The 66,906-nt window shown below is 41.7% G+C and overlaps 1 protein-coding gene across 1 annotated transcript; it reads left to right on the top strand.

Moving 5' to 3' along the window:
- Positions 1-17,225: 17,225 nt before the first annotated feature.
- Positions 17,226-64,807, top strand: engl (endoglin, like). The gene is made up of 19 exons (XM_036552151.1): positions 17,226-17,288; positions 17,869-18,046; positions 26,947-27,116; positions 27,305-27,442; positions 29,021-29,195; positions 30,804-30,972; positions 31,405-31,549; positions 31,704-31,896; positions 33,466-33,556; positions 44,247-44,251; positions 45,474-45,649; positions 46,499-46,654; positions 47,835-47,924; positions 50,147-50,353; positions 58,931-59,338; positions 59,438-59,516; positions 61,066-61,125; positions 61,409-61,510; positions 64,701-64,807. The coding sequence occupies exons 1-19, from the start codon at positions 17,226-17,228 to the stop codon at positions 64,805-64,807; spliced, it is 2,712 nt and encodes a 903-aa protein (XP_036408044.1).
- The last annotated feature ends 2,099 nt before the right edge of the window (positions 64,808-66,906 follow it).

Below are 66,906 nucleotides of genomic sequence, written 5' to 3'. Positions count from 1 at the left end.
GAATGAATGGGCACAAATTCCCTCAGAAACACTCCAAAATCTTGTGGAAAGCCTTCCAAGAAGAGTGGAAGCTGTTATAGCTGCAAAAGGGGGACCAACTCCATATTAAAGTATATGTATTTGAATACAATGTCATTACAGTCCCTGTTGGTGTAATGGTCAGGCATCCTCCTCTTCTTCCTCTGCCTCTGCTCGCCACCATTTACAATCAGGGTCATCAAACTTCTGCAGCTGTCTCCTCTTCCTCCCATCCACACTACGAATCATCGTACTGCCTCGCATCCTCTACCCCGAGACACACACACCCCATTAACTCACCACGCCATTGCCATCTGCCTCACACCCTGGTCTCTGAGACAGAAAATCCTGGGCCGTGGATACGTCAACATGGTGACATCAGAGGCCAAACCGAAAGTAGAATCTGTTAACTGTGTTACAAAGTGCTTTGTAGAGGTGAAAATTAACAGCATTCACACTTTGCCCCTATGCCCTCTACCTGTCCTCCCTATTTCTGCTGTTGTATTTAACAGTTAATATACATAATTCTGTTGTAACTCCTCTATCTAAAACCCCCAAACCCCTCAAATCTTAACACAAATCTACACTCATGTAATCTAAGCTTGCGGAATGTTCCAGCAGCTCTTGATCTCTGTGTTTCCATAGGAAGGTTGTCAGTTTTCCCATAATGCTACAGATTTTCTTCAAATGTTGTTGTGAACAGCCTACACACCAGTTCAGCAACTGTTGAACTGTTCCTTATTTCTCTACAGGCTTCAAATATATCTCAAACACATATCATTTAGAGCAGATATTGAAATATTGAGCTATTCCTCAAAAAAAAAAAAACATTCTCAATGAGGCCTGATGAACTGTCAGTCTGCAACTCGAAAAGCACACATTGACTTAACCATAATGCAGTTGCCTCCACACACAAGGCAGGCAAACAGCTGGAGGTGGTCTTCCTGAGGGACTGCTCCACCACAGACCTGAAAGTCACCCCTCTCCACCTCTCTGACCACTATTTTGTCTCCTTTTTTCTACCTCATTGTCCACAACCCACTTCTGTGCCTACCTCTGTCACTTCTCACTGGAACATATGCAACCTCTCACCTTCAGCTTTCTCTTCCGCAGTTCTTGCTTCCCTCATGCCCCTTGATTCTTTCACCACTGTGTTCACCTTTACTTTCCTCTCTGTCATCTTCTTATTGGACAAGGTCCTACACTCTTTACGTAATGTTACACACATACATACTAGCCCTGCTTGCTATGCCAGACCTATCCTACTGTACGCAGCCACGGTCTGTATGTATCCGTTTTTTAAAAGAAAAAAAGCAGAAGATTCCGAAATTCCTTCCACTTCCACAAGGCAGCAAAATGTAAACAACGCAAGTACAACCCGGACTATATTAAATATGCATTTAAAAAAGGAGTCCATGAAGCCATCCAAACTTGAACACCACCTACAGACTAAACATCCAACATGTGTGGGTAAACCTGTGGATTACTTTGTACGAAAGCGAGACCTACTTAAAAGACAGCAAAGTAGTATTGTGGCGCTCACAACAGCTTCAAAAAGCACCCTGAAGGTAAGTTATCTGGCAGCTGGCCACATCGCCCGTGCTAAGAACTCGTTTAATATTGTTGAAGAGCTAGTTATGCCATGTACAGTTGACATGTGCCGTGAAGTACTAGGGGAAAGTGCTGCTAGCAAAATAAAAGAAATCCCACTCTCCAACGACACTGTCTCCAGACGGATTATAGACACGAGCGAGGATATTGTAAAGAAACTTTTGGATTGAGTGCGAGCAAGCCCTTCGTTTGCCATTCAAATCGACAATCATTATTTCAGAGCGGCAGTCTCAAGTGTCACATTAACGTAAGTGTTAAAAAAAAAAAATCCGTTTGCCTCATAGTCTGCCTAATAATTGAAAATGTTTGTGTTTTCGTGAAATTGATTATAATAAGCATATAGTGTAGCCTAGGTCTAAAGAGGCATTTCAGTTATTTATTTCTTTATTTCCCCCTTAGTGGGTCGTGGATGACTGGCATACAAAAAAAAGCGGGTCGCAGTAGGCAAAAGTTTTAACGCACTCGTTAGCTCTACCAGCTAGCTTGTACCTTGTCTGGCCAACCATTGAAACCTGGTCATGCAGTACTTCTAATATTGTTGACTCCTTATGGCTTTTTGCTTGTGTTGTACTCTACCTAACTTGTAAGTCACTTTGGATAAAAGCATCTGCCAAATGAATAAATATAAATGTAAATGTAATGTCTCTGGTGAGACCGCTGGACAACAATACACTGCAACTGGTTATAGCTATGGTTATTGTTCACTAGAGTCACTCTGGTTACTGACTGTCCCCTTGACAATGCCTACAAACATATACAGAAATGAGGAAGTTGGCTTCTCCTTGCCAAACTCACCCTGGCATCTTTCTCTGGGCGTGTCCAGCTCCTGCCATCCCTCTGCCAGGCTCCTCCTCCTGCCCCACCCCCTCCAGGAATCGTAAAGGGCCGGTGGGGTGGGTAGTGGCCTCCCATCATGCTGTGCAGCTGAGCATGGTGTGGGGACAGTGGGGGACCGGGCATGGAGTGATACTCAGGGAGGAGGGGTGGCGAGGGAGAGAAAAGGGAAACCTGAAAGAGCTGAGAGAGTGGTGTGAGAGACAAGACAAAACCGTTTCATGTGAATACAATCCTGTGGTCTGCGAAAGCTGAATACAGTGCTTTAGTCTCCCAGGGGAATGACCCTCTATTAAATGGCAAAGCAGATACCATATACAGTATATGCTAGCTGCTTAAGTGAGAAAGGATATTCCGTCTAATTACAGGGTAAAGGAGAAATTAATCTTGTTCACAAAATGATTCTGTGTTAGTTAGTCCAGACATTTTTCTGCAATAAAAAAAAAACTTACTAACCTCACTGTCAGTAACATTATAAAATCATCAGGAATCATACTGTGAGCCACATGAAACAAGATTCAGGTTTTAATCTTGTTCACTAAATGACTCATTAATTAAAAATAAGATTTGTTCTCAGTAAAAATTTAAACATCACAGTAAAATTCACAGTATACAAATTGCAATTATTTTATTTTTTGGCATAATATATGATACTAAAATCAGGAAAAATACACAATTTCCTCAGTAAATATCCAGCTGTATAAATGGATGACATTGTACAGAACTGTAATCTATGTAAGTTGCTTTGGATAAAAGCATCTGCTAAATGAATAAATGTAAATGTATATGTGTGTGAGTGCCTTCTCACCTTTCCTGACTTTCTTTCCCTCCTGTTTCCTTGGACAGCAGGTCCAGACGCTGGTTTATCTTGGGGATAATGGAGTCTGGGCTGCCGGTGTGTTTCCCACCACTACTGACAGTGGTCCCTGCGCCTCCCGACTCCACTGTTCCAGTGCTCCAGTGCCACTAGGACCCAAGCCAGATTTTGGCTCCTCCCAGGAGCTGCCTCACATGTGAGGATCTGTCCTGCTGCCATAATAGTCATACCCTTCATAAACTGCTTGGATGGAACCCATAATTCCCTATGTCAATCCATGCCTGGGTAGTAAAGAGCCAATGGCACACCATACTTAGCCTGATTCTCGTTATACATGTTGCCTCTTGGCGATATCATCCGTAAACATGATATTAGTTTCTACTGTTATATGATGCTCAGTTATACATATCAGTCAAACCCGATGCCCCTCTGAATATGCACGAAATGCAGAATGCGCTATACTATCATCATTCCCTGCCATCGAATGTTCATTTTGTCCACTTAACTGTTTTGCTATATTACTGAAAGTATGATGTGCATGAAAGGGCTTTGGTCCAATACATTCTGTGAGTCAGCAGTTTATGGAATGAATTATGTGTCATGAAATCACACAGGAATAATTCAGCACACTAAAGCAAATGCTGGTTGAACTTCAGTAGACAGAACTGTTTGTTACATTCATTTGGTCACTTACAAAATGCCGAAACAACAGGCCAAAACGATGTCACGTCACAGACATTTGAAGCTTCGTTCAAAAAAAATTTGAACGGCAAAAAATGGCATTTGATACAGCCCTATTTACCTCACATATGTTTTGTTGTTGTAGTCGTTAGTGATATTAAGATTGCTCCTGCTGACTTCAGCGAACCGTTTTTTCTCCTCTCCGTGTCAGCGGGGAAACCGTACATTCATACTCCTTGCTCCGAGCGATTGGAGCATCCCCATGCAGCACAGCAAACCATGGTGGAGACTATATGCAAGGACAACATCGAGGAAAGGGCACAGACAACCTGCTTGACATACTATTCATGTTTCTGAGTTTATTAGAGATGTATTTAAAAATTCATAATAATCATTGATAGTCATCTGTCGGTCTCATTCTATCCTATCTGAAAGTCATAAAGATTACATTAGTCATTAAGTCACTAAGATTACTTGGGCCCTCAGTTACCATGGGATTACAGAAACCACCATGAATTAAAGAAATGTTAAAAATGAATCTGATCTGAATTTTGAAACATTCCTTCCACTCCCCTCCCTCTAAATATATCAACAAACATTAGAATATGATTGCTCTTGACTACTATACAAGTTTAAGAACATAATAATAATAATAATAAAAACAATTCAAAGCAATAAACAACAGCAACACGGTCTTTAACCAAGGTAACCTTAGCCTAAAATACCGTAAAACTTCCAATAATCGCCGAGGCGTTTATTTGCTTTAATTACTTAACTTAATTACTTAACTTTACCGGCGTTTATCGGCAATAATAAGAGACCTGCGTTTATTTCACCTAAAGCCCTCAGGCTTCTGCAAGTTATTGGTATCTGAACTGACCAGGAAAATTCACCAAGTTTTTTTCCCCCAAGTAGCCTACTTAAACATTATACAGCGCTTTTAGGTAGCAACTCAAACAATCACTAATAAAGCAAGTTAAACATTGTCATTGCAACCTATGATGGGAGAGCACAGTCTGTAAGAATAGCAGTATCACTGTGAATTTAGGCTACCATGATCCGAAAGACAGCTTGTTTTGTTTGTTTATGTTTAATCTAATTTGTGAACAGATGCATAAGGCACTAATTCACTAAAATAACCTCATTTAGCCTAATGTAAAAAAAAAAAAAAAATTGTTCATGTTACTTCGTTTTTTAGCCGCAGAAATAAATATATTAAAAAAATAGAATTTTATAGTCACGAAAAATAAATATAATTTTCCCCAGCGTTTATTTGAGGCAGGTGGTGATTTCACTGAAAGGGCCACGTATACCGGCGATTATAAGAGGCCTGCGTTTATTGGAGACTCAGCTATTATTGGAAGTTTTACGGTATGTCAACAAGGTAGGTAACGCTAGCTGTTCACACTAATCCTCAAATAGTACCAAATTTTATGGTGTACTCACACTAGTCCCAGTTGCCTTGTACCATGCCCGAGCAAGATCGTCGCCCCTCCCCACTCCCCCACTGGCCTGCGCTCACATTGTCCTTAACGTTCCAGGCCCGAGCATCGTGATGACGTAAGCGTGCAACAGCACAATGGAGTTCATGATTGTACTTTGTGGCACATTTGGAGTCGTTTTGGGCGTGGTGACACACGGCCCAGAGCCGTGTATAGAGAGAGTTTGGACAACTCGAGTGTCAACTGTTCTGCACTATGATTGGTTCAGGGACTATCACGTGACTCATGGGTGCCATGTTGTAACCTACTTGTCATCCCAGTGCCCATTGACGATAACAGGGATGCAATAAATATTGTTCTGTTTTGTTTTTTTTTTTTAAAAAACATTGACTTTATATTTCACATCACCAGTTTTTACAGATGAAGCAGTTATGTAGCCATTCTGTTGTGGTTCATTCTATTTTTTAATCTATTTTTCTATCTATTTTAACCCTTTCGTGCGTACGGTCACACTGGTGACTGTTCAGCGCAAAACTGGTGCGATTAGAACACTAGATTTGAGAAATTCTAGCTCATTTTAGCTTTGAGGAAACAGCGTTAGCTCCAAAAATATAGCAAATGCTAACTGAAATCTATGAGAAACTTAATAACGCAAATGAAAACATAACGAACCATATAAGGTAGCACGCGTTACATACCATAAACAAGTTACATGTGAAAGGGTTAAAATGAAAATTGCCGTTCAGAGATGGAGCGTTAACGTTGACAGCCCTAATAATAATAATAATAATAACAATAATAATAATAATGTTTCTTTTGTGATTTTCGAGTGACTTTAATCCCTTGCAATGAACTTCTACGAACACCACTGTTAGCGTACAAGATCACGTGAGGGAACGGAAGAAGAGAAAGGTAAACACTGACTGCTTCTACGACTTACTAACAATAGTTGTTTTACGGTTTCTCTGCAGTTATGGGGGTACACAGGCACGGGAGTATTTTTTCGGGATCCTTCTTGTACGACACTTAACATGTATGAGCTTGTTAGTGGCGTTTTACTTCGACATAGCATGTTAGTAGCCTACATAGGAACGCACTGTAGAACCTTCAGACTTAAAGTTACAAAATGGCGCCCTATGTTGGAGTTGTCCAAACTCTCTCTATACACGGCCCTCTCACATGCCTTATAGATGTATTGTTTATCAGTGGTGGCTGGTGAGCTGGAAACGGGGGAAGCTGAAACATTACCTTTAAATCTATCATTACTTTCAACCTGTTCCCCTTTAACTTCCTTGATTAACAATAAAACAAATAATTCACAGAATAATTGACACCAATCGCGTAAATGGAGTAAATGAGTATGCTTGCGAAACAGCACAGGTCTAGTTTGTGTGCTTGCGAAAGCTACAACGTGAGATTGTTTAATTAACAAGCTAATGTGAGGATCCACAGAGTTACTTTTAGGTATAGATCTACAGAACTAACCAATCAAAGATCATTTTGGAGGTAGCCAGCTCGTTATATTTAAGGAAGTCAGCTAGCTAATCAAATGATAGTTTAAAGGATTTATTATGACTGGGCGTGTAACTATCAGATGTCCAGTTAACTGTTGCTATAATGGATATATTTGTTAAATGGGAGAGTCGCATCATTAACGTCATTTTCGAGTTCCGTACTCGGGCACGGAAAGCGATCACACTGATGCGTACCGTGCTCGAATCCAACTGAACTGTACCCGAGCCCACCTCTTCAAGCGTGCTCAGGCACGGTACGGAGCGATCACACTTGTCAAACAAACTGGACTTTGGGGCTCAAACGTGCTCGGGCACGGTACGGATTGCCAAGTGAGAGTACACCCTTACTTACCCAAACCGATATTGATATAACTACATACATGTGTCGGTGTGCTATATAAATATTGTAAATCAATGCATTTATTGACCACTAATTACCAAAAATCGCAGTTCTGTCTCTCTGTATTTACGCATTCAAATTGCCCGCCAAGAGCTTCCTGGAACTATCTGAAGTCTACGTGAATCACGTGATGATCAAGCATTTTGGACTTCCGTTGACGCGACTCTCTCTCTACATAGCTCTGGCTATGCGTCTGCGTGGTAGCCACATTGGAGCGGTCAAGATCCACTAGTAAACAAATACAATGTGTATTGAGATATGCAGACTTCTCTACAAATTGACTGTAACTCGCTTAATTCTGAACCGATTTTCATGAAATTTGGTTTGTTATAAACGTGAGAAATTGAACATGATACTGGTTACTAATTGAAATTAAATTCAGTTACTGGGGGCGGATCTCATCAGCTCTATGCCAAAACATTAACCTTCTGAATGGCCACAACTTCCTCTGGGACATGCAGGCTCCGATCTATGAATAGGCAACATCAAGTGCAAATTATTTAGAATTTCAGCTTTTGAGTTCCTCCAAAATGTAGATTTCTATATCTGTTATATTGTTATAAATCCCTTGTTGTATTGGCGGTTGTTTTAGATTTACCTTCCAGTTTGTTTAGTTTAGCCTTAGCTTTAGCGTTAGATTTAGTTTGATAACCCTAAAAAGAAAAATAACAAAACCACAACTCAGAACGATAACACAGACATCAAGCACAACAAAGGTCCATGAAATTCTAACTAATAATTGTTTTACATTTAAACAAGATGATCTTACTGCAAATGCAAATGAGATTATATCCCATTTAAACACTGGTCATATCAGTAACCTGACCTAAACCATGCTCCATACAACGTATAACATCTCAGGCTAGGTTAATTCAATGAAGATACACCTATGACGCTTTAACAATGAAACTAGCTAGTATGGCAAATTAGCATGCTAACATTCATCATAAACAATGCTTTTAACATAGTACTAATAAACACTATCAGGATAATTTAGCGTACCAGTAGTGTATTTGCAGTCAAGCCATGAGTTGACACATTCCTGTTTACAGTGCGGTTCTCCTCAACCACGCATTTCTTGTGCACACTTCTTCCGCACGGAAACTGAACTTCTTTTTCCGTGGTATTTCTCCGGATATTATCAAGTTACCACTTGTGTACTTGATTAAACATCTATAGATATAATAGATATAATATTGCAGAAAGGGAACCTGAGTAAACACAAAACATAGTATTTTAATGTTTATTTTGTTCCTTCAGCAAAAATTGTTAACATACACCCATATCACCGGACATGAAGAATTGTGTGGTACACAGAATTCATGCTTCCTTCAATGATTGGAAGTCTTCTCCATTTGGAGATAATGGCTTGCACTGTGGTTTGGTGGAGTCCAAGAAACTTAAAAAAGGATTTGTAATCCTTTCCATACTGATATATCTCAACAACTTTTTCCTCAGATGTTCTGGAATTTCCTTTGATTGTGGCACTGTCAGCCTATAGAAGCTTTGTGGTAACTCTGACGGTAAGGTTCAATGTATATGCCATTTATACTCAACAAGGCTGGTTGCAATCAAGGCTGGGTGTGTTCAGTCACCTGAATCTAATGATCAACTAAAATTTTGTTAATTTCTTTGTTTCAGAACTAAGGGGGAAATTACTCTTTCACAGGGGCAATGAGGGTAATTGGTGACTTTTTCTATTAAATGAATGAAATAATGATTTAATAAATATGATTTGTTTTCTCAGGTTTCCCTTGTCTAAAATGTATTTGATTATATGAAACCATTCAGTGAGGGAAACATGCAATAAAAGAGGAAATCAGGAAGGGAGCATTGTATGAGGTGGAATAACTACAGTCTTTTAGTCAGTCCCTTAAGTAAATCTTAAGAAGAATCCTATTAAAAACATTGACACAGGTAGGGACTTAGTATTTGTGAGTTTATTTGTGAACCACCTTGTTCATAGTGATTTCCCAGTGCATTGTGGGTAAATGAAGGTTTAGAAGATGTAGCAGCAGTTATGATCTGACTATGTTTCCTCAGCTAATATAAGGATTGAGTACAGATGACAAATACAGGAGGATTCTAATGGACCTGTAGTCTTTATCCTCATATGCAAACATACATACACACATGCCACAAGCAAGGCTGAAAATTGCACCATCCCCTAATGCTCTGTAATGACCTTTAAGAGCCCTACTCATGATGTTAAAAATCTCCCCCCAGGAATTCTGTCTCCCAGAGCCTGACGTGGTGATGAGAATTCAGAATTCCTGTTGGCGCAAACGAGCCAGGTTGAGAGCGAAACAGTGTTTTAGAAAGACTCAGCTCGGCTGCATTTCTAGGCTTGCTATGATTTCCAAACCATGGCAATTAACTTTGCCTCAAACAATTTATTCATTTTTTCCAAAGTGATTAAGACAGAATTATGGCCTGAAACAATTAGAGAAAGTTACTAAGCTGAACTAGTTTATGATCTATCATCCACGTGTTTCAGTCAACTGAAGAACTTGTTTGGGGTGCAGGCTCAGTTTTATGACTCAGGTTTGATTCCAGCCATATCATCAGCTAACATTGACTGAAAGCCCACAGTGTCGGAATGAACTGGTTTCATTCTCCTGGGAGTCGGGGCAGGAATGTCAACAGGGTTTCCTTGTCTCTGAACTGCGATGCCACCTGGTGGCCTGCAGAACACCTGCAAAGCCAGTTATATTACATTACATAATTGGTATTTAACAGATGCTCTTATACAGAGTAACTCACACAGATTAAAATTTTACATGTTACTCATTTATACAGCTGAATATTTACTGAGGCAAATCTGGGGTAAGTACCTTGCCCAAGGGTACAGCGGCAATGGCCCATTGGGGAATCAAACCAGCAATCTTTTGGTTATGAGCCCTGCTTCTGATTCTGATTCTGATTCTGATTCTGCGCCTTACCTATATGCTATACTACCACCTCAGTGTGCCTTTACAGCATTTAGCCCCCCACCCCCTAGGTCATTCACGTGTTTAACCCATCCCAGAAGCCTTGACATGATTCTGTTTGCTTCTGTTGACACCTGTAAATTGGTGCAGCATCCTTCAGGCTGTCTCCAATGAACAGAGAGCTGCTTTAATCAAATTCCTATTGATGCAGCCCAAACAGCAAACCAGGCGCAGCACTGTTAAAGTATGGTCAACTGGTCAGGTCAACATGTGTCAGAGCATGGTCAATTAGGGCATTAGGATTATGAAGAGCACTGGTTGGCATGCTCTTGGCATAGGCTTAGTCGGTCTGGGTCACTGGCCTGCTTATGTTGTGAACTTAATCAGCTAGTGACCTCTCACCTATTACATTGGGGCTGGTATTATCTCAGTGATGTTACTGTAACACAGACTCCTGTCTCCAGCCTGCAGACACATCGGAAGCTGCCCATGTGAGGAGGATCAGCCTATCAGAATCATGGGCACAGCTTGACATTGGAGGCAGGCCAGGTTAGATAATCTTTTTTGGCTCTAATGAGTCTGTTCTTGCTCCCCTGAGTCTCTTTTTGGTCTCTTGTGTCTTGTAATTGCTGTCTTTTTCAGAACCGGCAACCACACCCTCTGTGTAAGTGCTAGCCCCACCAGATGCCTTTGTTGCTTATGACCTTATCTGTTACACACACCTCAATTTGCCAGGTGCCTGCCAGCTGCTCCAATGATATCAGCTGAGTAGTGCCTGTCCTCCAATTGGCACCTTTCCCACTGCACTGTGCTCTGTAACGTGTAGTACATAAAACAGCCATTGGTTGGGTGTGAGTGTATCGAAGGCTAGCACAATTTACTATTGGTGATTTCAAAACAGGGAAGAAACATAAATTAAATGAAACACAAATTGTTGTCTTGCTGTGGACTGAATGAGATCAGAGTGAATGGGAGGCCAGGTGGTGCGTAGGTCATGCTGTTTGAAAAGAGAGTGCTGTGCATTCTGACATAGGCTCTGCACAGAGTCTCTGAGGGCTTTTGTGCGTGATGCTGCGTCTGTAATGGGTGCATCTAATTTGTTTCTTTGTGTAAGGTCTGTGCCTGTGTAAGGGGTAGCTCAGTGTAATGCTTGTGTGGGTAGCACCAAATGTCCAGGCCTCCTAAGTGCCCCTCAGTGCTGACATTGAGCAGAAGCCACAGGGGACTGTGCATCATTACCTGGAGACGGGTGAACAGGTGAGCGCAAGCCAGGTGTGTCTCCTCACCCGTGATCACCCTTGGGTCCCCCGTGCAGAACTGTAAAGCCATGAAGCATGTGTCCTGTGAACCCAGCATGTTTCACCGTGGATGCGTCATGGTGGTCAAGGCTAATCTCTCTCTGACATGTCAGCATTACAGCATTACATCTGACCATGCTTTAAATGGCAGCATAGACTGCATACACATCACACTACAGACCATACTACTGTCCTCACTACAGTCTGCACCACTGATCCCCCGCAGAGGCCAAGTGCTCCACAGACGGAGCAGCTGAGGCGGTGGAGCTATGGGAGTTTCTCTGCATAAGCCTGCACTACTCCCAACCCTTCCTCTTCTGCATGCTGGGTTTTCCTCCAAACCGGGTGCATGAGCGCAGTGTGGTTCAGTCCTTGGTTGAGCTCAGAGCTTAATAACAGAGGTTTATTCAAACTCTGATGGGCTGGCTCCCCGCAGTCTGTTCTCATCCTGTTAGAAGTCAGAGCATACCTGGCAGGTGGTTTTTGGCCTGTGCATGAATGTGTTTAAGAGGAAGACTACAGCTGTGGAGCTACACAGAGCCCAGAGGAATCAGACTGTAACAGGAGGTGTGCATGTAAAGATACTTTAAATGCAGACTCCATGAATGTAATAATTGTACCAGGTGGAATTACTACAGTCTTTTAAGTAGTCCTTAAGTCCCTTAAGTAGTCCTTAAGAAGAATCCTATTAAAAACACTGACACATCATTTGAAAATTAAATCCAGAGAAAGATTCTTGGCCTTCAAAGGGCTGGTTTATAGTGATGTGTGAGTGTGTGACTGTGTGTGTGTGTGTGTGTGTGTGCGTGTACGCGCGCATGCGCACGTTTGTGTATTTGTGTGTGACTTCTTCCCATCATTTGTATGCTGTTTCTCCGTTATGCAACCCTAATTTGGAATGGCCAATTGTTCATTAGGCTCATCTCACTATGACAACCACTGCACTCACACAAGAGTGCTGAAGCAACCTGAATTGCAATTTCATTGTGTCAGGGCTCAGGCAAGGACTCAGGCGCGGACCACAGGAGCTTCGGGTTCCAAGCGTCTTTATTGAAATCGTCAGGCAAATCGCAAATCAGAAACAGGCAGGGTCGAAAACCGGAAGGCAGTCCGTGGACAGAATCAGGGTTGGAAACCGGAGCAGGCAGGGTCAGGAACCGGGCAGCCAGGCAATCAGGCAATAGTGGCAAGGCAGCAGACAAAAACGAGGTCTGGATACGGGCAGGGTCGAGAATGGGAAAAACGTGCAGACGGCGGGGATGTAACAGGTGAAACACACTGAGACGAACTAGCAACAAGAGAGAGACATGCAGGGAAGATATAGGGCTGGGGTGACGAGGAGATGAGATGCAGGTGGGCAGGCAGGCAGGTGAAGACGATGAGGCAATCAGGCGGTCGGAGACCAGGCGGGCAGGGCTAGAACACAAGGAAAACAAAAGCACATGGACAGGGAAAAACAAAAACACCACAGCTAAGGGGGCGAAGCTCTGACACATTGTGCTTGCACAATGACAATAAAGTTCTTGAATCTTGAATGCAGTCCTCTGATGCTCTCACATGCAGTTAATTGCTATTTATCTCACAGAAAGCTTCAGCAAAGACAGGGAGCGAAGGGGAGGGGGACAGCTGGACGGTAAGTAATCGTCACCCCACTGAAGCGAGGTGTTGATGGGGGCTGGGGTGAGAATGTGCTGGTGACCTGACTGTATTTTAGTGTGTCAATGATGCCAGCACACTACATTGTCTGCTGATAGGGCAGGGACAGGCCGACCGGCCCATGAGAGCAGGAGCCACAGAGAGGGGTATTAAGTGTAATATGCGAGATTATCACCTGCTGTGAAGAACCCAAATGGAGAGATGGTTTTGGGGGGGGGGGGGGGGTCATGGTGCCCTTGCAACAAACTGTATCACTTCCTCCTCTGCTTCTCTCTCCTCAGCTGTTGTCTTCCTGTCTTCTCAAACCTAAATGAACAAGGAAAAAACTAAAGATGTCCTGCCAAATAAGCTATTCTAGGGCCTGACCTTTAACAATGCAAAGGTGAGAAAAACCCTGGGCACTGGATAGAGAGGATGAGGGCAGGCATTGAGAGGAATGAGTGCATTATGGGAATCATGGGGGAAGGACAGAGTGTGCTTTGAAAGATGAGGGAGAGACCGAGGATGGGGAAGGGCATACATGAAAGGTACATTCATGAGTATAGCAATTCCACTTCCTGAACCTTTATGAGCGAATTTGCTGAATGCTTGCTAACTCAGTGCTCTACTATCATGTTTTAAGTACATTAATTTTGTACAAACCATCTGCCATTGTTTGTCACTCATTTATTCACACCAACCATCATAGAGAATTGCACTTTATGAATACATTAAAAAATGTCATATGCATGTGTTTGTTTTATGGAGACCTAGCATAAATAGTAACAATAATAAGAATTGCTTTTATGTATCAGCTTGTAGTGGATTTCAAAGCACATTACAGTGATCCATGGTGGCCATTTTGCACCAGAACGCTCACCACACATCAGCTGTAGTAGACATGGAGGGGTCTATATGTTTAAAGAATTTGACTTTGCAAGTGACGGATGATTTCTATCCACATTCAATTTTATGGTAACTTTTTTGCCATTATTAGGAATACTACTGTTATTGTTTGTTGTTCTGCATCAGATGCAGCTGTCAATCTAAAATGTCCCTATGGAGCCGTGGTTTGTCCAGATGCACAGGCTATTTCCCATATTCACTGAGCTGATGATACCAGGCCACGCAGAGCTCATCTGAATGCAGCAACGAAAAAGCCATCTTGTAAAACACCTGAGAAATTCACTCTCTGTGCCAGTGGAACTGACAGGCTGCAGGAATACCTTTTGTTTGGCTTTGTATTATTCATATAATGACACCCTCCAGCTATCTTTGGTTCATTCTCATTCTCTGCCTGTGGTGAGTCCCATTATCCAGACTTTCAATTGGAGGTGATCAGAAATGACACTTTAGAAAATTGTGCCACTGATATTTTGTGCAGCAGTCCATTTGCAGAAACAAATCACCTGAGGGAAAGGCAGGAAGTGGTAAGGTCTTAAAACTATGTTTCTGTGCCTTACCTTTATCGCCATATTATTTACTCACACCCAACACTTAAAGTATGCACCCTATATGTTTTTAATAATCGCAGGAGCATGGTCTTACTGTGTTACTGTGTGTTACCAAATATCATGATTTGCAGTGAATCCCTCAGCCCCACGTACACTACACACCCCCTCTGGCCCATCTTGCCAATTTAGGGCCCACTACACACTCCCTCTGGTCCATCCTGCTGATTTAGGGCACGCTACACACTCCCTCTGGCCCATCTTGCCAATTTAGGGCCCACTACACACTCCCTCTGGTCCATTCTGCTGATTTAGGGCACACTCATCTTGCTCTGTCTTTTGATCATTGCCTCTGTCTAGATGTACTCACTACATGCACATGCCCAAGAACAAACCAGTATGTATGCCCACAATGGGCATTTTGTTTATTTTTCTGAAACTTAGCAGATAATGGCTGCTTTGACTATCATATGGAAACACCTGTATTTTGACATATGATATATAAGGTAGTCTCAGAACACTTTTGTACAGGTCAAGAATCTTTAGTGTAGCCATATTAATTGCCTAACCCTAACGAGTGCACTCTTAGTAAGTTGGGCTGAGAGTCTGCCAAATTCATAACTACAAATGAGGAATTGTTGCTTGTTTAGTCCTATTGTTATGTTGACGTCTATACTCCTAACAATATGCACTAAATTATCTCTAATTTTTAAATCACTCTGGATAAGAGTGACTGCAAAATGAAGAAATATAAATATAAACACATCCCATCCATATGCAGTATACAGTAGGGTTGAAATAACATTTCCCTGGGACCCAGGGTGCTACATTCAATACAACTGAATAAATACACAAGACAATAAATAGACAATAACAAGACAATAAATAAATAGACAAAGTAACACAACATCAAATTGCAAAGTGGCAGGCAGAAGAGAGCAAATAAATATGTAAATATGTAAACAGATTACACCTGGCTATGTGCATTTTGAATTTGGGATGCTCAGCCCAGGGGAGTGGACAGGAGCATGCTGTGCCCCGGGGTGTGGGTCTGTTTTTGTGCAGGTGCAGGAGGGGAGGAGGGGGCAGCAAGGAGTTGAGGAGCCTGACTGCCAGAGGGAAAAAGCTGTTGTAGTGTCTGGCAGTGATGGTACGGATGCTCCAGTACCTTCTGCCAGATGGCAGGGGGGTGAACAGTCCATGGGAGGGGTGGGAGGGGTCTGTGGCGATGCAGGTTGCACGCCGGATGCAGTGGTTCTGGAAGAACTCTTCCATGGTTGGGATGAGGGACCACGATGATCCTCTCAGCTGCCCTCACTATCTGCTGTTGGACTTGCAGTCAGCAGCGTTGCAATTCACAATCAGACAGCAATGCAGCTGCAGAAGATGCTCTCTACGGTCCCTCGGTAGAAGGTGGTGAGGATGGAAGGGGGGAGGCTGGCCTTCTTCAGCCTCCGCAGGAAGTGGAGACGTTGCTGGGCCTTTTTGGTTATGGTTGTGGTGTTGAGTGTCCAGGTGAGGTCCTTCGCTATGTGCACTCCCAGGAACTTGACACTGTTGACTGTCTCCACGGCAAACCTGTCGATGTTTGTAGGGAGTGTAAACAGCAGGGCTCTTCCTGAAGTCAACAATCATCTCTTTAGTTTTAAACGTTAAGAAACAGATTGTTGTCTCGACACCAGTCCACCAGCCGACTGACCCCTGCTCTGTATGCGGACTCATCGTTACTGATGAGCCCTACCACTGTCGTGTCATCTGCAAACTTGATGTGATTTGAACTGTGCTGGGCAGCACAGTCATGTGTCAGCAGAGTGAACAACAGTGGGCTCAGCACACTGCCCTAGGGGGCGCCGGTGCTCGGCTTGACGACCCTGGAGGTGTTCTTTCCTATACTGACAGACTGAGGCCTGTCAGTCAGGAAGTCCAGGATCCAATTACAGAGAGAGGTGCTCATGCCCAGTAAGCTCAGGTTCCCTACCAGCCTCTGCAGATTGATTGTGTTGAATGCTGAACTAAAGAAAGAAGATTGCATGACACCATCTGCTAGTACACCAAACATCATTTTCACTGAGCATTATTCCAGTATCCTTACAGGAGCACACTGCACAGTGCATCTGGTAGGCGAAACTGGACATGGGAATACTGTATTTTTGTGGGGCTTTTTCTGTCAGTGGCAGTTCAGTGCCAATACTATTGTGTCACTGACTTTGTTTTTAAGAGTAGTTTTATTTTTAAATTTTTCATTTATTTTACTGTTGCCATTTCTCTTAAATTATTTTTGAGACTGTCTTAGCGGGGAGGACTCAACTTATACAAATAGCCAAGAACACCAGACACACGACCTCCTAAACCCCTCACTACAAATCCTTCTGTCTCCTTTTATTGCTCCCTGTACACTCTCACAGTCCCTCCTTCTCCTCATTCTCTCTATTCCTTTGCCCCCCCAGCTCCTTCTTGCATGTCCTCTCATCACACCTATATTTTGTCTCGCCTGTCCAATGCTCCTGTCTGTGGTATCCTGGTAAGATAGGGATTGTTATGTTATCCGCTGTTGCTAACATAACAGATGAGCACGCATAGCCAGAAAAGAAGCGATGCGCGCCCAGCTGGACCTCATCAGCTCCGCAGCTGCGGAGGAGCTGCTCACATCTAGCCATGTATCTCTTCCTCACACGCTTTATACAAGCGCTATTCTCAGTAGAATTCTTTTAATTTGAGCACTCCCTCATTTAAAAAATGTACTACATCTCTGTGCGGCTTCGAAGCATCCATCCATGCTGTAATTACTCAAAGATGAAAAGAACTACTTGACCCCTCAAAGACGCAGTCATGGTCCAGGCCCTGCGTGTGCGCATCTTAAATAATTTCGATTTACTTTTAAAAGTTTATTTGAATTCCAGTATAAATATTGTAGCAAATGTACTGAGTTGAGTTGCATTATATTGCAAGATTTGCTTCGTTTTTAAAGGTTCCTTCGTCTTGATTTTTTTTTCCAAACATGCTCACATATCCTTCACTTTTGGGTATATATTTTGTGTAAACTTGTGATTCAGGCTCTTGTGGTACGCTCAGCGACTGCTGAAAATAAACTTTATTTAACCGACTGAAAAAGCAACATGTGATAACTCGCACTCTAAAAGTTGTTAAAGAAGGGTTGTAAATGTGCTCTTTCTGGCATTTTTCCTAAAATCCACCGATTCTTCGTACTTCCCAGACCCACATGTCTTTGGCTCCTAGGTCCCCTCCTCTTCCCCCTCCGTGCGAGATCCGAGGTCTGCCGTCTACCTCTCCCCCGCTCCAGCTCTCCGGCGCTACGCCCCTTTCTTCGTTCCTCACCAGCCAACCGAGGAAGCGGAGACCCTGCCCTTGCCCCAGCATCTCAAAGTTTTGATAGCTGTGGCATTCTTCCTCAACCGTAGACGCAACTTGTGGCGCGTAGACCTGAGTTCCGCTCGGAGTTATAGTGTGTACCGCAGTAATCTGAGGCAGATGTGTATGTCGTTTGTTTCTTCATAGATAGGGCAGTTTTTGTTTAGCGCTGGTCCAGTTTGTGGGTGTGTGCTAAAGCTCAGGGGGCGGGGGTGTTCTTACGGTGAAAAATGGCAAGATCACCCTGTAGTTTCTATTGCTGATCAGCACCAAACACTCAGCGCTAGCACACGGATTGCTGACACTGGTAGGTTAAAGTGAGACTTACGGCTGTTTGTGTGCAGATTTCACATGTTAGTAAGAAAGAACCTTGATGGCTTTGATGTGTGCTATATTGTTGTACTGCATGTTAAACATGGATCCTACGTCAGTGACTAGTTTTACATACTGCGGAAAAGATAGCTTTATTCGACAATCGAGCGACATTTGGTTTTCTTAGGTAATCGGAAAACAAAACATTCAGTCATGCGCAAACTGCATTCTGATTTTTTGTCTTTTAGCAATTTTTTTGCGACAAAATATTTTAATGCTAATAGTTACATATTCACGAAACAACAAAATTCACATTTTGATGAGTATATATATACTGTTGCAGATATTAATTTTTAATTTGAATGGTCCTTTTTATTAGTATTTATATGTTAGCGATTATGATTATACGGGTCATTGCCGACATGACTTAATCTTCCCAAACCAACAGTCATGTTCTGCCATGTGTGGATACAATGTCAAGACGTTTCAGTGTGTTTTAAGCTGTTCAATTGAGATCTGGGAAATTATACCTTTTTGTATTTAACACATGAATACAGAAATTTCAACAGCTTCTAAATCAGTCCGTGCATTTCGATTTCTATTAAATTTACACGACAAATTTAAGAGAAAACAAAAGTTGTGATATTAGGCGAATTTTGGAATGAATATCTAAGTGGATTGAACTTTATGGGTCTCGCCTTTTAAAGCTATTAGTATTAATCAACTCAAAACACAAAATCAAATATCTAGTAAAATAAAGGAAATGACATTAAGAAAACAAGTGCGACCGTATGTCCATATGCCGTTGGTTATCTAGTAGTTTGGAGGTCCATGTGATATTTTTAAGGAGTCATTGAAATGAATCAAGAATAATATTGCACTTGTGCACTTGATCAAAAGAGCTGATTTGAAGAGTGCTCCTGAAATTCGAAACCTTTGGAAGAATCAGTGCTATACTTGTCAGATGGTCCCTTACTCCCAAACCAATGATGTGTGCAAATAATTCAACGTTTCTAGTAATTTCTACTGTGCTTATGCTAGTTTTGACAAAATAAGTTTGGACAGCAGGTGGAGAGACTTGTGGCTATTATACGGTGGGTTTGGAGTTTGTAAGTTTTGTCTTTAAAAAGCTTTTGAAAATTGACTTGTGTCACAAAGTCCTGAAGTACATATTTGTCACAAATCGATGAAAAATCCTTCAGACAAATTTATGTGAAAATCCTCCCATATCTAGGCCTATATACTATAGCATGCTAACTTACTGTATTATTCTGAGCAGAGATGTGTTACTCAGTTTATGTTGCTTACATTTTCTCTCATCTTATTAAAATTAGCTTGCCTAAAATTGAAGCCTAAATATAGAGGAGGTGGCTCTGACCCCAGTTGCTCCCCTACATCATTAGTGCAAATTCTATGAGGATTATTACAAAAAACAAGTCTAGACATGAATTGCCTCTAGTAGAAGTGATAATGTGTTGCATCACAACATATTGCCTTAAGTATTTACAACATCCAAAAAACCTTACTCAAATTGTCCGCATCTTGACATTCTCCCAATTTATACAGGGGGCATTAAAGTCACTCTTTACCAATGACTCTCATTCCTGACCAACTGTTTAGATATTGCTGTAGAGCGTAGTGTTATAATTGGGTCCCAGTGGCTGATATTCCAACATTTGCTCATTCTCTGATGTTGTACAGCACGAATCTGCATGATCTGGCAGTCATCACAATGTGGTCGGTAAATTTTAGCTGATCATCAATCACTACCCCCAGGTTCCTTGCAGACCTGGACAGAGTTAATGTCGTTGAGCCTAGCTGTACGGTGATGTCGTACTGAATCCCCGGGCTAGCTGGGATGATGAAGAGCTCTGTCTTAGATCCATTGAGTTGAAGATGGTGCTCCTTCATCCAGGCTGAGATGTCTGAGAGACAGGCAGAGATCCGTGCTGAGACTGTGAGGTCATCAGGATGTAATGAGAGGTAGAGCTGGGTGTCATTGGCGTAGCAGGGGTAGGAGAAGCCATGTGCCCGAATGTTTGGGCCCAGTGTGGTTGTGTATAGTGAGAGGGTTTTACATTTACATTTACATTTATTCATTTAGCAGATGCTTTTATCCAAAGCGACAGTTACAGTTCTTTACAATGTTATCCATTTATACAGCTGGATATTTACTGAGGAAATTGTGAGTTAAGTACCTTGCCCAAGGGTACAGCGGCAGTGTCCTGCTCCTTAACCACTATGCTACACTGCCGTGCCGTTTTAGATAGGAATGGGAGGAAAGAGATGGGTCTGTAGTTTTCTGTGTGGGAGTTGCTAAGCATAGGCTTTTTGAGTAGTGGGGTTACCCTAGCCTGCTTAAATGCGGAGGGGAAGGGTGCCAGTGGTGAGTGATGTGTTAATGATGTGCATGAGGCGGTGGAGAGCAGAGGAGAGTGGTAAACGCCATGAACAGTTTGCGGGTGTCTGAAGTGCTGTTGATCTTGTCATTTCAAACCCTCACACAAAAACCCTCCAGATGAAGCTGAGAGTTTCCCTCTTCCCCCTCTCTGTAGTATGCAGGTATCATACTGAGGCCACTTTGAGAGGTTAAGAGAATGTGGAGGCCATGGCTCACCCTCTTCTGGCTTCTTCTGTGGGGAACTGGAACTGCAGGTGAGAGGGCAAACAAATTGTTGTGGGGCCTGTAGCGGAGTAAGTATGTAGTGTGCAGTTGACATGCCTTGAAGAAGTACACTTGCTTTATTCCTCAAGGAAGATGGAAACAAATCATGTTTGAAGGCGTGTGGGTGCATAAGCTATATAAGTCACTTGGTTAAACAAGGTAGCTTTACATCATCAGACAAATCTGTGGTTTCCAAAACAGAACGTGAAAGCATTTGGAGGACTCCTCAGAAACTAAGTGCAGGGCACTCAGAAAGAAAAGGTAAAACAGGAAGGAGAAGATAAAAGAAAAGTAGCATGGAATCTCAGTTCACAGGTCCAACAGGAAGCACCATTCCACTGAGTACAGTTCACATCTAGTAGGAAGTATAGAACTGTAACTAGAAGTACTGCTCACCGATTAAACAGAAGCACAGCTCTAACAGGAAATAAGAGGTCAAACAGTAAGGACAGCTCATAGCACAAATGGAAAATGTACTTGGGAACACAAATGTTGCTAAAAGAATAAGACCTACACCCCTTTGTCTACATTCTCTCTCAGGTTAGTTAGCTTCAGTCTGACCCCTAGTGGCTTCACATTGCCTAACCCTCTGTCCTTCTGTGTGTGAAGAGTGTGCATCAGGCAAGTGGGTGAACTGCAGCAACTTCAGCAAACAGACACTGGTTTAAATTGGCGCGATGGAGACCTTCCCCAAGTACACAGTGTAAATAGCAAGGGTAATCCACTGATGGATTATACTAATTGAAACTGAGGGGGCAGTTTGACCCGTGAACTAGGTTCAAACTATGGTTGCTGTCGCAGTGGTGTGTCGGTCAGGACACAGGAGTCAGGTTTCGGGTTCAGAATTTTATTGAGGGATTTGCTTGGTGTGGAGCAGGGTTCCCAAACTTTTTCTTATAGGAGGGCCAGATCACTCTGCCTGGCTCTTTGGGAGGGCTGGAGTATGTCAGTAACAGTAAAAAGTACTGTGGACAACAGGTCTACCTTAGTTGAATATTAACCCATTACATCTGATGATATATTGCAATCTGTTTATTTACCATTGTTAGCAGGATTTATTTTACATTGCCATGGCACATTGTCAAAGTCGTATATAAAACATAATAGGGAGGTAACTAGAATCAAACTAATTCTTAAGCATTAAGAAGCATTCCATTATCATCATTTTATTCAAGCATTTTAGTGCAAGTAGTGTAATACATAAGGTCTGATAGAGTGAGGAACATTCTGAAAAAGTAGGGAAAAGCCAAATATGCATATTGAACAGTACATACTTTCCATTTAAATTAGGAAAAGAGTTGCAAATCTGCAAAACTGGAAAATCTGGCATGCATGTATACATATATCCTGTAGGAATACAACATTTTAACAACAACAATATAAAAAAATTCTGTTTAAGAAGCCCTCGTAATCATTAATTATTGTTATTAGTAATAACAATAATAATAATAATAATTCTTAAGCAATCCAACCATTGTAATCATTTTATTCAAACATTTTAGTGCAAGCAGTGTAATACTTAAGGTTTGATAGAGTGTGGAACATTCTGAAAATTCTGACAGAACCACTCAGTCTAACTGAGTCTTTCTTCTCACCTGCTCTGATGAGAACTCTGCAGTGTGCATTCTGCAGGCTTTGCATGAACAATTCAACAAGTGAACAACATCAAACAAGTGAAGGAAAAGAAGTCCCAAAATATGAGTCCTTTAGAAATCTTATTAATTAATAAGTGACTAATTAGCGATTTGGGGGAAAAGCTTCACCTTCCTTCCCTTCTCTGACTGTGACTGACACAACATCAGCACACATAAAGTCCTAAAGTCTGCCGACACCATATATCTGCCCAGTCGTCCCAGCTCCTTTCCCGTTTTCGGTTTTCTAATTCCATTAAAAGTGAGGGGGACAAAAATGCTATTTTAAAAAGTGGATGCATGTCCCAACTATAATGGGTGCTACGCCCATGAGAGGAAAAGAATAAAAAATGAGGTCTGAAAATGAAATAATAATTACTGCCTACTATAATTAGGTTCAACCTTTATAACTAGGCCTAGACAAGGTATTTCTCAGACCATTATCACTGAAATAGGTGACATTTTTCAATTTGACAATTGAAAAAACAAAGAGCTTACCTCTCCATGTTTCGTAATGTGAACTGTGGGTTTGCATTTTTCTGACGAGTAGGTTGATGTCAGGCTCCATTCTGGTCACACCCAATCTCAGTGAGTCTTGATCTTGTCAGACTTTTCAGAAGCTTCATCCTTGAGAATGTTTGCTCGCATATATAATATATAAGTGCTGCCGTGCACATTTTGATACCGTGCATTTTAATGTTCGGATAAGTGTCGTTGGATAGGGCAGCATAAAAGTCAATCAAACTGCCTGACTCGAATGCATCTCTTAGTGCATCACAATTTTGTAAGTTGGCCAACTCCAGCTGAAGAGATGGCAGGGCCTTCTGGGTTCTGAAATAGATGAATGTCTTTCCTGTTGAGATGTAGCTCATGGAATATCACCTCAAGCTCTGTCTTCAACATTTCCAGTGCCTCCACTCTCTTTGTGACAGGGAACGGTACCTGTGGGTCCTCAGTGGCTACATTTTGCGTTATGAATAAAGTTGATGAGTAAAGTTTCCCTCACTCACATGCCGCAAAAGTAGCTGTAGTGCCTGGAATGCCTTAATATGGGAGTACATGTCACAGATTAATTTCCCCTTGCCTTGTAGCTGCAGGTTGAGACAATTGAGACATTCTGTCATGTCAGTTAGAAAGGCAAGATGCCATTTCCACTCTGGCTCTGTCAGCTCCATGACGGTTCTTCCTTTTCACTGAAGAAATGCGTTGACTTCGGGAAGCAGCTGATAGAAGCGCTTCAAAATTCTGCCATGACTTAGCCCTTGGATTTCCGTGTGGTACAGTACATCTCCGTAATCGCATTCTAGCTCCGAGAGAAATTCTTGGAACTGCCAACGGTTGAGTCCGTTCGCCCGGATGAAGTTCACACATGACACCACAACTTTCATAACCACTTTGCAGCACAGCACTTGCTGGTGGATAAGTCAAAGAATTTGCAATGGCCGTGCATGTCCTCGCTCATCCATCTCCCTGTGAATGTAGCTGATTAGTACCCTTGTAGAGCCAACCATGCTCGGTGCTCCGTCCACTGTTATGCTCGATACCTTTGCCCAGTCAAGTCCCAAGTCTCCAATGGTTTGACGAACCTTGTCAAAAACGTCTCTGCCAGTCGTTGTGCCTTTGAGGGTTTGTAGTGCTGCAAGCTCCTTGGATACCTTGAAATTGGTCCCATCTACTCCACGAATAAAAATTAACAGCTGTGCGGTGTCCTTAATATCGTTGTTTCATGGTTTTTAGATTTCTCTTTTAACTGATTGTGCATGTTGGCTCCCATCTCTTCAATTCTCTGTGTAATTGTACCTGCTGATAAACTCACAGAACACAGGGCATCTTTTTATCGGGACATACCTCCTCTGTGATTGCTGTTAAACGCAGTTTTACAAACCCCCCTTCAGTGAAGGCCTTTCCTTTCTTAACTATCAGTCTCGCCACATGAAAGCTAGCCCTTAGGCATGACTGCTTCTGCTGAGCTTGCCTTAAAAATGTATTCTGCTGTGTAGCTAGCACACTCCTTAGTTTTCTTATCTTGTCTGTCTGCACTTGTCCTTGCAGATTGCCATATTTATCTTTGTGTTTTGTCTCAAAATGTCTGCGCAAGTTGTAATCCTTGAAAACCACCGATTCCTTGCATATCAGACAAATTGCCAGACAAATTATCAGTCTGTTGTTCGTTGAACACCCAACACTCATGATCAATATTTCATTTATGATTCATCTTTGACATTTCCTCTGAAAATAACTGAAAATTAGCGAGCTAGGCTAAAAAAAACTACCCGTGACAATATTCTTGAGGTGCAAGACTGCGGCGGGAGCCTGTGCGGCCCGAATGGTTGCTATGGTGACTAAATGGCCTAAATACAGTAGCCAGCAGAGGAAAAAATGTGGATGTATGTGGATTTCAAGCGAAATGCACCTTAGGGCGGAATGTCAAACTAAATAAACCAGAGGGCCAGATACAATATATCACATACATTACTTCAGGGGCCACCAAGAATGTGGGGGCAGGCCATATCTGGCCCGCGGGCCGTAGTTTGGGGATCACTGGTGTGGTGTATGTGTGGTATGTGGTTTCCTGGAAAGATTCAGGAAGAACAATAAATTAGAACTGATGGATCATGTAGTGAATGTGCAATATACAATGCCACATGATAATGCAGTATTATAGCATTCATAAAATATACATTTATTATCTATACACAATACACACAAGCAAGCATTCAGGTGAAATTGCAAAGTACATTACACTGGAATATCTATACGTTGAATCCGATTACCGACGTATGGACTGTAACTGAGTTAATGATTATGGCAAACACATATACATAAAGGACAAACAGAACTTAATGAAAACAACAGCCTGTATGCTGCTATGCGTTCACTCATTCCCCTGCATGCAGTTGGTATGCTACTCTCAGCGCAGCGCTTCTCTCACAGCCGCAGTACACGCAGTCCGGCTGTGAGCAGGTAGCGGCTAGGTTGCTAACACTTAGTAGCACCTTATGCTATTGCACATGCGCGAGAGGGCTAACAATAGGATGCGGTTCTGTTTATGACCGCAGGAGGTCCTAAGTGTGTAGCACTCTCAGTATATTGCACCCTGTGCACACAGAGGAATTGCTGACACTAGCTAGCTGGACTGACGGTAGCATAATAGTTTTGTCTGCTATTTGCTCTGCAACAGTGTAGAAACTGTAAAAACAATTTGTAATGCTAATGTGTTGTCTTACGCAAACACTTCCTTTCAGTACAATTTTCAGACGAACACGATCATAACCACATGCCCACACAATTTACATTGAATAACAATGCACATTGCCACTCTCTTTCTCTAAATACAGCTGTAATGCACCCAGTTGAAGGCATTGTACTTACATTGGCACAGATGCACACAACACAATACTCTGTCCCCAAGGGTTTGGTCTCCCCAGTTTTTCACCCCACAGGTATTGGTGCAGTACTGAGGTGGGGGAGGTCATGACTGCTTTTATATTGTCCCAGATCCTTGGTCCTGTTGGGGTTCTTATTGGTGGCCGAAGGATAAGGACAGGTCAGAGGGCAAATGGTGACCTGGGGGCTGTCCTTGGGAGTGTGCCTGTTCCTAGGGTTACCTGCGGAGGTCCTGCTGATATGGGGAACAGCAGGACTGGTTTGGGAAGGTTTCAACTGAGTTGTAAAAAAGTGTCTGTGAGAGGTGGGGGTGGTGTGCACAAACAAAGACAAAGACATGTGGCACTTTTCTACACTAATATTGGACAGTGTCGGTGTTTAGTCAGCCAGTATTTGTGATCTTCAGCAGTGTGCCTCCCTATGTTAGCCATAGCTGGACTCTGGGAGATGGGATAGTTATGAGAGAGGGCAGGACTATCTATGCTCAGAATGTTACATACCTCTTATAAGAACTACTGCTGATAAAAAAAAAAAAAAAAACACTGGGACAGAGTCATTCACGTGCAAACTGTGTTTGAATATTCAGAAGAGTTAAGTATTCTCCTAATATGAATCATTTTGGGCTCACTCACTTGTACTAAAATAGTTGAGTTTGAATTTAATATTCAACAGCACTCAAGTATACAAATGCTCTTTAGGATTTGAGCACATCAGTGTTTAGAATTTGTATCTTGGGCAATTTCTGAAGCATATAGTACATAAAATATTGCGTTCAAAAGTTGTGCTGCTAAGTGCTTCTGATGTACTCAGCAAAGCTAAATGCTAGGTGGCTGGATCTGTTCAGCTAACGTAAGTACCTGAACAACAGGTGATATGGCAAGAAAAAGAAGCTTCTTTCTAGAGATCTGCACCGTTAAAGCCTTTAACTCATACCACCCGTCTCTTTTTAAGAGTGCCATGTGGAGGTGCAATGCCAAGTGTGTCCAGCAGGAACGCTGCACCCTGTGCAAGGGTTCCTAGAGAGCTTTGCAGCAGGGCCTGGCTGTGCAGCCAGGGAAAGGGGAGACACAGAAACGCATGTTATCTCTGTGGGGAGAGCCAGTCCTGGCTCACAAAAGCAGGTATATTCTTATTCAGGTATATATATAAATGTACACACATACATGCACATACAGTTCACAGTCTTAATACACACACATACACACATACTCTTCTTAAACACTTTCTTATAAGTAGATGAACAACTGTTGCTTTCCCTGCACCCACAGTTCATTAGTACCTCCACTCTGAGCCCCTCCTCTCTCTGCAGGTGAAGGTGCTCCTACGGCCTCTATCCTACTCTCAGCCACCCACTCGCTCTCTCACCCTGGTGCTCAGCTCACAGCGTCCAATCCACTGGACCCTGGAGGGCGAGAGGCTTCCACCTAGGCTCTCTGTACGAGTGGAGGTGGGATCATCTCTCTCTCTCTCACTCTCCATTTCTCCCTCTCTCTATCCTTCTCTTTGATTTTTTTTACTCATTTCATGGCATCTCTCATGGCATTTTTTTCCATGTTGTGAGGAGTTGCAGCTGTAATTCAGGATTGTATAGAGCAGGGGGAGCACAGCCTTTCCTGTTTAGGAAGTCACATTTCTCTATGGCCAGGCTGTGCTCACTGAGTCTGTACTTTGTCAAGATTCTTCTTGGTCAGTCACCACGGTCAGGTAGGTTGCCATTGTGTACGGTCTTTTCAGGGCCAGACAGCATTGCATTCTTCTTTGGGCTTGCATCTGTAATTGTTATTATTAATGATCATTATAAAGTGACAAAGTTGAAAACGTATATTTTAACTGTTTTCTTATGTACAGTACCTTCAAAAGTATTCAGCCCCCAATACTGTTTTCACAATTTATTGTCTCAGATTCCAAATTTAAAATGTACTAAAATAAGATTTTTTTTCCAGCTGGTTTACACAGTATTGTACACCATAATAAATCAGAAGAAACATCCAAAAACTTTCAAAAATTTAGAAAAACACCCTTCATAGTTATAGGGCTAACCTTGCTCAGGTGCAAGATATGTTCTTATAAACTGATACAATTTGTTGATGGTTTCCACCTGTGTAGGAAATTGGTGGATCACCTGTTTTGAGCATAACTACCTTTCCTCTCTATAAGGTCAAACAGTATGGTTGGGTTTTCAGTTGAACAAACCAAAATGAAGAGAAAAGTTTCAAAACACATGAGGGATATACAGTAGCTGTGGAGAAGCAAAAATCTGGGGAAGGATACAGGAACATTTCAAAGGCACTGAACATACATCAGAGTTAAGTGCAGTCCATCATACAGAAGTGGAAGAAATATAGAACTACAGTCACACTGCCTAGGGCAGGCCCCCAAAACGTAGTCGCTGAACAAGAATGGCACTTGTCAGAGAGCCTACTGTGATGCCAACTGTCACTCTAACCCAGCTACAGAAGTCAGTGGCTCCAAATGAAAATGATGTCCTTGATGAAGAAGCCCTTGCTGGAAAAAAAGCACATGCTGGCCTGTAAAGGCTTTGCAAAACGTCACTTGGCATGAAGCTAACACTGCACATCAGCCAGGAAACACCATCCCGACAGTGAAATACGCTGGTGGCATCATGATATGGGGGTGCTTTTCAGCAGCATGGACTGACAATCTGGTCAAGACTATGAATGCTGCACAATACTGGAGATTCTAAATAAAAACTTACTCCCCTCTGCCAGAAAGTGTAAACTAGGGGGGGAGTTTGAGTTTCAACAGGACAACAACCCAAAGCACACTACCAGAGCAACACTGGATTGGCTTAAAATGAAGAAAATTGAAGTCCTTGAGTGGCCCAGTCAGAGTCCTGACCTTAACACCATCTGTGGTCAATCAATTGCTGTCGGTGAGGCCTAGTCTCAGTACAGTTTCAGTGTGATGTCAATGTGTAGCGGGCAGCCTTCAGCAGGGTCACTGAGGCCTGGTAGGAAGGTGGATGTTGGTATTACAGTGCTGCAGCTTCTGTTTCCTCTTGCAGATGGCGCCAGCCTCCACCATGCAGGCACGCGGCGTGGCGCTGCAAGTGATGCAGGTGCCTGGGCTGCCCCGGCGCCCAAGAGCACTGCTGCACTGGAGTCTTGAGCGGCACTCTTCCATCTCCTCCCTCACACACACCACCCTCGCCAACCGTGTCTACATCCGCCTGGGAGAGGGTGAGCCTATGGGAGGGGGGCAGGTTTAGGAGAGGGTGACCCTAAGGGAGAGGGGCAGGGTTAGGAGAGGGTGATATTAAGGGAGAGGGGTGTGGTTTGGAGAGGGTGACCCTATGGGACAGGGCAGGGGAAGGGTTAGGAGATGGGCTGGGGTTAGGAAAAGGGCATGATTAGGAGAGGGGGAGCCTGTGGCAGAGGGGGTGGGGTTAGGGTAGGGGTGGGATTAGGAGAGGGTTAGCTTTTGGGAGATAAGCGGGGTTAGAAGAGGGTGAGCTTGTGGGAGAGGGGAGGAGGTTATGAGAGGGATATGGTTAGGGAAAGGGCAGGGTTAGGGGAGGGTGATCCAGTTGAAGATTGGGAGAGAGGGAGAGGTTAGCAGAGGAATGAGGTTATGGAAGGGGCAGGGTTAGGAGAGAGTGATCCTGTGGAGATGTGAGGAGAGAGCCAGGGTTATGAGAGGGGGTGGAGTTCAGAGAAGGTGTGGGGAAGGTGTGAGGGAGAAGGAACAGCACATTCTGACCATACCTTTTGTGTTTTTTAGATTGGAGTCTGTGGAGCGTGAATGAAGGGCCTTGCTCTTTAGTGTCCTTACCTTGTTTCTACCAGAACCTGTTGGGTGTTGCGGTTCACTAGCAACAAGAGCATAGTTGTAATTGTAACATTGTAATTTGTAACATTCACAGTGTACTGATTTATTTTCTTTCTCTCAACATCCATCCCCCCAATCCTGCACCCATGACAAGCAGTAAGGGGATTCAAAAAGCCAATGAAAACTCAGCATTCAATAACACAATGTGCCAACTCCCAACAGCTGCTTTAATTATCTCTTTAAGCTGTTGATAAAATGCAAGAGGAATGGAAGATGGAATTTACAAAACTGTGGCAAGAACAGTCTGCCTGGAAATAGCTTTACATTACTACCACTATTTCTGTTACTATTATTATAACACTGGAAACATGGTGAGTAGAACAGTGTGTTATGGTAAGGCCTGTGTAACCTCACAGGGCAGCATTAATGTGTGTGTGTGTGTGTGTGTGTGTGTGTATACCTGTACTGATACATACACATGGGTGGCAGTGCAGCATAGTGGTAAAGAGCAGCGATTGTCACTGAAAAGTTGCTGGTTCGATTTCCTGCAGGGACGCTACTACTGGGCAAGGTACCCTTGGGCAAGGTATTTAACCCAGAATTGCCTCAGTAAATATCCAGCTATGTAAATGGATAACATGTAAAAATTGTATCCTAAATGACAATAATGTAATGTAATGTATATAATATGAAAAATATACAGAAATACATACCAAAAGATTTAAATTGATAAGCAACAATCAAGAATTAACAAATGATTATGTGTAACACTACATGTAATTAAACCTTTAAAAATAAGTATTTAGTATAATATTTTTCTCTCTGGTAGATTTTATTTTATTTGTATATTTGTTTTTGGAATATGGAATGGCTTTGGGTTGGCTACAGTTTGCAAAAACATCTGTCTGGTGTTTTTGTTTTGAGAGGACATAGGATATCAAAGTTTTTTGTTTTTGTTTACAGAATGTATAATATTTCTACCCCACCCTGCACCCTCCCACCCCTACCCTCATCCTTAGATCCCACAATGCCCAACGTGTGCCGGTTGCAGTCCCTCTTCCTATCCCACAACTACCTGATCACTCACCTGCAACCACAGGAAGTGCGTGGATGTGTCCCCTGGGGTCATGGCAGTGACCTGGAAGTGCACGTGATCAAGCTTCAGTCTGCAGGATCGGGGATCTGTGGGTGAGGCGCTGCATTCTTCCACCGCAGGTCCAGCTTTTTTGGCACACAACTTCACACCCATTTATGGCACTGTTCACAACCTTTTCATAGTGGTTTATCATTCTCTTTATGACTTTTTTCCGTTCATTCTCTGTCCCATATCTCTCTGTCTGTGCCTCTTTATCATTGTTCTCTGTGGGAGGAGAAGTGATTCACTTTTTTTCAGGAAAAAGGAGAAATTAAAAACCAGAAAAGCTCTTCTGTATTTCCCATTGAACTACAGTATGGGGCTGTATGATTCCCGATGTAGGTAGTGCAGTTGAACTTAAAACAAAGTACTCAATCTGGCCTCCCTCACCAAAATATCCATCTTTATATGTGGTTAGCATATATGTAACTCTGGGTATGAACGTCTTTAAAGCAAATGTAATGAACTGCAATTTACTGTATCAGCTCTCTTCAGGTGGAGGTACCTGTCTCTGTGCTGCCCCCAGTGGCTCATGCTGGATGGTACAAGCTGGTGTTGATCCTTTCCAGTGCAGTTCCGGTCAATTGGGCTGTCACAGCTGAAGGTCTTCAGGGACAGATATCCATCTATGTGAGTATCTCTCTGCTCACACATACTGTATTCTATGAAAGCCCTGAAGGGCACCTAAGTAGGTTGTGCTAAAAGGCAGCATACATCTTTCCTGATTGCGGAAGTCATGTGATGATGTGTCATGTCCCATTTCCTCAATTTCTCTCTCTTGCAGTCATCCAATACCGTGTCCCCCCTCTATCCTCCTGAACCTGATCTGTCTCTGACCAGCATGCTCACCCCTGACCTCCTCACAACCCATGACCTCGTGGGCTGGGCCAATCGGAGTGGCTTTCCAAAGGTTACCTCATACACAGAGGCAGACCTAGCCAATCGCTTTGTGATCAGGCTGGCTGGGGGAGGGACAGGTCAGGACTGCTTGTGCGCCTATTTTTGTGTGTCTGTGTATCTTTGTCCCATTTCTCCAAATGTGTTTCCTCTGTACTGGTTCTGTCTGTTCCCCCCTGCTACCAGCTTCGTAATCATCCTCCTCTCTGGCTGCATATCTCTGAGGTGTTCAAGTACTTTTGGAGGGTGTTTGTGAGCTATTCAGATGTATAGTAGTGTGTGCACATGTGTTTGCGTGCGTGAGTGTGTGTGAGTGTGGTGTATGATGCAATTCATAACTGAAAATATTGTCAGTTTGATATACTCATAGCATGTGGCTTACTACTGCCTGCTCCCATGCCAGGCTATGACCCACACTACTAACATGCCAACACTCTCCATAAATCTAGACTATATCCCACGCCAAGACCAATACATTCTCCTTAAATCTAGAGTATGTCCCAAGACCTTCCCTTTCACTTAAATACAGGTTTTTCGTTTAACATTTTTGTATTTTGTATTTAATTTCTTGTTTTCAAATTTTAATAATTTAGATTATTTTAACAAAAAAGTAAATCTGATGACTTCAGGTTGAGCAGACCAGCAAATGGCAGCATAAACGTCACACTCTCCCGACAAGATTTGAAATATAGCCCCGAAACATTCAATAGTCTTTTAACTGGTTAAATTTTGAACTGAGTAGCAAATGGGGCAATGATGGAAACAAGGGGAATACAAAAGAAAAGCACAAAATGACCTGACTATAGTGGATAGTTCTTCTGATTACAGAAGACAAAAATAGTAATGCTAGCTCACTAGAAACTAGCACTAGTATCAAAGACGTAGGTCCAATTGACGTAGGGAAAGCTAGCCTCAAAAATATTCCAAGTGAAATTATTCCAAGTGAAATTAGAAAGTTTAGACAAGACAACTAGAGGCAATTAAACAACATAAAGGCTGAAATAAATAAATCTAACATGAGACTTGAAGAAGCAGAAGGACACATTGAAGGGGCAGAAACACGGATTTAGAACATGGGGGCCATAATCACAGAGGTGGTACAGCTACAGTGCGACAGAGCGACTAAGTAGCAGGCTGAATGACCAAAAGAACCGGTCCAAGCGCCAGAACATTAGAATCTTTGGGGTACCGGAGGGCTCAGAGGACAATACTACAATGACGGCATTTCTGGAGGAGCTACTGAAGTCACAACTTGAACTTGACTCTTTTATTGACCTCCAAATAGAACAAGCACACTGAGCTTTAGTCCCTAAACCCACGGATACCGAGAGACCCAGATAAATAGTCGTTCATGAGCTACAAAACAAAACAAGAAATTCTGAGGTTGACGTGGGCGAAAAAAGGCCTCAACTGGCAAGGGAAAAGAATCAACATTGACCATAATTATGCGCCAGGGATCATAAAAAATACACAGAGGTAAAGTGCGTTCTAAAAGCTAACCAAATTCCCTTCAGGTCTCTTCCCTGCAAAGCTCAGAGTGAGCTACAGTGACGGAACGGAGATGTATAACTCTGCAGAGGAAGCGACTAAGGATATGGTCACAAGAAACTTGCCAGTTACTCTCATCAACCCACCTGGTTCACTGACAGAACGAATACAGCGACTGACCTGGAAGATTGTAAGCAGAAAGACTGGACATGGAAAACAGCACACGAGATCAACATACAAGGAGAAACTGCAGTCCTTCAGAAGATTGCCTTTTTCAGATGAAACCTGACTGAAATAATGAACATCAGTTCAGGTCAGTGTTCTTTATGTTGTTTTGGTTAGAAATGAGGAAAAGTTCCCCGAACTATAAAGTGTAATATTTCGGTTCAAAAGTCGGGAAATGGAAACAGAGACTGGTTTTGGGTCCGTGTACTTGGCAGCCAACAGATTTTCATTTTGAAATGAGAAATACAAAATCAGGAAACGAGCTACCATTTAGAAGTAGGGAAACAAAAAACGGAAAATGACCCATTTTCCAATTTTTGTTTCGATAATAGAAAGCGGAAAATGAAAAAAATGATCCGTTATCTGATTTTCTTTGATGTGCTTATGAATGGAAATGGAATATATAAATATATAAATGGAAATTCTTTCTCAATTTTGCATTGATTTTTTTGTTGTGACCCAGAAGTTGTTCGTACAAGCTTGACGGTCACATATTCAGGATCATAGATATAGAAATGTAGATACACTACCTCATTGGCCGCTGCTATATGTTGCCGCTATGCATCTGCGTGGTCGCCACATTGGAGCGGTCAAGATCCGCTAGTAAACAAATACAATATGTATTGAGAGAAGCAGACTTCTCTACAAAATTGACTGTAACTCGCTTAATTCTGAACCGATTTTCATGAAATTTGGTTTGTTATAAACATGAGAAATTGAACATGATACTGGTTGCTTATTAGAATTAAATTCAGTTACTGGGGGCGGACCTAATCAGCTCTATACCAAAACATTAATCTTCTGAATAGCCACAACTTTCTCTGGGACATGCAGGCTCCGATCTATGAATAGGCAACATCAAGTGTAAATTATTTAGAATTTCAGTTTTTGCGAGTTTCTCCAAAAATGTAGATTTCTATATCTATTATATTGTTATAAAGCCGCCTGTTGCTTATTATTGCATTAATAATTAAATCAATTCATTAATAAAATAAATGACTATTTTTGTTCCCAAGACTCCAGTTAAGAAAAGAACATCCAATCAGTTCATCTGTACACCCCAAGACGCATATAAGTCCACTTCTGTAGGCTGGACAGTTGCCATTACACAATGTTTGACAGTAATTGATGGTAAAACAAAAATCCAGAATTGCCTTGTACAGAGTCCTTTTTGTAAAATGTCGCCCTGAAACAATGATTTCAGTAGGTTTTCTTATTTTTAATTTTGGTTTTGCAAACAATTGAAATGAAGACCCATAAATCCAAAATTTAAAATGAGCATTTTAGATGTAGAAGTGTCTTAATTTTGTGTGAACTGGTGTCCTGTCGATTTGTCCTACCTATCAAGCGGTCCTACCAACAGTTATTGTGCATGCGCACATCACACTTACATCATGTTCCTTGGGTTTAACGGGAAACCCATTGATTCATCCTACTTGGCGGAAGGCTACTTGTCAGAAGGTTAGTATTGCATGTACACAAATCCCCCAAACACTCTTACTGTGAGAATTATTTTTATAGTAATTTTATTAATTTTTTTATGTGTTATTGCCTTGTGATTGTTGATTCTCTAATAACAAAATATTGTATGCTAAATTGATGAATAAAATTGATTTGATTTTAAAGGAACTCCTTGTCTACTTATTAATGACACTATCGAAATGCGCTACCTTTAGGTTTATGTTGGTAGCATTTTCTGATAAGGTTTAGACTATCAAAATAAGCTACTTAAAGTTTTATGTTGGTATTGATCAGAGTGTGTTGATGGACAAAATAGACTACAAATTTACATGTCAGCATGTAAACTAGACTGTCACAATACATACAGTTTTTGTGATGGATAAATTGTAAGTAGGCTATGCCTATTATTAAAATTTACTTGACAGCAGTAATGAAAAAATAATGTAATTAGCTTAGAACCATTTTATGATAAGGTAAAAAAAGAATTACCGACCTTTTTTGGCTTTTAAGGTAGCACAACCTACTTGCAGTAGTATTTCCCGATAGTTCGTATCTATCGATCTCTGCTACCCTATCAATCTACGCTACGGTAGGGCATTTCGATAAAGTAGCCTAGGACAAATCGACAGAATACCAGAAACACTTGTCAAAGCCATAGATCAAAGGCACCAGGTCCATGAGATACAGTATCAGTCATTCCATTGAATCAATCATGAAAATGTATAGTAGGCTGCTGCTTCTTCCCTGCTAGCAGCCGCAGATCATGCCTTTCTAATGTGATTTATATAGATGCACATGTTGATTTCCTGTGCATTTTCCCTTCTTGTGAACAAAACATCCTGGGAACTGGGAAACCAGGGGGTATTCTACAACACTTACATAGCTAGTGAGAGAGCTACCACTAGGATGCATAGCTAGCTATCAGGAAATTGGCCAGATTAAGTGACGCCAGTGTTAGGCCTACAGTCAGCTACCAGTATGTGACTGCTACAATGCAAAAAAAAAAAAATTATACCGACATTATATAAACATGGTAAAATTATTAAATAACATTGAGAAAGTCATGAATTTTGCATGTAAGTCTACGGGAGCCAAAGCCACTTTCTGCCACCAGCCCCCTGTGTGACGACACGGAAGTAGGCTATTGGTCTATTGTGCGAGACTTCAGGAAACACCAAAAGCATATGGTTGTTCTTCTTTATTTACCGTAGTGTCTGTTCGTGTGTTCATGTGTTATTTTATCGTTCTCGAAACGAATATCATGCAATAAATTTTGAACATTGGATAATATAAGGATGACTTTAGGCCTAACAACAATGATAGCAAAATGTAAAAAAATGTTATTCATTTCCATATTTTTTTGACAAAGCTACGGAGCCACGAGAGAGGGGCTAAAGAGCCGCGGGTTGCCGACACCTGGTCTAGCTAAACCATCGGTGTCCAATCTTGTGTGGGTGCAGGGACAGTGTGGGTGCAGCCAAGGAGAAACACACGCAATGCAATGAATCAAACTAACGCTAGCTTTCAGTCAGACTTCATTAGTTGATTCAGGTGTGTTTCATCTTGGTTGGACCAAAAGCCTGCATCCACAATGGCCCTTTCTGGATAAGAATGGACAATGGAGCTAAACTAATGCAGTATTGTAATCCCAGTTTTGCACAGTATTGCAGCAATGCAACACAGACATTTGATTGATTTACCAAAAACCTATTACATGAAAACTTTTTTTTAGTGATGTATATGTCATCTACATTTATTAGAAGTGATGTTTCCAATTTTTTCCCAGTGAAATGGCTGATACTTCTTTTCTACTGACATTTAGGCTACATTTCAAATACTAGCAAGAAGAGATGGCATTTTGTGTGTGTGTGAGAGTGTGTGTATGTGTGTGCACTTATACTCTGTGAAAAGACTGATGTTTTATATAGTGCGATTAACCCTTTCGCATGTAACTTATTTTATGCTATTTATGCTATTTAGCGCCTGTGTTATGTTGCATGGTTTTGTTATGTTTTCATTAGCATTATTAAGCTTCTCATAGTTTTCAATTAGCATTTGCTATATTTTTTAACGTTAAATCGCTGTTTCCTCAAAGCAAAAATTTGCATACGCGCTAAACGGCAAATCACACCGGTGTGACCGTACATGCGAAAGGGTTAATGGAGTAATGTTTTATTTTATTTATTTTAGTATGTTGTTGTTCATGATGCCGTACTTTGTCGGACAAGTTCTTGCTCCGCTTCAATGCATTTTAAATATAATATACAATTGCCTGTCTGATTTAACCATCTGTTTGATAATTATTTGACAGTCTGCTGTAGTGCAATATGGGTCAAATCTCGCTAAGGACATTATAACCTATCATAACGTGTGTGACATTCTTCATTATCAATAACCAACCTTAAAAAGTTGGTGTGCCTTGACATTCTGGTTTGACCTTGGATGTGCCTTAGCCCCAAAAAGGTTGAAAACCTCTGGTCTAAGGTATTATCTTTGCAGGAAAAAACAACATTTTCGTGAAAACACAGTGGCAAGGACCTGAACGAAATCACTATGTTGGTGCGGTAGAGGATTAATGATCAAATTTTAAAATTTACAGAGGGCTCTTATCTTGAATTCTACCCAAAAATCGTGACCTGGAAGTAGGGCTGGGCAATAAAACGATCTCAAAATGGGATCGCGATAAAATTTCATTATGTTGATAACGATGGTAAGCTTTGGACATTTTTACTCAATATGGATAGATCTAGACTAACAGCCTATCACACAGAAGAAATAAATGCGACAACAGCCAGTCAGGCTGCAGTTTTTGGCTTGCACGTCAAAGTACACGCCCATTTCCTACCACAAAGCATATTGTTTGAGCTACCGGCAGTGAAGAAAGCTCTGGAAACAAGGGAAAAAATGAGTGGAACTGGCAAGGGGTACGAAAGCGACGGTAAAAGTGAACTCACGTTAAAGCATTTTGGCACAGTCAAATGTTTACGTTACGTTATTCTATTTTTGTTAATAAAGTGTATTCTAAAGTTTAACTAATGAACCCTCTGGTTTCTCCAGGCTTCAGTCATTATCAGGATAACTGGCAGCATTATCAAAATATATATCCTGATAAAAATATCGATATTGATCAATATGGAAAAAAATATCATGATCATATTTTTTTGCCATATCGCCCAGCCCACCCGGAAGTACTCTAAAGTACTCTGAAGTAGCTCCACTAAAGTCATTTCACACAGGGTACGAGTGTGATAAATGAAAATCGGGAAATGTAACGGTCCAAATCAAAATTTGAACCTTATCCTAATTCTTCATATTTCTCTTTAAAACATCATTTGAAATGGGAAAATTGCTTAATTTTGTGTTGTCTGAGGTCAATGGTAAACGTAAAATAAAAAACAAGGCAATTCTGGATTTATGTTTTTCAATCAATTAAAGAGAATTGAAAGAAAAAGAAGGTACACAGGTTGTTTTTTCATTTTCCATTTTCCCATTTTCTGTTTTTTCTTTCCCTATTTCTAAATGGTAGTCGATTTTGGTTTTCTCATTTCAAAATGAAAATCCATTCGTCGCCAAGTACACAGGCCGATTTGCAAGTAATGTTACTTTCTGAGGACCCTCCACTACTTTTTTGGGAGCAAGATGGGGAGGCGTAGGGGAGACTGGGGTTGGTTGACACACTTTTCAGTCTCAGTCTCTTGTCATATTTCTCAGGCATGCCATATGTTAAAATAGTCTAACCAGTACCAACTGAAAGATTAATATCTCAGCTAAAAAGCAGATACATTTAATGTTCACAAATGATTCCTAAAATGATTTTATTCATGATAAAAGTCAAGTTGTGCACTTGTGCCAACCAGCCCCAACATGCTCGCCACAAAATGCTTCAGGAATTCGAGGAAGTGTTCTTCCTTCATCCATCTTGACGGGTTTGCTCCTCCTTTGCAACCCGTAGGTCCGTTCAGAATGAAGTGGATCCTGAAATTTACCCTGGGGAAGACAAAATACTGAGGAGGGCCGCTCCCTGTGGCTGAAACTGTGCAGGCAAGGGTCACGCGTGTCCCTCCCTCTGCAGAGGTCATTGACCCAATTTCCTTAAACCCTCGCCTGGCAATGACCTTGTTTGGTCTGTGGACTGTACTGATACCTGTCTCATACATGTTCCAGATGTCACCCGGAGGAAACCTGTGCCTATGCATGACTGTTTCTAGGTTGTTGAAGAAGGCTGTAACATTTTCTTTATTGAAGCTTGTTGCAAGAGCAAGGTTTGTGGCCTCTGGCTTCCTGATGGAAAGGGAAGGGTGCCTCTTCAAAAAGGCAGTAAACCAATCACAGCTGGCTTGCTGCAGCTCTGACCAGGCCTCAGGCACCTTGATGTTATGTGCCACAGCAAGCTGAAAGGCTATCTTTTTCAACCTCCCTGGTTGATAGGCCATAATAAATGTTGGCTGGATTGGACAAATACTTGACCAGCTCCCTTTCCAAATCTGGGGAAAATATTTGTCTGTTCCTGATGTAACCAACAGCTACACCTAGCTCCTTCTTGCCTTCAGTCTCATCCTGGCTGATCTTGTGGCAGTATCTGGTTAGTGTGTGGAATAGTATATTGAACTCATTTGCTGTATAAATAATGTTTATAATGTTTAAAAATGTTTCCAAATGCAAAATTCATATTTAATACATAATACGTTTATGTTCACGAGCAATGAACAATATAATCCCGATAGAAATATAAAGCATAATTTATAATAATATAACATACAACATATAATAGTATTATATTATAATCATCATGTTTAACATACAGTATGTAAAATGCATAAGTTATTACATTTGTAACCAAACAAAGCTTTCTTTGTTCATATAAATGCTACAAGTTGCAGTTCTGTAAAGCAACATGGGAGATATCGAGATTTTTTTTTTTTTTATCAAAATAATTTGTTTGAGGTGTGAATCAACAATAGATGTCACGGGTTTTGTTGTAAGGGAGTAGACCAGGCCAATTCAAAGTAATATCTTTTAACGTAAACGGAGTTCTCAATCCTGTCAAACGAACTAAAATTCTTACTAAATTGAAAAGAGATAAAGCCCATATAGCGTTTTTACAGGAAACTCATCTCTCCGATGTAGAACATGTTGAATTGAACAGGTTAGGTTTTAAAAATGTTTTCTTTCTGTTGCATAAATCAGGCCATAGACGGGGAGTGGCCATTTTAATTTCTAGAAATGTAAACTATGAATATATGTCAGCAATCAAAGATAAAGAAGGGAGATTCATTTTGATAAGGGGTAAAATAGAAGGGACCACCTGAAGGTGGTTGCAGTTTTTTTTTTTTTAATCTTTAATTTGACGGCACTTTAAACCCAGGGCATACTTATCTGTGGAGGGGATCTGAATATAACGTCTTAACCTCAAAACCGCACAACCAATACCCACTGTACTTAGTTAAACAAATTAATTATTAGATGCAGGATACTGGGATTATAGATGTATGGAGAGACTTTTTTCCCACAGACCGGGACAACACCCATTACTCCCACCCACATGCAGTTTACTCCAGAATAGATTTTTTTAATTCTTAAAAGAGATAGGTACAGAATAACTGATTGTGGTATCGGAACCATAGATATTTCAGACCATGCCCCAACATTTATTTCCCTTTGTTTAAGTAACAGACCGAAATCTACTTTTTGAAGATTTAACTTGAATTTACTCAATAACCCCCAAATTAAGGAGAACATTAAGACAGAGATTGAGATGTACATGGAACAGAATGATAATGGCAAGGTGTCTCCGCCTGTACTTTGGAACGCAGGAAAAGCAGTGTGGAGGGGGAAGATTGCAGTTTCTTCTTTACAGAAAAAATAAGGCAACAGAAGCTCAATTTATTGCAGTCCCAGTTAAAAGAACTACAAGAGCAACATAATCAGAAGGGCAGACGAAAGGTTAGTCAAGAAATTAAAAAACTGAACAATGAGATTGATAACCTATACACCCAAGAAATACAAAAGAAGCTTATGTTCCTGAAACAGAAATATTATGTAGCTGGAAGCAAATCAATGAAATTATTAGCAAGAAAATTACAGAAACAGGAAGCAGATTCAACTGTATACAAAATATGGGATCCTGTAACTAAAGTAATCCACTGTAAAATACCTGAAATTAAAAGTAAATTTGAATCCTACTACAAACATTTATATTCTAGGCCACAAGATCAGAGTGACTGTAAAATTGATTCCTTCTTACAGTCTATTAATATTCCCTCGGTCACTATGGACCAAAATGATGAGTAGCATCAGTGAAAATGAGTATATTACCTAGACTCCTGTTTCTCTTTTAGACACTTCCAGTAGAAAGCCCTGAAAAGCAATTTCTTGAATAGGACAAAATCATTTCTGGATATCTGTGGCAAGGTAAAAAAACAGAGAATACGGTATAAAACACTCCAATTGGGGAAAAATAAGGGAGGAATGGCCCTGCCCTATCTAAAAGATTTTTATGCTGCCGCTCAGTTAAAAGCACTCATATGCTGGTGTAATCCCAGTTACTCAGCACATTGGAAGGACATTGAAAGTTCACTGTCAGAGGGTGTCCCAATCCAAGCAATGATAGCTGATAAAAAATTAAGATTTCACCTCTCAGATAGAGATAACCCATGGATTGGCCTACCCCTGAAGATGATGTCATTAAAACCTATATCTTAAAGAGCCTTGTAAAGATTCTAAGATGGTGCTCTTTTGATACAGAGTTTATCCCTAATACTTTAGATAACAGATTTAAATTATGGGCTAACACAGGGCTTTCTGCCTATTGCGCTATGATGACCAATGGCAAACTACAATATTTCCAAACCTTAAGAAAATTTTGAATTTGAATTTTGAACCAAGATTGTTTCTAAATTCTACAATGCTTTTTTGGCCCACAAAACAGTCCTCATTGTATATATAAAAAAATGGGAACGGGAAAGTAAACTAACAATGTTTGAGGAGGTATGGGAAAATATTAGGGCTGCCCCCTAATAGTTGGCCAAACTATTAGTTAGTCAATGAGAAGAGTCTTAATCGACCAAGTTTTCATTGGTTGGTTAGTTGCAGAAAAAAAAAACCCAAACTCCATTCGGGAACTGCACCTTGTCGTTAAAAAGTTATTAGACTGTGTTGGGCAGGAAATCATCCAAAGTGTTATTAGACTGTATTGGGCAGGAAATCATCCAAAGTGTGGGATCATTTCCTGTGTGTAAAGGACGACCCCAAGAAGGTGACCCGCAAACTTTGCATGCAAAGATTCACCTATCATTCGTCGCCCTCAAACATGACTTCATCATCTGAAACATGTAGGGGAGAGCCGGTACAAAAGTAACATGGGACGAAAGTAATTCGGCGATTTTCTCCGAGCCCATACAAGTCTGATAGGCCTGACTGCGTCAGCATGTACAGCATGCAACATTTACCAGAACCCCGAAAAATCATGTGGATACATCATACTTTCGCGGAGTTATACCCGAGAAACTGTTTTCGATCACGGAAAGTAAATTCACTCAAGCGGTAATTTTTTTTTGAATGACAAGTTGTGTCTATTGTTTCATGTGTCATAGTCATGATCATTTGACAGATTAATTAGTACTTTAACACATCCTGAAGATTGCCATGTCAGAGTTTCTCAGTTTTGAAGCAGGTCAGGTTTAACTGTCAGGAGTCATTGTCGCGACGATTGTGACAGTTGTTTCTTTCATCCCTCTACAGTAACAACGATACTTCTTATATTATTATACCGAAGTCATTCCACATGTGTACAAAATATCACCTGGAATTGATAGAACACACACGTGAGTTGATCACAACGAAAATTAGTTTCTGTCTGTAACGTTATCTTTTAAAATGACGTTTATCTGAAAAGTTACTTTCATCCTGGCTCTCCCCTAAGTAGCCTAATGTTATTACTTCTTTCGCACGTAACTTATTTTTATGCAATGTAGCACATGGTTCATTATGTTTTCATTAGTGTTATTAAGCCACTCATATTTTTAAGTTAGCAGTTGCTATATTTTTAACGTTAAATCACTGTTTCCTCAAAACTAGAATTTTTCCAATCTAGTGTTCTAATCGCACCGGTTTTAGCATACGCGCTAAACGGCTAATCACACTGGTGTGACTGTATGCATGAAAGGGTTATTCCATTATGCTAAATAATTGATGGCCTAATTAACATTAGCCAATTTCAAAGGCTATATGCAGCTAAATAAATATACTGTCATATGCGCTATTAGGCTTATCCAAGTGTTCGTGGGGAGTGGGGAAGGTAAATTTTCTCGCTTAGCCCATTTTTAAATAATTAAATTAATGTCATAAACGTGCAACAAGTTGACTAGGAAAATCTTTGATTGGGGGCAGTCTAAAAAATATCTGCACCATTCAATGGGAATCAACCTTATCTAATATCTGGAGCGAGTTTTGCTGGAAGAACTTTATTAAAGAAGATTCTTTATTAAACCAGCCCAGAAGAAACATTTCTCGAGTGGCTCAGGAGAAAATGTGGCGAAACAAATGCCAATCACTACCATGTCTTTTGGGGTTGCTCTGTAATTCAATACTTTTGGCAAGAAATACACAAGGCCTTAGAGGGAATACTAGCACTTCAGGTCCCTTGTAGATTTGATGTTCTTTATCTGGGGAATATACCTAGGAATATGGTGAAAACAAGAGATAAATATATGTTTAAAATAATTTTGACTGCAAGTGAAAAGTGCAAGTGTAACAAGAAAGTGGTTGCAGTCTATGTCACCTACTATACAAGATTTCCTAGAGATAGCAAAAGATAATTTTGTTATGGAGAGAATTACATTTTCTTTGAGATTACAAAAGGAGAGGTTTTGTAAGTATTGGGCTAATTGAATCGAGTTTGCAGATTCTATTGAACCTTGGTCTCTTTTTACTATTGATTGCTGAAATGCCATATTTCTATAGAACACTTATTGATTCTATTTGAATAGGACACGCCCAATTTATCTCCCTGTTATGTTGTGTTTTTTGTTGTTTTCCTTTTCTTTTACAGGTACTAAAATATATGGAAGCGCTTATGGATGAATGTTTGTGAAGTAAAATTATGATGTATGTACTCTGCTTGTCCAATAAAAACTTAAATTACAAAAAAAAAATTAAATCCACTACCTTCTGTCAGTAATGACATTTTGATTTCAGGACATGCATGTGTTTCTTACCCCTGTGTATTTGTTCTCTGGTATATTATTCCTTTAAATAGAGGAGGTATGTTAATCACTCTCACATGTGTATAACATTTATATATGGTATAACATATATATGTTATAGTCACACATCTATAGGTGTCATAAAACATAATGGACTGTCTATATGCTTGGGGTAGAAATGGCAAAATGGAGAAGGGACTTTGTAATTATTATCAGAAAACTTTGAAAAGAAGAGTAAATGTCTTATGGGGAAGAAAAAAATAGTTTGGGGTGTCAGAAATGTATTTTGTGTGTTTATGGAGATGGAGAAAGAAATGCCATCCTTCTGGAGCTCTTCCAAAATTCAAGCAGGAGTACATCAATTACAAGTACATCAAGGAGTACTCAAGGATTACTCAAGGAGAGCAGGGCAGGGCTGGAACACAGGGAAAAACAAAAGCACATGGACAGGGAAAACAAAAACAAAAACAAACCCGGCTAAGGAGCTGCAGTCCTGACAGAAAAGTATTAAAAAGAGCTTGTGACTAAATCTCGTAATTCCATTGGATTCTCAAACTGTTGGCAAAACCTCATAGCTCCACCCCGCCTCCATCTTGAATGAAGGTGAACAGTGATGAGGCGATTTTGTTTGAGGCAAACAGCTCAATAAAATGCTTTCAAATTAGCCCTAGGTTGCAAACTCAGTTAAAACAATGCAGTGTACCTATTTATCAAATTTTGAATGACAGGAAAAACTGAGCACACACATAGCTACAATAAACTTTGTAACCTGTAAGTTGATGATAACGTAATGTGATGCACTTAACTGCCTCAGATACAGCTGTTCTAATGATAATCAATGACGGACAAAACACGTATCTCGACATTTGCTGGTCAAAAACCCTTGTAACTCCATTTGAGCTTGATTCTGGTAAAATATTAATAATATAATGACACTTGCAAGTATCTGACCATATATAAAGACACAACACCAACTTTGACGATGCGGTTGTTCACTTATTTTGAAAACACAGGGTTTGGACATACAAGGTTTCCGTCCAACAGCGACGATATATCAAATACAGTCATTGGGACAATGAAGTGCCGTTATATTACCTAGGCAGTATATAAATAAGACATATACTGTATATAAAATCTCTGCTGCAGGCTTTGCCCTAAAAACACCATCTAGCTGTGAGTATATTTTTAGATATACAACAGCATTAATTGACGTAAGTGTTTAGAAAAATATTCCAAAAGTCACAATGCTTCTACAATTCTCTCTCTCTCTCTCTCTGTAGACTGGGTTCTCTCTCTGCAGTCCTTGGCTGTGTGGCCCCGGGGGACACCCCGCTCAGGCGAGGGGCGTCAGCTGAGGGCATGGTTGACCCAGGGGGGCAACGAGACAGAGGAGGCAGTCTCTGTGCAGTGCATAGATGGGCAGTTCAGTTTGGCCATGGACCAAGGAGTCCTGCAGGTCAGAACCCAGGCTCAGTCCAAGGCCAAATTACAGGCCTTGCAGTGCAGCGCGAGCCTGAGTTACAGGCCCTGCAGTGCAGTGTGAGCCAAGCTTACAGGTCATCCAGTACTCCAGTGTTCTATGGCTGCTTCATGTTTCCCTGTCCTGTGGTTGTAATTGTCTGGAGCAGGTTGCAGTGGTGGCAATTTGTGGGGTGGTAGGAGTGCTCCTGTGTCCTGCTTCTGTTTGCTATCCTGTGTTTTGCGGTTTGGATTTTGTTCCATTCTTCTGATATGATCCAGCTTATCTGATGTGATCGATCTTATAAATGATTCCAGAATATTCCCTTCTTTCCTTTTCTCCACACTCTGTTGTTCTACAACCTTCTCCCTCTCTCCTTTTCCCAAGTTCAAAATCAAATAAAAATTTTAAAATGCATTAGTTCCATGAGAAGCTATCTTGTGTTGCAAAAGCTGTAGATGTAGATAGGTTCTCCTTCTTCCTCTCTTCCCCTGCTTCTTTCCCCTCTCCTGCTCTCCCTCTCATGCTGTCTCACTCCCTCTCTCCCTCCCTCTCTCACTCCACCCCCCCCCCCCCCTCTCTCTATCCAGTGCAGTCCAGTTCACTTCACTGGCATGACAAAATCAATAATGAACAATAATGATGAATTTCTAAGCAAATTTCTAGAGCAAACAAAAACATACCTACAGTAAACATGCGGGTATGTACAAACCACACTTATCTGCATCTATTCAAAAGGAAATAAGGAAATGGCAGTAATTAAAATAGCAACAATAAAACAGTAAAAGTTAATACTGTATGTGATTTCATTTTGTTTTGTTGCTCTAATTTGACTCCCTCTGTCAGTCCCTGTCTCCCCCAGTTTCTGCTGTGACTTTGCGTGATCCTCGGTGCAAGGCACACTTCAATGGCAGCCACTTCCTCTTGGTGTTTCCAGTCATTTCCTGTGGGACAGATGCGGTAATGGAGGCAGAGCCCAGAGGGGTGCGGTACAGAAACTCGGTGAGGGAGGGTGCATGAGTGAAGGGCTGTGCATCAGCCACTGTTGCATGCGTGCCCAGATATATGTGCCGTTGTCTGCGTGAATGTAGGTTCAACAGGGTTAAATGGCACCAGCATACATCCCTGAAAGCTTTGAAGTCATCTGGGATGGGTTGGGGGCCCCTGAGGCCGAGCAGCAGCAGCCAGTTTGACACAGCCTCGTGAACATTGCGAGGCACGGTCAAGAAAAAACAAATTAGGGCTGCCTGTTTCAGTCATTCCCTGCCTACCCCAAGGCATCAAACGTGGACTCTGATTACAGAACAGAGACAACACCAACTGTCAGAAGTGTTTGGTGGAGCAGGGGGACAAGCATCCATCTGGGCCATTGGTGTACATGAGCTGGCACTTACACCCGTGACAGTGAAAACACAGTTAAAGGATGCCAAGGTCATAATGCCTCACAGTTTCAGAGCAGGTGACATTGTTGTGTCCTGGTGTTCCCATACCTATGGGAGTGGAATGAATGACAGGGGTTACCGTATCCAGAGCAGATCAACTCAGACACTCTCCAGAGAAAAATAGACAGGACACAAGGAAATAAAACAAAATTTATAGGCTTAGATAGTCAATTAAATCAAAATTTATAGGCTTAGATAGTCAATTAAATCAACATCAAACAGCAACACAAATGTGAAACATAACACAGATCGATCCCAGAGTTCTGAAAGTTATTTATCTTCAATCTGAAAAGTGTTTCATTGATTATATGGAAGAGGGCGTGTCCTTTACTGTTTTTCTAAAACATTTCCATAATAATTCTTTTCCTTAAATTTCAGAAAAATAGTTTTAAACAATAGAAATGTTTAGAAAAAAGAAACACATGATTGATTATATGAATATTTGGCCACAGATCTTCCGTTATAGAAGATATAGTGATATGTCATTCTGCTGGCAATTTGTGGAGTAAATCCTAGTACATATTATGATTATTTTACTGTGAGTGCACATATATCACAGTTGAGCATCTTCTGTGACAACATAAATACATATATGTCATAACAATGAAACTCATTGAATTTAAAAATGTAGAGAGAGAAAGAAGTCAGAGATCAGTATGATACTAGACTGAACAAAACAGCATGCTTCTGTTGCCATCTTTAATCAAGACTACAATAAATCCCATCATCATTCCGGGCAGGTTTTGCTATGGAGCAGCAAGGCCCCGGTTGGCATGTGGAATGGGACCTGGGAAGAGCCAGCAGACCAGCAGATCCCACAGCTCATCCATGTGAGATGATGGCGACTTCCTCAGCCTGCACCCATCGGCACTCGATTAGCTGCCCTGTTTGTGATGGCAGTGCTTTATTAGCTCTACCTGCTCTTTGCTTTTGTACTCACAAACAGAAATGACCTGGCACACTGTTTGCTTGAGTGCTGGATGTGCCTGTATAGTTGTGAAATTATTTTGCACCAAGAAGCCAAAGCAGGAAAGCTTGAATTGTTACTTTACAGGTTTAGGATGATAGGTGTGAATAGTTGTTGTATGGTGGCCTAGAAAGTAAAAAACAGTGCAGTCATAGGGTAGCTAGGTCATGTGTTTACTGACTCATAGCTAATAGTCATAGTAGAGTGAACAATAAAAGTAGACTAAATCACTACCATACTGTCCCTCACACACTCATGCATGCATGCTGATGGAAAGACTTGTATGCTATCATCCTATCTTCCTGCCTATCTGGCTATAAATGGCATTCTGATTGTTAGCTTTTAGCTAGGTTGCTATTATGTATGTACCTGCCAGGCTGCTGACAACTTTTCCTCAGTTGTGATAACTGTCACAATAGATATTAGGGAGATATATCAGGGAGACATCTATGCTCCTGCCACAGTTCTGCTAGTATTTCCTCCCTTTCCTGAGTCCAATTGGATTGTGCTGCAGCAACCACCACCCTCTTCACCATTGGCTGTTTTGAGTATGTCAAGTTTCTATTGGGTAATCTCAGTGCATTTCATTAGGGTGTTGTAGTCCATGTGAGAGGACATAGTGTCAGTTAATTGGATGTTGCTGACTTTGCTGTGCAAGGTAAGTGGCCCGATCCTCACCTCAAGGTTTCACTGCAGTCTTGAAAAATGGTTGGTGTGAACCATAGCAAAATCCTTATAAAATCATACAGTGTATTACTGGCCTTACTCAGTCACTGGCTTGGACGCGTACACTATGGACAAAAGTATTCGGATGCCTGACCATTACATTGTAATGATATTGTATTCAAATACATATACTTTAATATGGAGTTGGTCCCCCTTTTGCAGCTATAACAGCTTCCGCTCTTCTTGGAAGGCATTCCACAAGATTTTGGAGTGTTTCTGTGGGAATTTGCGCCCATTCATTCTGTAGAGCGTTTATGAGGTCAGGCACTGATGTTGGACGAGAAGGCCTGGCTCGCAGTCTCCGTTCCAGTTCATCCCAAAGGTGCTCGATGGGGTTGAGGTCAGGGCTCTGTGCGGGCCAGTCATGTTCTTCCACACCGAACTCATCAAACCATGTCTTTATAGTCCTTGCTTTGTGCACTGGGGCACAGTCATGTTGGAATAGAAAAGGGCCTTCTCCAAACTGTTGCCACAAAGTTGGAAGCATAGCATTGTCCAAAATGTTTTGGTATGCTGAAGCATTAAGTTTGCCCTTCACTGGAGATAAGGGGCCTAGCCCAAACCCTGAAAAACAGGTGTGGCCAAATACTTTTGTCCATATAGTGTATTTGTATGTGGTGGTCAGTCAGGGTTTTTGTGTGAGATGTTCAGTTAATGTTTGTGTGTGAGGTGGTCAGTCTGCGTGTGTGTGGTGCTCAGTCAGTGTTTGTGAGTATGAGGTGGTCAGTCTGTGTGGTGCTCATTCATTGTTTGTGTGTGTGGTGCTCAATCAGTGTTTGTGTGTGAGGTGGTCAGTCAATGTTTGTGTGTGGTGGTCTCTTAGTGTTTGTTTATGTGAGGTGCTCGTTGAATGTTTGTGTGCATGGTGTCCAGTCAGTGTTTGTGTGTGTGAAGAGGACAGTCGAAGTTTGTGTGTGAGTAGTGGTCACTCTGTGTTTGTGCATCTGGTGCTCAGTCAGTGTTTGTGAGGTGAGTAGTGATAGTGTGTGTGAGGTTCTCGGACAGTGTTGGTGTGTGTGCGCGTGGTCAGTGAGTGTTTGTGTATGTGAAGTGCTCTATTCAGTGTTTGTGTGTTAACAGTGTTTGTGTGGTGACTGGGTACCATACACACACACATTCACTGAGCACCTCACATACACAAACACTAACAAATAAGAGAGTCTGCTAAGTTCATCCAGACAACAGGGAGTGTTGTTAGCCTGGTCTGACACTGTTGCTTGTTAAAATGGATTTTAATGGATTCAATTATGTTCTGTTGTGCTGGAAGTCTCTCTGGATAAGAGCATCTGCTACATGCATGTAATGTAATGTAATGGGTGTGTGAGGTGGTCAGTCAGTGTTTGTTTTACCCCTCTACAGTTCAGCTGTTTAGCTGTGGTTCCCACCCCTCCCAGTGCACCCCAGGACACATCCTCTCTTCTGTGGGGAGAGCAGAAGGGGCAGGATATGGATCTGGGACGTTCGGTTGCCCCACTCTTCTCCTTGCAGCTATTTGTGACAGAGGCGTTCGAGCAGAGAGAGATGGGGCCCTGCGTCATCATGGCAGATAATCGTGTCTATGTCGAGGTCAGTCTCTCTCCTGACTCCTGTCTGTGTGGAGGCCAGTCTCTCTCCTAGTTCTTCCCTATCTGTGTGGAGGTCAGTCTCCTTCCTGACTCCTGTCTGTGTGGAGGTCAGTCTCTCTGCTGATTCTTCCCTATTGATGTGGAGGTCAGTGTCTCTCTCTCTCTCTATGTGGAGGTCAATGTCTCTCCCTATCTATATGGAGGTCAGTGTTTTTGAGTTCTGTCTATCAGAGTGAGAATCTTATTCATTTCATTGTACTGTTAGGTCAGGGAATACAATCCTTGTGAACAACAAGGACTGAAGTGTCTCATTTCAGGTGTAAAGAAACAAGAACTAAGAGTGGATTTGCCAGGACTTTTTTGTTCCTATAGGTAAAGGAAGCCCAAGTTTTTTTGTTTTTGTTTTGAGGAAAGTGACACGATGTCCCCCTCAAAGTTATATTACTGTTTAGACCACATGGGTGTATCCTTTGATACACCTGCCTGCAGCCAATAGCTGTTTTTGTACAGTGCACCACAGCAGAGTGGGCACTCATTGGAGGAAAGGTGCTACTTTGTTGATGTCATCCAAGCAACTTGCAGGTGCCTGCTGAATTACAGGGTGCCCGAGGGGGGTGAGGAAAGTAACCCCTGCAGACAGATGCACCCTTATCCCAAGCAGGAGGAAGGCAGTTTGTTTTTTTGTAATTCACTTTTTATTGTATTTTCTTACAACTCCATTTCACCCAAGGAACATAAGAAAAAAAAGGACGAAACATATAAATAGACAAAAACGACACAAAAAAAGAGATCAAGTTAAGAAAAAATTCACCATACGCAGGAGGACAGCACAAAAGCAGAGCATCATCACATGTATAACACAGTTCATTCAGATTCTATCATATTAATATAGGGGCCCCAGATTTTCATAAATACCCTGTCTGCAGTTCCGCTTATAGCACAGGTCTTCATAAGAAGCTGTTTTGGTCATTTCCTCCGACCACTCCCTGAGAGGGATAACCCCCTTAGTTTTCCAGTGCCAAAGCACTATCCTACACCCAGTTGTGAGGGTTATTCTGCACCATAAAGACTGATGGGTATTCAGACCAGCCTCCTTGGGTTTTATACCTAATAATCAGAGTGCAGCACTCTGCACCAATGATGAACCAACCACAGTATTGACAAAGGTGATAACATTAGACCAAAGGCTTTGCACCATTGTACATTTGTAGAGCATATGTAATAATAATGATCTTATAGTTAATCAGGTGTGTCTGCATTTCTCTCAATGTCTTAAACCTCAAACCAATGACCTCCTGCCATACTTCCTCTGACAACTCCCCCACAAAATCTGTCTCTTATCTTAAGGCCATCAAGTTTTGGGTGGTTGTGACCACCTCAATATAGAGTAAAACAAAGATGCCCCCCCCCCCTTTGGGAGCCATTTTGTTTGCAGCACTTCCTGTTTTTGAGATCAGAGGTACCTTCCTATTAATTGTCATAATACAGCTGCTTAATTGAAGATATTTCCAAAAGTCTTTTTAGGGACTTTATATTTGCTCTTCAACTGCTCAAAGGTGACACAAGGTGGTCTTCTTCAAATACACTATATGTATATTCTCAATATAAAAAATACCTGCCTCTATCCACTCAGCCCAGTGAAATGTTTTCTTGTTTATTTTCAGTAATTTATTGTGCCATATGGATGTTTTCTTTGTGAAGGAGGGATTTGGTCCTGTAATCTGGTGGGAGGTCTTCCATGTTTCCTGTGCAAAAGCCAACACCGGGTTTCTATATGGAATTCCACCACTTGTCTGTGTAATAAAGGCAAGGACTGGATAGGGTTTTGTAAGTTCTCTCTCAATTTGTACCCACCCAGGGGCTTGTTCTATCCCCATATATAACTTTGACAGCTGTTGTAAACAGAATACATAGTGATACCATTCTACTCTAGGGAGACCAAGGCCTCCATTCTCTATAGCTGCATAAACCTTTGTACGATTAAAAGGGTTTTTGCCACCCCACAGAAAATGATTTACCACTTTATTATACCTTGTTAGTAAAGGAGGGGGGAAACTCAGTGGTAACGTATAAGTAATATAATTCATTTGTGGGACTATTATCATTTTCAGCATGTTGATTTTTCCCAACCATGATAGCCCTAATTTCGACCAATTTTGTAAAGTGCTCTCTATCTTCTGAACAAGGGGGAAGAGATTTACAGTCATGATGTTATCCAAACAGGGAGTGAGCTTGATCCCTAAATACATTAATCCTGAAGTAAGCCATTTAAATTGCCAGTTCCCTCTGACACTTGGTGGACAAAATCTAGACAAAGGCATTGCTTCAGACTTTGTCCAGTTTATTTTTATAGCCAGACACCCGCAAGAAGGAATCCACTACTGCCAGGACATGTGGCACAGCTGTGCCAGGGTTCGCCAACAACAGCAGAATGTCATCTGCATACAAGAGCAGTTTATGCTCTACTTCGCAAGTTTTAATACCAACTATATTGTTGTTATTCCTAATTGCAATGGCCAATGGTTCCATTGCCAGAGCGAAAATCAAGGGGGAAGGGGGCAGCCCTGTCTCGTCCCTCTATAAAGTTGGAATGGAGAGGACTTTATCCCATTTGTCATTATTGCGGCCCTAGAACCAGAAAATAACAATTTAACCAGTTTAATAAATGAAGACCCCAGCCCAAATCTCTCAAGTGCTCTGAACAGGTACCCCCACTCCACCCTGTCAAAAGCCTTATCTGTGTCCAAAGAGAAGGCAACAGTGGCTTCTACATTGTTTCTGGTTTGCCACATTAAATGGAGCAGTCTGCGGACATTGTCTGCTGATGTCCTATTTTAAATGAATCCTACATGGTCAGAATGGATCAGTTTTGGTAAGTATACCTCTAACCTTTTTGCCAAGATCTTAGCTAATAGCTTGGCATCTACATTTAATAATGAAACCGGCCAGTAGCTGCCACATTTTTGTGGATCCCTGTCTTTTTTATGTATTAAATTTATTACTGCCTCTTGCATACTGTCTGGAAGACAACCCTTTTCTACAGCATCTTGGAAAACGGCGAGAAGCCACGGTGCAAATACATCTGAGAAAACCTTAAAAAATTAGACTGGGAAGCCATCCGTGCCTGGAGACTTCCCAGGTTGTAAGTCTCGGATGGCTTGCTGAATCTCCTACAAGGTAATATCCACGCCCATTTCATTTTGTTCTTCCTCTGATAAGATTAGCAGATCCACCGTAGAAAAAAACTATCTAGGTCAACATGGCTATCACTGCATTCCAATGTATATAGTTGTTCATAAAACAATTTAAATGTTTTATTAATGTCTGCATCGTCCCTCACTATCTCCTCCTTATCAGGTATTAGTGATTAGTGAGAATACTGTTGTCATGCCCTTTGAGCCAAGAACCTTCCTGCCCACTCCCCTTGTTCCTAGTACTTCTGTCTGCATCGGAATAGTGCAAATTCTGCTTTTTTTGCAAAATGGAGTTAAATTCTAATTCAAGTTTATTAAGTTTGGGCAGCATTGACTTGTCTAATTGTGAAGCATGTATTCCTTCTAGGTCTTTGATTTCTTTCTCCAATTCAGTGACACGACTGGCAGCTTGTTTTTTTTAGGTAGGAACAGTGTTTAATAAGGCGGCCTCTCAAAACTGCCTTGAATGCGTCCCACTCAACTGCTGGAGACTGATCCCCCATTATCTTCCCAATATTCTAATATTTCGCGTTTAATGAAATTACAAGATTGCTCATTTTGAAGCAGGGATGTGTTAAGTCTCCACCTTGTTGAGTGACTTGCTCCTCATCCAAGATGTAATACCATCTCCACAGGTGCATGATCTGACAGCACAATATTACCTATAGATGTTTGTTCAGTGATAGAGACTAATGCTTTTGAAACCAAGAAATAGTCTATCCTAGATTACGAGGTGTTACGTACTCGCTACCTCCCTGGCTCGTTTTGTCAGTATGGCGTTGTGAGAAGTACGAGCATAACCTGGCGTGTGTGCAAATGTAGAGAAAAAGAAAACAAAATGGCACCAGATGGACCTCGAAAAGGACGGGGCCTACCTGCTGCCTGGGTCTCCTTGGTGCTTGTTGGGCCAGCTCGTCCTCGCCTGCCTCGGTGGCCAACTCTGCGGTCTTGGGGATCGTTCCATATTTTGTTCGTTCAGGTTTTTTTTTCTTTTGTATTTTTCTTAAAATATCGCATGAGTGGCACCCGTGTAAGTCCCTCTTCCCGTGGGCTTGTGGATGGCGTCGGTGACCAACCCTTCTTTTTTGGTTAGCGTTAAGTAAATGGCTCAGCTGAAATTATTCTAAACCTACATGCACATAACTCAGCTCCGTTTCACTATTAGTTTTTTTCTCCGCTTGCTACAGCGAGAACCCACGAGGTGATCAATCTCGCATTATTCTTTCCCGTTGGAGGCAACCAAGCACTCAGCTCCTGGTGGCTGTTGCTGTCACCATTACCCGCCATTTTCCACCACACCCATTTGATCACCTGGAGCTTCTTTTAACAATCAAATGGCAGGTAGCCCCGCCTTCCGAGGAACCGTCAGCTGCATGATGATGTCAGCAGCAAGTGCCAAAAGAAAATAAATAAATAAACCAAAAACACTGGGTACATATGTGTGTGTGGCAGTCTACCCTCTCGTAACAGAGGCATGTGGATTTGAGTAAAAAGTATATTCTGTATCGGTAGGATGAAATAGCGTCCAAATTAATGTTAAGATGTTTATGTATTAAAATAATAATCCCCCTCTTATTGGAAGGGCCTGCGCCAAAATAAACCTTTCCTACCCACTCCCTTTGCAGTGTTAATGACTCTTCTTTCTCTATAAATGGGTCTCCTGTAAAAAGACAAGTTCTACTCTATTCCGCTTTAAGTATAGCAGAAGCTTCTTTCTCAAGAGCCAGATTTGCCCCTTTAACATTCCAAGACAGCACTTTGAGCTTTGAGCATATTTACCATATTATCTTATGATTACTATATCTTCTGAAAGATAATTGAAGCTTGGTTGACTTGAAAAAATAGTGTGAAGAGGCCCTGCCCACCTTGCGACTCTCCCCTGCGTGACCATGGACATGATAATTGACAAAGACAAAACCAACAGGCAACACCCAAAAAAAAGGAGCAAAACATTTGGAACCATGTCTCCATTATGAACAGAACGGGATTTAGTGGTTTCTCCTCTCTAACGAAACTGCAATAATACATCTGTGAAACTAGAAGTCCCCGTCCTGCTGAACACTCTCCCCCAGCCCCCGACTAACATATCAATTTCTAGTAAGAAGTAGATGAAACTGTTGGTGCACGCTAGTAATCTTCACTGTAAAACCTTGATCATCCTCACATATTGCGTGCAGTAATCAGTGTCTTTGACAGAAAGGCTGTAACCTTAAACGGCTGATATCAATATTGAAAATAATAAGAATAAATTAAAGAAAAAAACATAATGCCTCTTGACTTCGTGTCCTTTTGTAACACTTTAAGAACTATGCCAGCTCGGTACCTCTTTTTGTGTTGGAGTATAGCGTTAGTGAACAACATTAGTAACACAGTTTCTCACAAACTGAAATTAGTTATTTGAAGCCTTATGGTTGTGGTACACACCAACAGATCATCCAAATTGTCCAAGCAAAATCTTAAGCTAATAAACACTGAATGGCGTTAGCTAACTGCTACTGATCATCTGCTAACACTACAATATGCTAGCCAGTCACAACTTAAACATACCTGTGTAGCTAGAGTTCCAACGCAATATAATGTTAGCACAGCGTATCTTCTTCCCCTGGAGTCGCTGTTTTACTGCATTGAATTTCTTACGCCTCTGTAACCAGGGTTGGGAGGGTTACTTTAAAAATGTATGCCGATACAATTACTAATTACCTGTTAAAAAATTTAGTCAGTAACCTAATCCAAGTATCACAATATTAAAGTAATGTAACTTGATTACTTTCTGTTACTTTTGGATTGCTTCAATACCAAATATGACTATAATGTTAATTTGGTAGCTAGCTAGCTAACAATATAAAATTGTCAGAACAGTTTGCTTGCAGTGTCTGTGGTAAAATTAACCATTTTGTCAGAAGAGATGTGATGAGGCTGTAAGTTTGATAGCTAGCTAGATAGCTATTAGTAATATGACAGTTGAGCAAAGTGCATGAAAGCCAAATTAGCTAGCAAGCTATCTTTTATCTTAATGAAATATCTATCTTTTCCATCATCGCCCCCACAGTGGTGCAATGAACTCCCCACCCCCCTGAGAACAACTCCTTCACTGCAACCCTTCAGACGTGGGCTGAAGACAAACCTCTTCAGACTCTACCTGGACTGACACCCTTGCCATTTGACCTTGCAAATCTAAGATTCTTGGCTCATACTTGTAGCACTCTCTTACATTGTATTTGTAGCACTTTTTTGCCTAGGTAGTATAGCAGCACTTTATTATCCCAGTGACTGTATTTGATGTATGTAACCTTAGATCAGATTAGTTCTGTCTCGCTATACTGACCTTGTGCTCAGCTTCAGCACAATCTACATTGTATGACCTGTACACATCTTGCCCTTGTGCCTGTTGTTTGCCCACTATATGCACTTTTGTACATCGCTTTGGATAAAAGTGTCTGCTAAATGAATAAATGTAACTTTCTTTGTGTTTTTTTTTTTTACTGTAGCTAGCTAGCTAGCTATGTGTTTGTTTGCAAGGTGACATTTGTATTTGTCAGCGGAATGTGATAGTAGCTAGCTAGCTAGACTTACCTAGCTAGCTAATTTGGCTTTCACACACTTTACTAGCTATGAAACCAATACAGCTTCATCATGTCTTTTCTGAACAAATACTTCATTTTAACATTCATACTGCAAGCCAAGATATTGACTTCTGATCTTAAGTACTGTTTGCTAGCTAGCTAGCAACTTAATGTTAGTTAAGCTTATTCTGGTCTGGGGCTTGTGTTTTTACCCATACACCACCCCGTTACCAGTATCAACACCTACAGTCCCAAAATATTTTTCAGTAGTAGTAGTAGTAGTAGTAGTATTGACAGGTTAGCTAGCTAACTAACATTAACTTTAGCTAACTGGATTTCTGTGTAGCAAATGTTAGCAGTTGGTCTTACCTGTAAATGTTTCTTTAAATTAGATGTTGAGTCCTTGGATGATGACAGCATTTTTACAGCTGGAAGGCATAACTTTCACTGTACTGTGATGTTGTTCCCCTTCTCTGCTTTAAAGAAAATAATGGCAAAATGTCCACCCAGTGAGAGCATTTTTTTCATTAGAGGCCATAATAATGAATTGGCAACTGTAAGATTGGCTATGGTTTCACTCAAGACCACTGTGGTGTTTTGAGACTTGTGAAGTGTTGTAATATGTGTGCATGTGCATGGTAGTATATCGTTCTTTATTTTGAAATGTATATTAAAATTGTAATCCTGCTAATAATCCCCATTTTTACTAAGTGTATCGGTAATCTGATTATGTCTTTTTTTTCTGTAACGGAATACAGTTACCTTTTTTTTGTATCCTAATTACGTAACACTGATCCATGTGTTCCGTTACTCCCCAAGCCTGTCTATAACACCTCTTGGGAGAGGTCCTGGAAGAAGGACACCCGCTTCCCCTGCCATTCAACTCTCCTCTTCTCCTGGGCGGCCCGCAGAATGGTTTCTCTAGCGCTGAATTGCAGAGAATGAACAAGGATGTGTCGGCAGCGGCCACCCTCCCGTATTGGGCCAGTGCAGTGTGCTTGCTCTATTTCAAACCCTTTTTCCACATTGAGACCCAGTTTTTCAGAGAGTAGGGCGAGTGTGAAACTATTCATGTCTTGTTTTTCCGCGTTTTCTATGGTGCCCATAATCTGGACATTGTTCCATCTCCCTGTGTCTTCCAAGTAGGTAACTTTCTTCTGGAGTCTCTCTCCATGTTTACCACTACAGAATCTATAGCTGCCCCCCTGTTATTGCTAACATCCTCCAGTCCTGAAATTTGGGTTTCAGCCTCCGACATTCTATTCCCTAGTTGTTGCACCATGGTTTGAAATATTTCGAGCCCAGTTTTCATTTTGCTCACACCAGCTGCAATTCCTTGCAAAAGAACTTTGATGCTAGTGAGTTCGGCTTTAGTGTCATTGTGCGAGGCCTCTTCTGCTGTCGGAGTCTTTTTTTGGTGTCTAAGCGGTCGAGCAGGTAGTGCTTTTGTTTTGCTTTTGTTGTAAAGAATTTTGGTTTGTGTTATATTACTTTAATGCAATGAACTTATATAAGTTATTTTATGGGGGCTAAGGGTTCCCTGCCCAGCGGAGCTGAAAGCTAGGCGGCCATCACGGGTAGTTGCTTCACCAGAAGTCCGGAAGCCCGTTTGTTCTGAAGCTGTTGGCTGCCATTGATGGTTGATGACATGGCTGGGATTGAACCCAGGTTGAGCTGGTACTTGAGTCAAATGCTTTAACTACTGAGCTTAGATTGCCTTAATTTTTGTTTTTTGTGCATGTTTTAAAAAGTGCTATGGGCCAGTTCTGGGTGTTATGATGTTAACGTTAGTCCCACTCCTTCTCCCTCCCTCCCCCACAGGTGTCAGTGACAGGCATGATCAGGGAGGGTGTGGAGGTTCACTCCTGTGTGGTTTCACCACTGTCTGACCCCCAGGCCAATCCAGGCTGGCCAGTCATCCAGGATGGTTGCGCCTTTGATCCGTCACTCACTCTGAGCCCTGAGGTGGCAGGCAGAGTCAGGGCCAGAGTGGGGGAGGAAACTGTGAAGGAGGAAGTGAGAGGGGAGAGAGGAGAGGCAGAGGAGGGCAGGCCAGCTGACAGGGTACGATTCAGCTTTGTGCTACGGCCTGTTTACAACAACTCCATCCAGTTCCTGCACTGCAGACTGCGACAGTGTGAGGAGGGGCCCCAGAGGGTGACATCACATGACAGCTGTCACCATGGCCCCGCCCTCCCAACCCTCATTGCTAAGCCCAGGAACCAGCAGGTACTGTGCCCTATGCTCTAGTACAGTTTACCCGGACGCTGGAATGCAGTGGATATTCTGTAACCCACAATCACTCATATTCTTCCTGTCCTGTTCCAGTGCAAGTACAGGACTCTGTCCCGACCCGTGCTAGTCACACAGTCTTTTGGCCTGGCTCGGCTTCTGGCACCATCTGCTGGTCAGTAGTGCGCTGAACCACCACATGCAACAGTACAGCTTTTCATTGGCTAGAGAACTGAAATGTGCACTGCAGGGTAGCTCGCTCTATTAGTTCTACCATCTTTGTTAGGGTGTACTCACACTAGGCAATCCGTACTGTGCCCGAACACGTTTGACCCCCAAAGTCCAGTTCTTTTGACTAGTGTGATTGGTCCGTACTGTGCCCGGGCATGGTACGCTAAACCGTGCCCGGGCCCGCTTGAAGAAGTGGCCAAGGTTCACTTGGACTCGGTACGCATCAGTGTGATCGCTAATCGTGCCCGAGCACGGAACTCGAACAAGACGTCAATGATGCGACATGTCCCATTTAACAAATATACCCATTGTAGCAACAGTTAGCTGGATATCTGTTAGTTACACGCCCAGTCATAATAATTCTTTTATACCATCATTTGATTAGCTAGCTGACTTCCTAAACAAGCTGGCTACCTCCACAATGATCTTTGATTGGTTAGTTCTGTAGATCTATACCTAAAAATGACTCTGGATCCCACATTAGCTTGATTACTAGCAAGCGAAATAAATAACCATATTACATGGCGATGTAAGCACTGCTGTTGTCAGGGCTTAGTCAGAGTATCACAAATGAAGCAGCCAACCTGTTTAAGTAACTAGTTTTCAACAATTGTTCAGATTGGTAGCCTGTTAGCTAACTAGCTATGTTTGTCAAATTTATCGCTAGATAGCTAACATTAGTTCCCCAGCCAGTTAGCATGGATTATGCAACGCAGCGATTTTCAGTTAATTGTGCTGAACGTATGCTATATGAAGATTTTTACGGAGGCAGCTGACGGGTGAGGGAGGAATTTACTCGCTGACTACAATTCACGTTCATCAATTAGATGAGAACAAGACCCGTTATTAACCCAAATATTCTCGAATTAATTGAAAAGTGTACTATCCAATAGTAATAGAAGATGTATGTTGTTGTAATGATGACAGTAGCGCACACACAAGTAGTAGTCCTAACTGGTTAACATAAGCTAACATTATTGTGATTAAACTACTGAAAATCTCTGCGTTGCATAATCGATAAATCTATAAGGCATGTGAGAGGGCCGTGTGTCACCGCACCCAAAAACGACTTCAAATAAGCCTCAAAGTACAATCATGAACTATATTGTGCTGTGCTAGAGCGCTTTTCTTCGACACAAAAAGTTTGCATCGTGATGACGTAAGTGTGCTCGGGCCCGGAACATAAAGCGCAATGTGAGCGCAGACCAGCGGAGGAGTGGGGAGGGGGAGATAATCGTGCTCAGGCATGGTACAAGGCAACCGGGCCTAGTGTGAGTATACCCTTAGTTTCAGGCATTTTATGTGAACAGAAGTACATGCCTCTAAAAAGAAACTGTCATGAATTATACACACCACCATTTTTTAGTTTCTTGAACTCAAAGACAGAGATAATATTGAAGAGACATGACCTGAATGCTGAAGTAAGAGATATGGTCCAGTTGTAAAGGGTACTGATGAATGGCATGTGTGTGTGTTTCTGTTGTATTGCATAGGTCAAAGAGCTCACAAACCCAACCTGAAGCCACTGTCCAAGTCGAGCCTTGCAAAGAACAGTAAGTCCTTCTAAACCTTTGCCTCTCACTTAGCTCACAAAAAGGGTCATCCTTAGTTCCACAGCTCCCTCTAAATGTCCAATCACATTAAGAAGCCTGAGATCAGTGCCAGGGCACAAGCCCTCACTGTTTTTCTAGTGCAGTTCTAATGCTACATGCACAAGGCAGTAGTTTTATGTGGAAGTTGCTTAGGAAACACTCCTTTGGTTAATCCTAATCCTCCTTGTTTTGTGCTGTGATGTCACTTCCTTTATGACATCCTCTCTCTGGGTCTCTCCATCAGGCACTGGGGTTGACACTGGCCCAGTGGTGGGGATTGTGTTCGCTGCTTTCCTGATTGGCATCAGCCTCATGGGAGCACTGTGGTGCATCTATACTCACACAGGTGCGGTAGGAACAGCAGGACTCTAAGTGTGTACAGTGGGTAATCAATTGCCCTGTAACATTTATTAAATATATTGTAGTGCTCTTAAAGTGGACATGAAACAGCCTAATTTTTGTACAGAATTAAGTGTGTTGGAATTTATTTTGAGAAAGTTTTAGATATAAAACGATTACACGTTAAATTATAATAGATTTATATTTGGAACTAACTTATGCTTTCACTCTGGCTCACCGCCATATTGCCATTGCGTCACTAACTACGTCATGAGGTTAGTTGGAAAGTCGACTCAGGAAGACAGTAGTCGCGGCAGTGGTACGTAGAATTTCGAGAGTAACTTACTTGTTGTTCGAGAGAAAAGTGATTAAAAAAATAAACTAATTTTTAAATCAATATTTTGTGTCAAATTATTGATTTCTTTGGTAAGTGGCCGTGTAATAAGTGGGATAATGTACAGCTTTGCGTCGGGGTCCTGCATCACCTTGTCGGGGTTTATTTTACAATAATGACCAACTCGCTGTACATTATCCCTTACATATTATCTAATCATTATCTTATAAACTAGATGGCTGTGCTTTGACGAGACGTAACATAACCCTGGTCATACCTCTCTCTGCTCTGCCAGATGGGCGTACCATTGGGCCCTTTCCTTACAGCACACAGCTACTGCTTTGCTATTAGACTGGGTCAGACGGTCTGTATATAATCTTATAAGAGTGGCCTCGGACTTCAGCTTGTTGGTCCAGCGAATCACCAGTACGTCTGACTCCAAAACCCTTTTGTCCACATAGTCCTCTTGTCAGGACTCAGGCACGGACCACGAGTGCTCCAATTACAGGCGTTTAATAGCAGAATCCTCAAACAAGCAGGCAGTCCAAAAACAGGCAGGGTCAAAATACCAGGTAAGCAGTCCAAGGGCAAAACAGGGATCAAAAACAGTAACAGGCAGGGTCAAACCTTGAAGGCAGGCAGATCAGGCAATCAGGACAGAAGGGCAGGCAAAAACGAAGTCAAGGAACAGGCGAGGCAAAAACCAGCAAAATCCAAACAGGGTAAACAGGCGGGAAACGAGACAGGCAGAAACACTGAAACGAGACAGGCAGAAACACAGAGACAAGCAGGGTAGATATAGGGCTGGGCTGATTAGGAGATGGGAAGCAGGTGTGCAGGCAGGCGGGTGGAGACAATCAGGTGGGCGGAGACAGGGCGGAGAGCGGGGCAGGGCTAGAACACAAGGAAAACAAAGGCACATGGACAGGGAAAAACAAAAACACAACAGCTAGGGGGCGGGAGCCCTGACACCTCTTTTACAAAGTGCTCGCTACAAACCCTAGCATCACAGCTAATTGGAGGATTCTTTCGTTTCAGTGTAGCTAGCCAATGATAAAGAACTGCTTGCCGCTTAAGAGGCAAAGTATGAGAGTGGACAATCTTTCTTTCATTGCGGCATCCAGGAGCAATATAAAAGTGACCCCCCCCTTGCATCACTTTTTAGTTTGGCTTTTCTTATTTTCCATTGAGTCAGTGATTGTCAGTGCTGTCACTAGTAGTAGACAAGATGGTGCTACACTTGTTTCAAAAATGTAACTTAGATTACTTATTATTTTTAATCCAGTTTCACTGACAGTGTTAAACCTATAAGGAGTTTTAGAGTGGGAATCCATCTTGTAAAATACATCTAGTGTTTCATGTCCACTTTAAGAGTTAGCACCTCTGTTCTGTTTTGTTCTGTGTCCTCCCACCTCTTGCAGCCAGTATGCTGCAAAAGGGCTTGGGGCGGCGCAAAAGTGAAGGGTGTGTGATCACTACTGAATGAGTGAGGATGGGAGATGGGGTCTCCTCATGTTAAAGTGAACGTACAAGTATCAGGACACCCCGCACAATTCCTCTCAGACACAGGGTCTCCATCACTCTAAACTCTCCCCTACCCCCTCATGGCATCTAGCCAGTGGCCACATAGGTGCTGTTGGTCAGAGTCCCTAGAGAAAGGGCTCCAGTGCTAGCTGGTGGTGAAGCATGCCCTGAAGTGGCTTGTGTCATCTATCACCACACTGTCAGAGTGGCCGATGTCCCAGAATGATGCCTGCTGGGGCTGAACTTCCTGCAGAGGGTGGAAGGAGTATTGGATGTGGCCAAAGAGGTGCTGCTACTCTCCAGTAACCATCTGACTGGATTGATGTTCAAATGATCATTGCCCAGAGCCCTTTGCCAGAGTAGGGCTCCTGCCCCAGACTGCATCAGCTCCTATAGATCACCTCTGAAAACCTCCAAAGGCTAAACAAAAGAGGCAGAGCAACCTTGGAAGTTCCCAACCTCAGTACCTGCCCTTGCTTACCACAAATATACATTTCCCCAAACCCCACTGCATCTGCCAGCCTCCCACCAAGCCATTGTGAAGCCATCTTTGGGATGTCATGTACCAGTTCCCCTGTGTCTTAACCATTTGCCACACTGAAGTGAGTTGGACCCACCTGTTGCAGCACACAATACAGGCACCCTCTAATGAAGATCCCAACACCTACTGGTAGCCAGAATGGAAGCTGAGGAACAATGCCTGCAAGAGATAAGTCCATGAGCTTCCCTGGGTGTGATAGTCCCTAAGAAGGACAGAACCTGGCAAATCTAAACAGAGAAGTGACAGCTGAATGAAATACCTCTCAAAGACTCATATGTGCCACCCTGCATTGATGCTGTTTCTCCTCATTGGATTTAGGTCACAGCTACTGGCAGGTGGCCTGTAAGTGACAACAGATTTTATCACAGGGCAAATATACAAGAAAACTTTGCAAATTACAAGGACTTTGCAATGCACCATCAACATATGAAAGGCTTATGGAGAGGGTGCTGACAGATATTCCCACAGAGAGGGATCTCGATCCCGATTAAAGGATCCCGATGGCATGTTAGGGTCTCTGGGGACCTTCTTGACTGGATAGCTACAGCAATGGATAGCTGATGCAAACTTCTGAGAAGTGTCCATTGTTAAGGAAGGCAGTGAGCTAAAGTAAAAAGGCCACAACAGTCCCTCTGCATTTAAAACTGTTTTAGGTATGGCACATTGTAGTGCTACATTAAAACTAATGGCTGTTTTTAAACTATCAATGCATGTCTTGTATCTGGTTTGCTTCACCTAAAGACACTGTAATATTGAAAACTAATGGATGATTGTTGATCTGTGATTGACTGTTCCCAGGGGTGGCTCTGCCACAAAGAAGAGGTAGTCTGCCTGAAACAATGGACCAAACCACTGCCTCCTGGAACCCCCCTGCATCACAGGAACAGTCCAACAGTTCAGTGTAATGGTGAGAAGCCCTGCAAAGTGACCAGCAGTGTAGACAAAGCAGGCAAGAATAAATAGACATTCGCAGCACAAAGTTAAAAAAAAAGTCAACAGTATGTTAGCATTATCTTGTTCATTAGGCATAGACCAGCATACAGTAGGGTGAAATGCTTTGGATCTGTGTATCTCAAACAAGCACATTTTTATACATTATTCTTCTCTAGTAACCAATTGTTTTACCCACAGGATCTTTTGCTGACAGCAGAGAAAGAGAAACATAGAAACAGAAGATGGAATTTGTTTGTGTGTCTGTGTGTGCACATATGTGCATGCATGTGTGAATGGCAAAGTGAATGAGAGCACACATTGTGCATTGTATATGTGGAGTTTGCATTATTATGGGTCCACCTTTGGAATTCCTTTCAGCATTCACTAATAACAGTTTAAAAACATAGCACCTTTAACTGAACTATCACACCAACCACCTTGATCAATGTTCTGATTGGATAAGACACACTGGCAGGACATGAAAGTATATGATCATAAGACAGAAGCATGTTCAGTGAGTTTGAACAATAAAAAAGGAAAAGAATTTAAAAGAACAGATTTCAGTGCTTTACAAGAGGAAGGGCATATTTGTATATTTCTGTTTATCTGTGAAAATGTGTGTTTATTTTGTTTTCTCAATAAAATAGAACTCAGTGATGCAAAGCGTGGTGTGGGTTATAATTTTATTAAGTGATAATCTGGGCATACATGAACATAAGAAAACTAGAGACAGATTCATTAGAATATTATTACACTATCTGGACAGCAAATGACAGTAGTTGAGAACATTACATTGGCTTCATATGGGTGCTGAGTGCTACAAATGCTGTTATATCACTCGCAGTGTGATCACATAATGAAGAATGCAGTGTTAATCTCGTCAATGAAATTACTGACGAAAATGTTCATTGATGAAGGATTTTTTAATTTTGCCAATGATAACGAAGACAAGATACTGTTGACGAAAATAAGATGAGACAAAAATAACACTGCAAGACATTATCAACATACTGCCAATGTTTTATAAGAAGAAAAATCTAGAAAGACTGTAGTTGATTCAAATAATGTAATTACATTACCTTCTAAAAATTAGCTAATAATTCAGTGTAGTTGTTACAAGGCTATTATTTCAAGAGCTCAAGTTTGAGCAGTAGGATTTGTGTCTCATGTCATGACGGGGTGCTCAAGACTACCACCTACAGGCTGCATAGTACGTTATTAGTGCACAGCCGCATCACAGAGGCATGAGAATGTTGACAGCGGGAAGAAAAAGATTTAGTATCTGGCAATACTTTGTTTGATTCAGCCACATCTAAAACAGTATGCAATGTGTGAGCGTACTCCTGAAAGGGAAAACAACTCCGCAGGCGACGGCATCTGCAGCAGGAACACATGGCTGTCTGTAAATTGATAAGTTCATAAACTAAGTGAAAGATCAAGATAGACTTGCTAATGTGACTAGCTAACATCAGCTAGCTAGCTACTGATGTGTAACATTATTGCTAACCAATATATATATTTGATTAGCTAGCTGACTTCCTTAAATATAACAAGCTGGCTACCTCCAAAATCATCTTTGATTGGTTAGTTCTGTAGATCTACACCTAAAAACAATTCTGTGGATCCCCACATTAGCTTGATTACTAGCAAGTGAAATAAAACTAACCATACTTTACGTGGAGATGTAAGCATTGCTGTTGTCAGGGGCTTAGTCAGAGTATCACAAATGAAGCAGCCAACCTGTTTAAGTAGCTAGTCTTCAACAATTGTTCAGATAGGTAGCCTGTTAGCTAACTAGCTATGTTTGTCAAATCTATCGCTAGACAGCTAACATTAACTCCCCAGCCAGTTAACAATGGTTAACAGTAGCTAACATTATTGTGATTTAGGCTACTGTAATCTGACACAAATCTGACACAAAATATTGGCCTGTCCCTTAGCATAATGACTGAAATGTCAGCTGCCTCTGTAAAAATCTTCTTATACATGCAGCACGATTAACTGAAAATCGCTGCGTTGCATAATAAATCTATAAGGCATATGAGAGGGGCATGTGTCACCGCACCCAAAA

The sequence above is a fragment of the Megalops cyprinoides genome, chromosome 19 (assembly GCF_013368585.1).
Source record: "Megalops cyprinoides isolate fMegCyp1 chromosome 19, fMegCyp1.pri, whole genome shotgun sequence".
NCBI lineage: Eukaryota > Metazoa > Chordata > Actinopteri > Elopiformes > Megalopidae > Megalops > Megalops cyprinoides.
The sequence above is the reverse complement of the archived record's forward strand: the minus strand, read 5'-3'. Positions and strand labels throughout refer to the sequence as shown.

Excerpts from the sequence above, each read along its gene's own strand:
- engl (XM_036552151.1), top strand. The coding sequence starts at position 17,226 with ATGCGCGCCCAGCTGGACCTCATCAGCTCCGCAGCTGCGGAGGAGCTG. Across the intron at positions 46,655-47,834 it reads GGGTGCGGTACAGAAACTCG|GTTTTGCTATGGAGCAGCAA; the intron begins GTGAGGGAGGGT and ends CATTCCGGGCAG. Across the intron at positions 59,339-59,437 it reads CTAAGCCCAGGAACCAGCAG|TGCAAGTACAGGACTCTGTC; the intron begins GTACTGTGCCCT and ends GTCCTGTTCCAG.